We start from the raw sequence: 72,089 nt of genomic DNA on the forward strand, positions 1-72,089 counted from the left end.
ATATTGTTTATGAAATGTAATCTGATCACCCAAGCAAAATTACACAAATCCCATGGCAACGGTGGAGATTAAAGAAGTGTTTTAAGGACAAAAATCCTTTATCTAGCGCCCCTCTTGTAAATTTACTCACCAAGTAAGAGCTTTCAGGAGAAGCGCTAGGGGATCAAGACAATTCACTCCATGGAGAAAGACTTTCAGAATCTGTTAGAAACTGATGCGGAAACACCACTAAAACTGGAGATTAAAGGCACTGTTGGGGCATTATTAAGTTTTATACAAAGTCTAAACATAATAAGGTAGTGATAATAGCAGCTACCATTTCCTGAGCTAAGTGTTTTATGTGCATTAACTCTAATTTTTGAGTGGGTTTGTCATCTTCCCTTTGTAAGGGAAGGAAATGGAGTCCGGAGAGGTCACCGACTTACCCAAGGACGCACAGCTTTTGAACACTGTCCAGGCTTCTGACCCTGGTAAGTGACTCTCCAAATCACGCTCCGTGTCGCGCCATCAGCTCTCTGCATGGGGGAGAAACACATAGATATCACTTTCAGAGACTAATAATAACAACTAGACTTAACTGAGCACTCACTGTGTACCCATCCCTAAGGCCAAGTGCTTGATTAGATCATCTCTTTTGATTCTAACGATAGCTCCATGAATAGAAACTTCTATCGTTTTCAGTCTACAGCTAAGGGACATAAGGCTCAGATAGGTTCAGTAACTCTTCCAAGGTAGCACAGCCATGAGAGAGGACCTGAAAACCTATGGTCTGACTGCAGAGTCTGCAGGCTCAGCCAACCCCCTGCAGTGAAGCAGACGGACACGGAACTGCAGGGAGACAGGCGGCACTATAGAAGTTTAGGCACAGCTCAAATATAGTCTCTTTGCGTCCTATGTTTGTTGCTTTTCAAAGCAATTATCAAAATGGTAGGTAAATTACTGTTCACGGAATTACTTGTTCAGCCAGGGTATGTCTGCGGGGAATTATTTGCACCACCTGTGCCGGTCTTGCCATTGTCTTAGGCCTGGCACCTGTAACGGCGTCTGCACGCAGACAATGCTCCATCGATACCTTTTGTTTTGCTCTTTGCTCTTTTGGTTTGAGCCAATGAAGCGAAAACTGGAAAGATGATTGGGAAGTGTGGAGAGTCAGAGAGTCAGGGAATTAGGAACCATTAGCCCAAACTAGGCAGCGGGCACATGCTCTCCTTGCTGCTAAAATCTGGTCTCATTCTTGCTACCAGAACTTCAGCTCTAGCTCAGCTGTGATCACTAGATAAAAAATTATTCTACATGACCCCCACCAAAAAGGGAAGCTAGCTAGCAAACACCCACATGACTGCCTCTCACACAAGAGCAAAATTGTGAACTTCTCAGTGAGTGACGTCTTGGGAGTGTCATGCCCTTAATCAGTGCTGGGGATGTAATTCTCGTTGGCTGAGGTAAAAGGGCATTCTGCCATGGGTCACGGTCACATTCTGATTCTCACCGGCCCAGCTTTCCTCCCTGCTCCTTGCATCTCTGCAGCATCCGAAGTCACTTACATTGAGAGTGACCATGCAGAGTGACCAAAATCAACATATCGGCAGAAAGCTGCCTCCAGGAATCCTACTTGGCCATAGGAGGTAATATTGCCCAGTGATTCAGTCTAGGTTAGAGAAGACAGACCTAGGATTCCAAGCTCAAGGCTGCTAGCCGGCTGCCTAGCTGGAGAGCTCATGCTTCCCCCATTCACACTGACGCAATAAATGCGGGTGGAGGCCAACCCACACGGCTGCGCTTCTCTCGGCCCGACTGCGTTCCTCGATCTTCTAATCACATACACCCAGCTGCAAACTCTGGCTCTGCCACTCTGGGCCGGGCCGCTTCCTGCGCCTCTCCGAGCCTCGTCTGTGTGGGAGCATGAATAGGACCGCCCTCCGCTGTTGGAAACCAGGTTAAATGAGATAGAGTAGAAAGCTGTTAGGACGATTTTTTTTTTTAAAGTGCTTGATAAATGATTGCTATCATTGATGTTATTATTATTATTAACAACCATTCATTTATGCAAAGAGGTTTCCCAACTTTACACAGAGCAGAGATCTTCACTTTCCTCCCATGTTTTTTCTTCCCCAAAAGGAAGCAGAAATTTGCAGCGAGGACAAAAATGCTGGCGCTGCTCCAGGCTGATAGGATGGTTTACTTTTCAGGTCACTGTGTTTATACTGGGGCGATACTGGTGTATCTGCTAAAGGCGAAAGCGAAGAGAAGTGCCCCTCGGACACTCTTAGGGAGCCCTCCGTTTCCATCCTCCAAGGGGGCTGCAGCTCCTCCCGGCGCTTTCCCGAGGCGGCGTCTGTTCTTCGGGTTCGCTTTTCCATGTCAGCCCCACCCGCCCACTTTCTGGAAGCACGAAGACACAGTGCACAAAGACAAAGTCAATTAAGCTGCAGGCTTTGGGGATCAGCAGCAATTTTTCTTCAGGAACGGAATCCGACTGTCCCCAGGGGTGGGGACGTGTGTGCTGCGAGCTTCTGAACCGGGAGGAGGCAGACCTCGCGTATAAATCAAGGGACAAACGGAGCCCTCCTCCATTAATCTTTTATTCAGAAACAGACATTGTTTTAAGGGGGGAAATTAAAGGCAATCAATAAGCAGGCTTGCCAGGCCTGCTCCTGAGCTTGAGATGCAAATATTATTCCAAATTCTGGATTCCAAGGCGACTCGTCCATTGATATGTTAATAGCCTCCCTGAGTTTCTGGGACCTCAAGTCCTGGCAGGGCTTGAAGCGACACTTACCGAAAACAAAGGGAAAGCGAGTCATAGAATAAACTTTTGCCAAGCGGACTTCGACTGTGAACCCCAACTTGCCATGAGCCCAGGATGGGATTCTCTCTGAGCCAGGTACAGATACACCGCACTGTTAACGTGTTTCTATGTTTAAAGAGCTGCCATGACCGACTCTTTCTCTAGGGTCACCAGGCCTTTCAGCCTCCCCCTCGTGGTACACAGCAAATGTTTTGGTGCTTCACCCCCAATAAAGGCAACCGTGGGCCACCGGAAATAAGAAAATTCAGATGCCCACCAATCAAAGGTGAGCGCAACCAAATGTTAGTCACTTATTTGTAAATTCAGAGTCAAAAACAAATTCAGAGAATATTTACGCAGCGCCTATTGTATGCAAGATAGCGTGCTAGTTTACTAGGGACAGACAATCAAATATGTTTGAGGAGGAATTTACATGTTTAGGGGCCGATGGGCAATAAAAATTTAAAAATTAAAGATAAATCAGGTTGTGTGTAGTGCTCTGAGACTGAAAGGTTTGGGTGGGTGTGTGATAGGCAGTTAGATGCGAGCAGAGCAAGGTGGAGGGGACAGGTGCCGAAGGTCACCAGGTACAAAGCCCCATGTGCCTAGTAAGGACAATTGCAGGGTGGGACCTTGCCCCCACGGTCCTCTCCTAGCATATTGCTGGTCCTGTTTTGGACCCCCTGACCTTTCCTCCCTAGAGAGGACATGTAGGCCTCAGTTGTGTTCCTGCTCCAGGCACAGAAAAGCAGCAAAACCAGCCACCGCTGACCTCAGGACCGGCTGCATTGAATGATGGCCCCGCCCTGGCGCCGGCCAGTCAGTGGAGACCACAACCCTGAAGGGACACACCTGGAAAGCTGCTGAACATAATAACGGTCTTTCCCTGGGATCTCCCCTAAGACCAGCCAGATCTCCCCTTTAGGACCCAGGACCCAGCGCTGTCCCTCCTGGGAGCAGCCTGAGCCTCAGTCTTTGCCTCTCCCTTCCCCTTCCCTCCCCTTCCACCGTCCCCCGCCCCCCCCCAAGTGTGTCAGCATTAGCTTCCTCACTCTCAAGTCCCACAGGTCCTTTCTTTGCCTCTAGAACTTGTTTCCTAAGCCCATTTCTTGTAGGAATTACTTCTTCCATCTCTGTGATTTACCAAATAAATGTTCTCTTGCAGTTCAGGTCTTGGCTTTGAATTCTTTCCCAGCCAGAACCCAAGCCTGGTGTGACCCCACGACCTAACACCCAGTGCAGTTCCCGCCACCTATAACAGGCTAAGAGCCAGCTGAGATGGGGAATAAAGAAAAATTGAATTCATTTAAGGAAATGGGGATGGGGTTGGGGATATCCAAAGGGAAGGGCTACCCAGCACTGAGCCAAAGGGTATTGGGTCCATGATGGCAGCAAATATACTTGGGACAGTGAAACAAGGAAGAGCATAGAAGCAGCAACAGGAGAGCCTGGCGGGGCTGCTCTGGCTCCCTGAGAAGTCAGAGAGAGAAGGGGGCCTGGGAGACAGGGCCAGGGGTAAGCCCTGGACGAGCTGCCACTGCCCCCCTGGTTGCAAGTCTCGTGGGGTCCCCTGGAAGGGAAGGGGGGGGGGAGATGGCGCTGGCCTGCTCCCGTTGTGGGGAGTGAGCACTGGGTCCTTTGTCCTAAGGGTATTTCTGTCACTCTTGCAGGTGGGAATCTTAGGGAAGGCCTCAGGGGAGGGCCTCAATAGACTATCCGTCAGCTTTCCAGGTGGGCCCTTTCAGGATCCCGGTCTCCACTGATTGGTCGGTGCCAGGGCAAGAGGTCATTAGTTAATGTAGCTGGTCCTGAGGCAGCCAAGGCACCACTTGTCTGGTTTTGCTGCTTTTCTGGGCCTGGAGCTGAAATATAACTGAGGCCTAGATGTTATCTTTAGGGAGGAAGCGCTCAGGGGTCTAAACTGCATGACAGCAATATGCTAGGGGAGGAAAGGATGCCCTGGGGACAAGGTTCTTGTTTTCCCAATTTTGTCCCCTGCTAGGCACCCAGGGCTTTCTGCCCTGTTGAGTCTCTGTGCCCAAGTTTTCTGCACCTGGCCTCTCTTCATGTGGGGTCTAACAAAGACAAAACTAGTTGATGAAAACATAGGATAGAATAAGGCCTCTCTGAAGAAATCACAAAGGTACAGAAATTCAAGGAGGCCACGCCAGTGATAGCAGTCTACAGAACTGGCACTCCAAGCAGAGGGACAGAAAGTGCAAAGGTCCTGAGGTAGGAAGGGGCTTGTGTTTGATAATCAGAAAGTTGCCCAGCGTAGCAAGACAGTGGTGAATGAAAGTATGACTTATCTTAACACCAAGCAGGAGCCAGACCTCCCAGGGCCTTGTAGTTAAGAACACTTTGTGAAAAAAAGTGTGATATTCAAAAAATTATGTCTTCCCATCAGGAGAGGTACATAGCTAATCTCTAATTCCTGGACATACTAAAAGAATCTCAAAGGTTGAGTAAATATACATTTTTAAAGGATATGGTATCCTAATACTTATTAATTTACTATATTTCTTATGTATATCAAATTCTAGAGCCACATGTGTTAGCCTCGATAGCTTTTCATCAAAGTCAAAGGTTTCTAGCTAATCTGCTTTTCAAGATCTAAATTCAAATAGCAACTGACCCAATATGTCCTGTTTCTTATCTTTTACGTGAAAGGATTTTATAAAATTTCCCAGGAACATCTTTCCAAGCCAACTACTCATCTACAATGTGAGGCTAAATCTTTCATAAAACTGATTTTTCCAGTCAATGTGTATCTTTTTTAAAGTTTTCTACAACATACAGTTGGTACAGTAGGCAGCCTCTGAGATGGACCCCGACCGACATCCCAATATTCCCATCCTCTTGGAATCCGCTCCCTGTCCTATCAGGATTGGTTGTGTGACCAACAGAATACAAGGAAGTGACAGATGTCCCTTAGGTTATCAAAGACATTGCAGCAAATCACGGAGCGCTGGCATCTCCAAAGTTTCAGCCACCTTTTTGACTTGGGGACATTTCCTTGGATTTCCTAAATGGCCTGTCTTTAGCAGGTGACAACAGAAAATAATTGACTCTATCCGTGGAGGAAGGACCCAAAGATTCCTGGATTATTCCCAGGCAAGAGGATCCTGAGATGGAGACAGATTGGCCTTTCCTCTGCTCCTGTTAGGAGCGTTTTTATCATTCTAAATAATATCAGTATCGAGGAAGCAGGATAGCAGAGTAGCTGAGCAGCTAACCGCTGTGCTTGTTGCGGCCTAGCTGTTGACTGTGGCAATAACTGTCAGCATCAGGCTCCTTACCTAGAAAATGGGAACAAACTAACATCTATTGCACACGGTTATCTGACCACTATATGCATTGATTTGTGGGACACACTTAGCACTCTGTGTGGCACGTGGCATTCACTACACATATTTTAGGAAATGTGAAGAGGCCACAATCAGTAAGTGTTTCTGGCAGCATGATACGTACCATGATAATTCCCATTTACAGAGGAGGAAACTGAGGCGGCTTAGCCACCGTCACTCGGCTTGTGAGGGGTGGGGCTGGGACTCAAGGCCATCATTTCTGATCCAGGTGCTGCCTTGGCTAGCTGGGATTATATTAAGGGTGTTACGGTTGGGTCCAAAGATATTTTGATCTCTAAATGCACACATGGAAAAACTAGTTTTCAAGGATAGTTTAGAAAACTTTTGTAGGGATAGACAGGAGTGTTTTGTTCTAACTAGTCTGGGTTCGGTTCTGCTCCTCTGTGTACATTTCCTCCCTCCCTTCTTCCTTCCTCCCTTTTCTCCCTTCGCTTCGCTCTCTTCCCCAGCAATGAGTCTATAACTTAATTAATGTTGTTTTTTTTAATAATAAATTTTAAATGTACTATGTGGCTTGTCCTCAGGGGACATTTGACAATGTCTGGAAACATTTTTGGTTGTCAGAACTATTCAGGGAGAGGGTGCTACTGGCATTTAGTATGTAGAGGCCAGAGATGCTGCTAAATGTCTTACAGTGCACAGGACAGTCCTCGAAACAAAGGGTTATCTGTCCCCAAGTGTCCCTAGAAACCCTGCCCTAGAGCAAAGCCTCCTTTGTAAGGGGCAGGGTCTCTGTAAGGCATCCAGTGATGGCTTTTCTGCTGCTGCACTGGGGGACCTCTGCATGCCCACTCTCCACCCTCCTGGGGTCCTGCAGAGATGCGCTGTGAGACAGTGGCACTGGGGCCACAGACTAAGGACTGGGAAGGGAATGATGGAAAAAGAAACAAATAGATATGTTTATTGAAGCCTTACTCACTGAACTAACTTCCCTACATCACTGTTATTAACTACAGATTTATTTGTTAATTGCCCTTATGACAACCCTGCAAAATAGGTGCCATTCTTATGCCCATTTTGCAAATGAGGAAACTGAGGCTCAGGGAGGTCAAGTAACTTTCCCAAGGTCACACAGCAAGAAATTGGGAATTGAGGGATTCTAAGTCAGGCTGCCGGAACTCTTAATTTTCTCTTGATGAATGATCTGTGAAAATCCCTAAGTATTCCCCTCGGAAGAGCTTCCAAAACAGGCTTCTCTTGCCCTGTGATCATTTTGGGTCCCATGTGCTTCAGCTATCAGGACCGCCCGTTGTTTTGATTGTCGCGCCCAGATTGTTTAACCAATTCCATCAATGCCAAGTGGTGCCAGTGCATAAATTTTTGTTGCAAAATATTGACTCATTGGCCAGGCTATTTATTTCCCCTTAACTCAAGTCTTTTGTTTACGTGCCAAAGCAGTGCGACCATAAAGGGTCCGGGCTGCGGAGGCACACACAAGTGGCAGTGAAAGCTGACTGCGGAAAGCTCGCCTTCTTTCCCTGTTTGACTCCTGTGTACCATTTTTAGAAATCATGTAAATCATAGGAACATAGTGTGATAGTCAGAATTTATTTTTAATCCACAACCAAGGAAACACGGTTTCAGGGGAGTCTTGAGGTTTGTGTAAGTTCCTCTCAGGTTGTTACAAGGTCACTGGCGCTCCCCATGGGTCTCTGGGTGCAGAGCCACAACCCGAGGCATTCCCGAGACTCAGTTATGTGCAGAGACCCACTAAGGAAGGAAAGTTTCAAAACTGCCTGAAGGTTGCCGGGGCCTGTTTCACTCAGTGGTTAGAGCGTCGCCCGAGAGCTAACGGGTCCCAGGTTCACTTCCAGCCAAGGGCGCGGACCTCGGTTCGCAGGCTCAGCCCCGGGCCTCCGGGAGCTTGCGGGAGGAAGCCAATCTCCCACGTCCATGTTTCTCTCTCTCTCTCTCCCTCCCTCTACTCTCTCTGAAAAGCAATGGGAAAAATATCCTCAGGTGAGGGTTTTAAAAAAAAAGTGCTTAAAGGTTTTCAGCCACAAAGGGTGATGTGAAGGTTTTCTGCAGCTTCTTGAGCTCGGTGACAAATGCCGGCCACAAGCCCCACAGAACCCTGAGCAAGATGACACATAGAGCAATTTTCTCTTTTGAATGGTATTAGAATTCAAACCCACCAGGATCTGCACCCTGCTTACCTCTCCACCCTTGGCTCCCCCTGGGACACCATGACCTGGTCACACACCCGGGTCACACGGCCTTTTCTCTGTCCCTGAAATATGCCCCACTCCTTCCTGCTTCAAGCTTTTGCACTTTCTGTTCTCCCGACCTACAGAGTTTTTTCCCCAGGTGGCTGACCCTTTCTCATTTCTCAGGTCTCTGCCTGGCCTCCCCCACATGAGAGTGGCCCCCACCACTCACCAGTCCCAGGCCTTGTCGCCTAGTTCACCTTCCTTCGTGGCAGCTCCTTACCTCCTCCTGTCTACTTGTTCATGGGCTGTCTGTAAGATCACACAGAGTGCTTTCTGTCTGCCCAGCCAGGTGTGGCTCGGTGATTGAGAGCATCAGGCCGCGCACCAAAGGGTCGCCGGTTCGATTCCTGGCCAAGGGCATGTATTGCAGTTGGCTCCCCATCCCTGGTTAGGGCAAGTTTGGGAGGCAGCTGATCAGTGTGTCTCTCTCACATGGATGTTTCTTTCTCTCTCTCTCCCCACCCCTCCCCACTCTACTTTCTCCGAAAAGCAATGGAAAAAATATCCTCAGGTGAAGATTAACAACAACAACAACAACAACAACAAAAGGTCATACAGAGTATTGTCATATGGTTGCAAAATGGACTCAAAAACCCATAGGGCTGACCTTCAAATCCCACTGGCAACTTAACCGCTGTGGGACTTTTATTATTATTCTTTTTAATATTTTTTTATTGATTTCAGAGAGAGGAAGGGAGAGGGAGAGAGAAAAACATCAATGATGAGAGTCACTGATCGGCTGCCTCCTGCACGCCCCCTACTGGCGACCGAGCCCACAACCCAGGCATGTGCCCCGACCAGGACGCTCAACCACTGAGCCACACCCGCCTGGCCACTGTGGGACTTTTAAAAGATTCTTAACCTTTTGGTTTCTTAGTTTCCTCATTTGTAAAATAGGGAAGCATTAAAGGAGTCAATAAGTAAAGAGCTTAGAATACCACCCAGCATGTAATATGTACTATATCAAGGTTGTCATGTATGGATAAATTCAGTAATTTGCTAATTGTAATTACAGTAAATATAACAGCTATTCTATTTAATTCCGTATTGTCTTATACATTAATTAACTTTTTACTCATTGGTGCTTTCTTAGCTCCCCAACTAGAAAAGAAATGCCCTGGGAACACAGTACCTGGCATGCAGTAGGCACCTAATAATTATTGTTGAATGAATGAATGAATGAATGAATGAATGAATGAATGGCATGCTTCCTTTTATGAAATGTGGTAATAATACTCCCAACAGAAGGTAGGAAAATCCAAACAGAGAGGTTTTATAGAATCTGAACAGAAACTCCTGAAAGACAATATTTTAGTGGGTTATCTGGAAAGTCCTCTGTGGGGAGCAGGCTCCCCCTCCCAGGGAATTCCTTTGATGGGAACACAGCAGATCTCAGCGCGCATGCCTGGCAGGCGACTCAGCCACCGCCTAATGACCCAGCCTCCCGCCTAAGTGGCCTCCCTGCCTTCTCCCTGGAGCATCAGAAAGTAATAACCTAAGTCCTTTCATTTCTGAGCCTGGGTTTATTTGGGTTGGAAGAGCACTTTGAAAACAAACTTAAAATGCAAAATAGAAGACTTCAAGGGGAAGCTAATAATAGCAAGTGGGAGGATTCTCCTGCTCTGTGGCCCTGAGCAAGATTTATCCTGGTCAACCTTAGGGGGACCGCAGGAAGTAACAAAGTAACAAGGTAACGGCTTCTTCCCAGGGATGCGGGAGGCTTTGTCCAGCGGATGGCTCAGGATCCTACCTGGGGCAAGCATCATCTTTAATAACATCTGTTTACCCAGAATGTTCTCCTACCACGGACTTGCACGGAGAGCAGTTTCGAGATATTTGTTTAGCTTTGCATTTTTCACAATTCTCCCGCATCTTGTCTGATGAAACATTTCAAGTCTCCCTTCAAAGCAATCACTTGGGGACGTGAAGACGCTGCCCCCTAGGTCCAGGGCAACTGTCTTTAACGACCACACAGGGATGCTCGGCACCTCACAGGGATGCTCGGCACCTCACAGGGATGCTCGGCACCTCACAGGGATGCTCGGCACCTCACAGGGATACTCGGCACCACACAGGGATGCTCGGCACCTCACAGGGATGCTCGGCACCTCACAGGGATGCTCGGCACCTCACGTAGTTACCTTGTGCAGCAGCCTCGGTGCTTCACATTCATCCTCGCGTTTGTCCTTAACAAAAGGGTGAGCTGTGTTTTAAAAACTATGCTGTTGATGAAGAAAGGGAGGCTCCGCACCTTGGCCAGGTCCACACAGCTGGCAAATGGCAGAGCCCGAGTTCAAAGTCAGGTGTGTCTGACCCCACACCCTGCCCTCTTAATCACCGCAGGATGGGAGTTCTAGAAGTGAGGCTCTGAGTCAACTCTTCTATCTATTCATCAAATATATAACTGAGCAGCCAGCCCCGTCCGAGGACCTGGACCTGGCTGTTAACAACAACAACAAAAGATGAGACAGTCAAGAAGCAGAGGCCAGACGGCGTGTGCTTTCGTCGCTAGTGAGTTCATCAGCGGAGAGCAGGGTGAGGAGATGGCGGGGAGGGACGGAGACTGGGCCGTATTTTAGACGGGGCAGTCAGGGCAGCCTTTCCGATAGGGTAATATTTGCCTAAAAGCAGAATAAAGTGATGGGAGCAAGACTTTTGTGACAGCCCTGAGGCAGGCGTGCCCCTGGCCTGGTAAGAGAACAGCAAATTAGGGGGAAGTGGGAGGAGATGAAGTTAAAGAATTATTTCTATTATTTAAAGGTATATATTTTTAACTGGCCCATTCTACTGGTCTCATCATACAAAGGTATCAATTAGAAGCCTTTTGGGTGGAAGTAGCAGAAAATCCAACTCAAAAGAGCTCAACAGTAAGGAATGTTATCATCTCACAGAAAAAAGAAGGCTGGAAAAAAAGTAGCTCTAACTAAGTTAGCAGCTCAGTGGCCTCTTGACTAGCATGAGGGTTTTTATTTCTTTTCTTAAAGTATGTTTTTATTGATTTTAGAGGGAGAGGAAGGGAAAGGGATAGAGAGAGAGAAACATAGATGAATGATTGGCTGCCTCCTGCACGCCCCCTACTGGGGATCGAGCCCACAAACAGGGCATGTGCCCTGACTGGGAATTGAACCATGACCTCTTGGTTCCTGGGTCAGCGCTCAACCACTGAGCCACATGGGCCAGGCTGGGGTTTTTTGGGTTTTTTTTCCTTCTTTCCATTATACCACAGCCAGCATATTAGCCTTGTCCTACCAGGCTTGCTCCCCTCGTGTCTGCAACATCACTGCATAGCTCCAGCCATCACATCTTCACACAACAACAGCCAGAGGCAGGAAAATAACTCCTTGGTTCCTTGAGTCTTTCTTTAGGAAGAAAGAACCTTTTCGCTAAGGCCCTTTGGCACCTTTCCCCTCAAATCTCATTGCCCAAAATGATGTCACATATCAATGCGTAAGCTAATCGTTGATAAGAGGAAAGGGATCACCCTAAATAACTTAAACTAATCAGAGTCTACTTCCTGGGGCAGGTACAAATATTCTCTGAAGCCTGTGCCACCCTGAGGAGGATAGGTGTCTGTTAGGGAAAAGGGAATAGCCATATGGTAATTGGTAGGTGCTGCTCGCTGCTCATCAAATATACTTTCTCTTCTCTCTTATTAATAGAATCCTAGAATTATTCAGGGTGCCATTAAGCCCAGCTTTAAAAAACAAACAAACAAAACCCACCTTGATTTCCCCAAGTCCTTTGCATAACTGTTTTTCTTGATAAAAAGGCAAAGATTCTGCCAGCGTGCACATCTGTCACCTTCTCCACCTCTTCCCATATGGATATATCCCCATTCTTGCAATGAGCAGTCATCATGGAATCATGAGTTGAGGGCCACATGCAAAGGAAGGTGGGGCAAGAAGGCAGAAAGAAAGTGAGCCCTTAGTGACTTTCCTGGAATGCTCCAGCAACCCTGGAATCTAAGGCTTCTTATGGGAAGGGGAAAAAAATCCTTATTGGTTAACCTATGGTTGGGTAGTCCTTACTACTGTAGCCAAGGCAACTTGTTGTTAGGCAACCAGTAATATCTGCTGCATGGAAGAGCCTGGATGTTTCATACGAGGAAAGCTTGACGTGACCTTTCCTAATCCAGTTAGCTCAGCGGAGCTCAGGGAGAAATCACCTTCTCAATATACAAAAGGAGGGAATGGGGTTGTGTCATTCATGCCTTGAACTTACCAAATGAGCACGGGGACAGAGAAATCCCTTTACTGGCTTCCATCAACCTTCCAAGTCCAAGCTAGACCTTGGCCTTTGACGCATTTAAAAAAAAAAAAAAGTCATAACCAAAATGCTAAGAGAAACAAGAGACAGTCATCCTTGACTTTTGAGCTTCCAAGAACCCTGCTCCTGGTGATTAAGCAGTTAAAGATGCCCACTCATCCTCTGCCCTCGAGCTTTTTCTTAGGGACAGAAACTCATGTGCACATCTGGATCTAAACTGTACACTCATCTAGTGGTTGAAGAAAATAATATTATGTTCTCTAAGAAAGCAGGAGAGACAACAACACTGATCAATCACTTAGCATGGATTTATTGAGTATAGTTTCTTATGAGGTTAAACTTAAAGAATTTAAGAGAATCAGAAAATGCCAATGCTGCCCGTAGGTCTACATTCTATTTAATAATCATCAATTCATTAGTCCAGTTGACATCTTTTTCAGTGTTTACTATTTGGTATAGATGGTGCAACACATTTTATGTAAAGTTTTCTCACTTACAGCTGACAAGTCTATGAGAGAGGTGTTAGTATCCCCACTTTACAGATGAGAAAACTAATGCAGAGCATGGCTAAAAATATATATCCAAGGTCACACTGCTTTTTTAAATTTTTTTTAAAAAATTTTTTGCTGATCTGTTGCGACAGCAATCCAAAGAAGCGAGTTTATTGAGAATATAGCTTAATTGTACAAGTTATTCAAGCACCAACATGGTTCCATGATAAGAACTGTGATATACCGTCCATAGCATCTCAAAATGACTCTCCTAATGGTTGTTCCCTGTCTCCAAGGGAGTTTATGACCCAACAAGAAGCATAATCTATCTCATGTTTGATTTTGCCTCCTTAGTGCTTCCCAAGTGTCAAGTAAATTGAGTGTTTAATCCTCACGACAAGCCTCTAAGGTCAGCAATGACATCCTGACCTTGCAATGGAAAAACGGAGATTCAAAGACATTAAGGATGCAGTTCAAAGTCTCAAAACTAGTGTGTGTGGGAGCCGTCGCACCACCACAGACACAAAGTTTGGCTCTACACAAAGGCAGGTGGGGAGAAATGAGTGTCTGCTGAAATTGGCCCTTCCTCCACTTGCCATGTGGGGGCCCTGAAGATCGCCTGTCATCAACCCAAAGAGGCAACACTGGCCTCAAGGGGGCGCCTTTTTCTAATCAGCACAAAGGTTGCAACTGGGCTTAGTGTTAATGGAGCCCTGGAGAAACTGAGTTAATCGATGCCTAAACCTGTGCTCATCACCATCACCAGAGCCAGGGTGGGGACTGAGGTTTTTCTTCATGACCAGCCTTCGACAAGTTTCTTAGCCTCGCTGTACTTCAGTTTTCCCCACTATTAAGAGGGGAAATAATAACATCTATCTTATAGGGTTGATGTGACCCTTAAATGAATGCACACTTATAAAGTACCTATAACAGCATCCGACACCAAGCTATAACTGAGCTATGATTATTATTTATTATTAGTTTGATTGTCATTGTTATTTTTACATCACTTTGTACGTGCCTGAAACCTATTACCGGCCACCACCACCACCACTGAACTCCTGATTTGTGTGGTTTGCATTTGGACTAAATTACTTTTGTCTTTCCTTAAGCAAAAAGCAATAAATCATCCATTTAGACATCTAGACATTGCCTTCTGAGTTACCATGGTAATGAAAAAAGACAAGTTTTGGATCAAAGTCTACCCTTAAGACAACTTAGTCTAAGAGTTAAGCAGGGAAATGAGATTCAGCCCCATTTCTTTTGTTTCCGGCTCTACAGTAGAGCTGCTGTGTCACCGTTGTTTTCCATTCTGTGATTCAGCCTTCCTTTCTGTAAATATAGGCTCACACCCCTCTAGTAAAAGGGAGCCTGCTATTGTCCAGGATCATTATCTCCGTCTGCAGAAAATCATGACCCCACCCGCTCATGGCGATCTCGTGCGGTCCCCTGAGATCAACAGCTGCACAGTCACCTTAGGTAATAAACAGAATCAAAACAGACGAGTTCCTGGCTGGGCTTGCAAAGGCTCCTGGTGTGTACCTGATGACAAAGGTAAAATTAGTCCCTTCCCCAAAGTCTGAAGCAGGTAGGTGGGGTGAGTCATACTGAAGGAAACCTTTTCCTTGGATTTTATTGTGCTCTTGGGATTTTTCCCAGAACCTTTAGCCCAAGATGAACCCTGGAGATGCCTAAACGCCACCTAAATAAAACCTGATAGAAACTACACCTGCCTTCCCTGAAGAGGGGGAGCAAAGGGACTGGGAAGCCCGGCTGCTTCTGGCCAAGTGTTCACACGCCTGAGTTAACCTTTCCTGTCTCCCTCCTCCCCTGGAGCGTGGGGGCTGCCACGAGGCGCAAAGAAGAACCGATATGATCACCGTGCTTTGGAACGGGCGTAATGCGATTTCACATTGGGATCAAGCTATCAGAGGGCCTTTCCTTCCTCTCCTCTGATCAATGAAAACAAAATCTCTTGCCTGCCCGTTACGGAATAGAAACGCACAAAGGTGGGCGCTAAGAGGCTTTTTCTAGCACGATTCCAAAAGCCTGAAGCACCTCGCGGACACCGACACGCTTTTGCCAGCCGGAGGTGGAGCCGGGAAAGCGAAACATCCGAGCCTTGGGAAAGACGTTGTCCCTCTTCACAAGCCTTACTCAAGACCCGCCCGGCCGGTTGTGGATTCCGCGCGTGCACGCGATGAACGCTGCGGCCAGCGAGCCCGCAGCTCCGCTCGGGAGAGGCTGCGCGGGCAGCGGGAGGGGCCCCCGCGCGCCCCCCCCGAGCTCCCCCCGCGCGCCCCCCCCCGAGCTCCCCCCGCGCGCCCCCCCCCGAGCTCCCCCCGCGCGCCCCCCCCGAGCTCCCCCCGCGCGCCCCCCCCCGAGCTCCCCCCGCGCGCCCCCCCCCGAGCTCCCCCCGCGCGCCCCCCCCCGAGTTCCCCCCGCGCGCCCCGCGCCCCGCCGCCTGGGCTCTCGGGCGTCCCTGCAGCCCTGTCCCCGCTTCCACCGTCACCGCCCCGCAGCTCCTCCTTCGCCTCCCATTTCCTCTCTCACCCGATCTATAAGGAATAAATTAAACAAAAGGGACAATCTAGTGAAACTTCAACGGAAACACAACCTGCAAGTAAAAAGCCTGGTTGGTTGGTTGGTTGGTTGGTTGGTCGGTTGACAACAGATGAAGCAAAAACCCAAAACTGTGTGTACAGAACCGAAAGGATCCCCCAGAACTGCAGCCCTCTCTCAAGTCTCTGAACAAGGGCTGCTTTTTCAATGGGGTTTTTCTCTTTAAGATTCAAGGAATGACTCGGTGCTTCCATCCAGTAGGATTCGTATTTTAAAAGATAGATTATCACTTGGAAGTTTCCTAGTTCGAAAAAACCACACAACGGTGAACATAAAGGAAGTGTTAATAACTTTAAACGGGGCGGGAGAGGGAGGCAGGGAGGGAGAGAGCCGGGCATTTCCCTTTTGTTTGACAGGGAGGTTTCAGCAACTGTTTTAAGTAATAATGGGCCTCGGTGGGGGCGGGGCGGGGCCCTAAGTCAGCTTCCAAGCAGGACTCAACCAGGAATGTCCCAAGCCAGGAAGTCCTTTGTGTCTGGATTCTCCCAATTCTTAGAAGTTAAAGGGCTTTTTGTTTATTATGAAGCTGGTTCCTTGGGGGGAGGGGGGTTGCTTTTTGTTTATTTACTTATTTTTGCACGTTCACTTTGCGTTCATTTATGGTTGATCACCAGCGAAGGGATAACACAGAAGCACGTGTGACCGAGAGGAAGCTGAGCTCTCTCTGGGACCCACGCACCTTCTGCGGCCACCGCCTGTTTCTCTCGTGCTTCCTGTGTTAATGGGAGTGTCGGCTTCTTGCCCCTTTTCTGTATTTTTACACATCGTGCACACACGCAGCTACATGCCTTCTTTGTAAACATAGAGGAAATCGCACAGTATTCGCCCGTCTACCGTTGTGTTTTAATCAACAACACCAGCCCTTGGCCAACCTATAGCCCATCTCTGTCCTCATTTTAAGTGAGACATTCTTGCTCACTTAAAACCACATTGACTTTCCACTGTTTTCTTTTTTTTAATATGTCTTTATTGATTTCAGAGAGAGGAAAGGAGAAGGAGAGAGAGACAAAAACATCAGTGATGAGAGAGTCATTGATCGGCTGCCTCCTGTATGCCCCCCAAACCCAGGCATGTGCCCTGACCGGGAATCGAACCGCAGTCTCCTGGATCACAGGTCTATGCTCAACCGCTGAGCCACGTCCGGCTGGGCTCCACCTCTTTTTAGAGGCAACTTCATGCTTTCTCAGGAAAGCTTTCAAGCACAGGCAGAGGGGCTTGCTTCCCCTCTCGACCAGAGGAAATAATGCCTTCACATTTTCCAAGACAGCATTACTGCCCCGTCGCCCCACTAGACAAAGGACACTTTGCCAGGTAGCTGTGGCTGTGAGGGGTCAGGACCAGAGCAGCTCCCAGAGCCGGAGAGAGAAAAGAATGATGTTTTACAAGGGCTGTGCCCTGGTGAAGGCAGGGGTTTCACCACCAGGACAAACGGCCCTGCTCCATCCTGCTGGGCTGGAAAAGCATCTGTTTTCTTTCTCCCGCCTGGTCACTAGTGGGTTCTGTCACCTGATTCAGAAAGATGAGGTTGCTGCAAACAATAGGCGGCCACAGAGCTAGCTCTAGGAAATATAATTTTCTGTGTGCATGTGTGCGGGCGCATACATGTATGTTTTCTCTGCATCTAAACAGACAGAGCACTTGGCCTAGAAAGAGGAAAGGCAGGAATCTCCCCAGCAGCAGGCAAACCAGCCCAGGGGAGGGCACGAGGCCCGGCCAGCTGCATTTACCCCTTAATTCATCCAGCCAGCAAGCACCAGCAGCCCTTCCTAAGACAGCCAGTGGTTACAGGCACGACTGAGGGATCAGATTCTTGGGTTTAGATCTGGGCTCTGCCACTCACTTGGCACTGTTATTTAGTCTCTCTATCCCGCAGCTTTAAAATGAGGAAAAATCCATGTCCAAATCTCTTATCGAAACCTTAATAGTCGAATGTGCTTTGAAATTCATAAATTTCATACTTTAGAAATGTGATGTGGTGCTTATTATGATTATCATCCCAGTGCTCACATTTGGGTGCAGGAAACAACAACTAACCTACTAATAAATGTCCTATCTGATTGTAATAGGCATTAGAAGGAAATAAACAGGCTGCCTAGTGGTGGAGAACCAGGGAGGGCAGGAGTGGTCTTGCAGAGGGGGTCAGGGAAGGCACCCTGAGGAGGGGCATTTGAACCAGCCCTGATGGATGAACACAAATGAGCCATTGGAGAAGACCTGTAGGAACAGCACCCCTGGCTCAAGGAAGAGATGGTAAGACAGAGAAATATGAAATATGATGGATTCGATCTGGGGTGTAGAAGAGGGAGGGTCAAGGCTTTGGTGGCCTCATCCAGTATCTCTTGACCTCAGAACTACTGACGTAGGGGCCAGACAATTCCATGCCATGGTGGGGCAGGGATGGGGTGGCGATGAAGAGGACCATCCTAGGCATTGTAGGATGTTTAGCAGTATCTCTGGTCTCTACCCAGTAGCACCCTCCCCCCATTGTGACAACCAAAAATGTCTCCAGATATTGTCAATGTGCCTGGGGGGCTGGGGTGCAAAATCTTCCCCTACCCCCACCCCAGTTGAGAACCGCTGGATGGCTGGGCTACTCTAGTTCCTGACTCCCAGCAGATCCAAGGCTGGGCCTTGGTGACACAGAGCTCATGTGCATTCATCTCTGTCAGGTGCTGAGCTGCAGGCCTTACAGGTGTTACCCTCAAAGTAGTTCCTCCGGGTCACCTCCAGCTGGCCAGGTCCAGCAGGGCTTCTTAGCCAGGTGTGGAGTTGGGGCTTGATCCTGGCAGCCATGGGAAGCTCCAAAGGCTTTAGGCCAATTACACCTTAGAGAAAGCAGAAAGCAATTGCTGAGCCTTGAGAACCAAGGCTCAAAACAGGGCCCAGCACAGGCTGGGTGCTCAGTTCATCGTTAGTAAATGAAGAGCAAAGGTGGGGAACCGGTTAGCACTAGAGGAACCCAGGTTAGGGAAAATCGGGCCTCAGAATGCAGCAAAAGAAACAAAAAAGGGAAAGAAAGAAGCTGGAGGTTTAAATATTTAGACATTGAAAATGGGCCAGGAGAACTGAAGAGTTCTCACAGGGTATGGATGGGTCCAGCAGGAGCGGCATCCTCTGGGAGCTTGTTATAAAATACAGCGTCTCGGGCCCACTCCATAGCTGCCGAGTCAGAATGCTCCGTTCCACCCCTTCCTTCCACAGAACAGGGCTTCGCATTGCTAACTGCCAGTGAGCACTGCTTAAAGCTTTACAACTCCCCTAAAAGCTGGGTCTTATTGTCCCCATTTCATAGATCTGGAAACTGAGGCTCAGAGGGTTTTAGCCACTGATCTCGTATCACCCGCTTTTTAAGTCCTAGAATAGAGTTTTAGACTCAAGATTTCGGAACCCCAAGCCTGCACTGTTAACCACAATTTTTTCTTGCTCTGCTGGAAATGACAGAAAATAGTCTCCCCCCCCCTATAAAAATCTCCAGGAAAGGAGGCACATTGTCAGCAGTCCTCCAATGTTCTGGTCTCAGGACCCCTGCACACTCTTCAGAATCACTGATGACCCCAAAACGCTTTGATTTGAGCTAAGTCTATTTATATTTACCTGTTTGAAATTACGTCTGAGAAATGTTTGAAGTGTTTATTAATTCATTTTACAATAACAAACCTCTTACATGTTAACATTAACATAATTTTATGCAAAAAAACTATCTTCCTTCCAAAAATTTAGTGAGTAGAGTGACTTTATGTTTACATTTTTGCAAGTGCCTTTAAGGTTCAGCTTGCTAGAAGGCGGCTTCGGTCACAGAGTCACTTTTCATCGGGATGTTTGCAGTATCACACGTCATGCACTATCACTCGTCATGTAATCTCTGGAAAACCCACTATATTCATGAGTTTGGCTTGCACTACATGTGTGAAGAGTGAGAGGGGAAAAAGCAAAGAGCATGTGCGTATTACTGTAAAATGGTTTGATATCATGAATATACTGAAAGGGTCCCAGGGACCCCCACAGGGCCCACCACTGCCCTCGGCCATGTGCCAAGGCTGCCAAACCCATCCGGGAATTCTGGAACAGGAAAAAAGAGTAAACGTGCGCTCAGGCCTATGGGGAGCCTAGACCTTTATATCAAAATCCCCAATGTTTCATTGCCTAAGGACACCAAAAGTCTGTGCATATCCAATTGGAAACTCTTTTTCAAATGTCGGCAATCTTATTAATTTCCTTGGGCTGCCGTAACAAATGACCACAAATCAAGCTGCTTAAAACAGCAGAAATTTGTTCTCACTTCTGGACGCTAGAAGTTCAAAATCAAGATGTCAACAAGGTTGGTTCCTTCTGCAGGCTCTGAGGGAAGGCCTCTCCCATGCCTCTCTCCCAGCTTCTGATAGCTGCCAGCAGTCGTTGGCTTGCGGCCACAACACTCCAGTCTCTGCCTCCATCCTCACACGGTGTTTCCCTTTTGTTTGTGTCCAAATTTCCCTCTTCTTGTAACGACATCAACCATGGGATTAAGGCCCATCCTGATCCACTATGACCACATCTTAAGTTGATAACATCTGCTAAGACCTCGTCTGGGGCAGCTGCCTCTGATTGGCAGGTCCTAGGTCACTTGTCCATATTCTAGGTGCAAGCGGGGCTAGAAATCCATTTGTAACATATTCAGTTTGTCTAGTGCAAAGTGGACTTTGCTTCCTACCAAGAAACACGGGAACCAACTCCCCAAGTTTAGGGTTCAAGTAGTAAGTGACTAAAAAAAAGATAAACACCAGTCTAATTGGTAAACACATAATCTCAGAACTTTCTCTGCTGGACACCTCAGGGCAGGAGCTCTGATAACTAGCTCTTGAATCTAGTTAAAGAGCATTTTTAAATATTTTTCCAAATTCCTTATTTAAATGTAAAACTTGAACCCCTGATGGGCAATCCTTAACTTTCCAGTAAAGCCTAAGGTAGAAGATTTACCCAAATGCCTGGAGTATATTATGTTAGTGTGGGTGACACTATTATGTAGTTGTCATTGTCACAGGCTCTGCCTCTGTCTTTGGGAAAAGAACTTGAGCTCTCTGGGCCTGGATCTCACCCGAAAATCGGGCTAAGGATAATGACAGAAAATACCGGGCTGCTTCACATGCCGCTTCCCTGATTGTCACGATCACTATTACCCCCCTTGCACACAGGAGGCCACTTCTTGACAGCTCTAGAGAGCACTGTATCTACCTGACGGGACACCTGGGCTTAAGCTACACAGCAGCGTAGAGCATTAGTAACGTACCTGGAGCACGCAGACTAGACGTAAACCCAGCTTTGCTGATGGCAGAGCCACGGACACGTTTTTACCCCCATCTGTTCCCTTGTCTGTACCTTTACCTGGTGGAGCTGGAAAGCTGTATAAGGCCCGGGAAGCCACAGGGCTGAGTTAGCTCACAAAACAAGAACTGGTATTACTTCTTCTGAGTTCTCTGAGCAGTAATAACACCAAGTTTTTGTTTTTGTTCTGTTTTTTGAGTGCCCGCTCCCCGCCAGAATTTTAAACACATCGTCTCTGTTCCTGCGTCGGCATAGCCGCCTGATAAACTGTCCGTGCAGTTGGTGTAAACGCGGCTCTAGGGGCGCTCAGCTAACCGGCGATGGGGAATGCGTGGTTTGGGTTAGCAAACCCTACGGCAGACAGGGCCGCACACCAGCCACAGCTCTGGCAAGTGCCTTTTGCAAGTCAGAAACCCGCTTTTCTCTGGTGAAATGAGTGAGTTGTTCATTAGCATGATGATATTAGAAATGGATTTGCATTGGTGAGGCTGAAGGGCCTCAAGAAGTGTGCGCTGACCAGGATGTACCCTAAGATGCATAATCCACCCATGCCCCGGACCCTTCCCCTCCTCCCTAACTGATCTGTGTCCAGCCGCTGCTGCGGAGGTTCCGATGGTGCCACGCCTCCCAGAGAGCCCAGAACCCTGCCTCTGGAATGTTGTCACACCTGCCTCCAGTGAGCCTTCCCTTGGGGCGTGGCCGGGACACCTGAAAGAAGGGAGCGCTAGGGCTTTAGCGAGCTTCGGGAACAGGCTGTATGAACTGTCTTGTGCCTGCCTTGCTAATGAATGGTCAGCTCTCAGAGTGGCAGGATTTGGACCAAGACTTGATTTTATGATAACCTGTGTGGCCAGGTTGTGGGGGAACAGCCAACTCTCACCTCTGCCAAAAACAACCATTCCAAATTGGCTTGGGTCACTACAGCTTACCTGGCACCCCGGCCATCGCCCATGGCTTCCTTCCTGAGAGAACCCTGATTGGGTCAGCTGTCAGTCCACAATGTATTCAGATGACCAGGAAAGGAACCATGCTTGATCTAAGCCAGTGGTCAGCAAACTATGGCCTGGAGGCAAAACCTGGCCTACCACCTGCTTCTGTAAATAAAGTTTTATTGGAACACAGCCACTCCCAGTCGCTGATGTGTTGTCTGTGACTGCTGCAATAGCACAGTGGAATAGTTGCCAGAAACTATATGGACCACAAACCCTAAAATATTTATCATCTGACCCTTTACAGAGAAAGTCTGTCACCCTCTGATACAAAATAGTGCCAGTCAAAGTGTGTTCTAGGTATCACCTGGGAGCTCCTTAGAAATGCAGACTCTCAGGCCTCACCCCAGACCCACTCCAGAATCAGAATATCTAGAGGTTAAAACTTCCCAGAAAGGGGAAAAAGAATTCCATGGTTTTCTTAGACCCAATATCCTTCATGCTTTGGAAGTGAGCACACTGCTGCCCAAACTAAATGCAAGCTGTTAGAAAGGAAGAAGAAATAGCTGCTGGGTAAGGAACCCCAATGTCCTTGGGGTCCATTCCCCTTTGGTTACAGAATTTTTACATAAACAAAGTTCCAAACACCAAGAGTTTGTATGTCACTCTAAGGCAGAGGTGGGGAAAGTGTGGCCCACGGGCCGTGTGGTCTGGCCCTGCCAAGGCAACTGCAAGCGGGACTCGAAATTCAATAAACCTAGGAGCTTTCTTCATAGCTAAGTTTTAAGTTGATAATTTTCTATGGCCTGCAAATGTTATAAATATCCAAATGGCCCTTGGCAGAAAAAATGTTCCCCACTGCTGCTCTAAGGGGTAATGGAACAGGAATTGTCGTTAGAGCTAGATAGATTTGGCTTGAGGTACACTGCCTTAGGCAAGTCCTATTATCTCCCTGAACTTTGTGTTTCCTTTTTTTTTTAAGAATAGTTTATTGATTTTTAAAGAGAGAGGAGGAAGAGGGAGAGAAACATCAACTGGGTGCCTCCTGCACGCCCCCTGCTGGGGATTGAGCCAGCAACCTGGGCATGTGCCCTGGCAGGAAATCGAACCGGGACCTCCTGGTGCACGAGCCGATGCTCAACCAACTGAGCCACACGGGCCAGGGCTTGAGTTTTTTAAGTGTGAAATAAGGACAGTAACTCCAGACACAGGGTTTGTATCATATAGAAGATCAATTCAGGCCCTAATGAGCCGGCCTGTAAAAAGTGACTTAAACTATTTATTACCTAACATAACAGGTAATCTGCAGGTGGAGAGTTAGAACTTGGATAGGAAGATGGACAGTGTCGCCAAAGATTTAGCCTCTTTCCATATTTCTTCTCTGCCATCTCCATGTATTGGTCCGACCCTCCTTTGTGCTTTAATGGCTGCTACGGCTCCAGTCATCCTATCCTGACGCAGAGGCAGGAAGAAGGGCGGGAGGAACGCCTTTCTCAGAAGTTTCCCGAAGCAGAATTCTGCCTAAGTCTCCCTGGCCAAAACTAGTTACCCCTAAGCAATCACCGATCACGAAAGGCAGGATTACCATGGTTGGTCTAGGCCAGGAGGGGTCGGCAAACGTTTCTGTTAAGAGCCAGACAGTAAATATTTTAGGCCCTCGCACCCTACAGTGTCTCTCACCCACTCCTCCACTGTACTGTGACGGTGCGAAAGCAGCACGCACCATGCATAAGCCAACTGGGGCTGGCTGTGCTGCAGAACCTTATTTACAAAAGCTAGTGGGAGATGGAGCTTGGCCAATGAGCCATGGTTTGCCAGCCCTGTTCTGTACCATAGTCACTAAGAGGACAGGATGTAGAATCAGACAGATTCAAGCCCTGGCTTTGCCACTTATCAGCTGTGGGACTGTAGACAGATAGCTTAACCTCTCTGTGCTCCAGTTTCCTTATTTTGTAAAACTGAAAATGCACAGAACTTTAAGAATTAGGAGAAGTCTAAAAGCGGCCTGATGGCCCGGCCTGGCGTGGCTCAGCGGTTGAGCATCAACCTAGGATCCAGGCGATCGGGGTTCGATTCCCGGTCAGGGCACATGCCCGGGTTGCGGGCTCGAGGCAGCCGATCAATGACTCTCTCGTCATTGGTGTTTCTATCTCTCTCTCTCCCTCTCCTTCCCTCTCTCTGAAATCAATAAAGATATTTTTTTTTTTTTTAATTAAAAAATAAAAGTGGCCTGATGTCCTTTCCCATCTCAAGGACTGTGACTCTGCTTTCCCATCCCAGCCCTCATCACAGACTTAGTGACTTAGTCGCCTGTTTTGTTTTCTGCCAAACCCCCGGGGACCAAGTGCAGTGCCTGACACATGGTAGACACCAAAGTAGGTAAGAACTGGATGAATGGGGAGATGAGCACATCCTCTTAGAGGGGAAAGAGAATGGAGTCTGGGGTCAGGATTTGGGGGGCATTCATCCATGTCTTAGCTGAGGACCCTTATGCCCCTGGACCTCATCCTGTCATCTGGGAAATGGAAATACGAACGCCTCCCTTGTAGAGTCATCAGGAAGACAGCATCGTGTATGGTGCCTGGCCTATAAGAGACACAGAAGATGCTATTATTAATTTCGTTCACTAAGATTATTTTAAAATCTGGGTATGCAGCTATAGTCGCCCATCCTGGAGACCTATGGAAAACAAAGGCACTGTTATAACACCAAAGCTCTCAGCTCACAGGGCAACAGGGACCAAGGGCAAACGTCTCCAACTTCTCTCAGCAAGAAAGGAGGAAAGATCACCGTTGGCTAGGGAACAGCAACTGCCCTTAGAGTTCTTTCTGTTTTGGTTACATGATTTTTACATTTGTAAACAAGGTTCCAAATGCTGAGAGCTTGTCTGTTACCCACCTGGGGTAAACATCGAATTCAAATCTGGTACTTTCTTCCTATTAGGAACTTACTCTTCTTGCAGTTTTGAAAATAACATATATGAGGAAAGTAATTTTTCTGTCTCCTGAAAAAACATGTCCCATTTCTTCATTATTTTGGAAATTACCCTAGAAATTCTGGGTTTTAGGTAAGCATTTGTATACAGTTTCGATAAAGCTGATAAAGAAATAAAAGGATTTTTTGGTTTGTTTAAGTTTATGATATTAAGCACTTTCAAATTTTGAAACCAAAAGGGAAAAGTGAAGTTTGTTTTTAATATTCTTTGGCCCCTACCAGATTCAGTTCTCTAATAACTATTATTATTTCTGACATTTTAGATTCCTTTTCCCTGTTCAGCATCACATTTTTTAAAAAGGAGGCATTTTTGGAGAAGAAAACGTGAGGTTCAGAGCATGGGGTTGGGTGATCTGAAGAAAGAATTGGCCAACTTTTTCTGTAAATAAATAGACAGTAAATATTTTAGGCTCTGCAGCCGTACGGTCTCTGCCATTGTAGCTCAAAAGCAGTCAGAGGAGATATATAGCCAAGTGAGCATGGCTGTGTTCCAATAAAACTTTCTTTACCAAAAAAAACAGTCATTGAGCCTGATTTGGCCATTGGGCTGTAATTGCCAGCCCCTGATTATACTCTGTCTCTACCACTTTCTAGCTGGAGGTCTGGCTGAGTCTCCATTCATGTGTAAAATGGACATAACTATACTACTTCATTCAGTTCAGGGGATAAAATGGATTGGTGTATAAATTAGTCCATGTAAGGGTTCTATAAGTATTACTTATTATCTCTTATTATTATTCCATTCTTACAGTGGAGAAAGCAATCTGCCAAGTCACACAATTAGAAAATATACATTCGACTGCACCACGCAGCCCCAGGAAGAAATTTCCACTGTCTACAAATTTCACTTGGTCCTACTGTTCAGCCATTGGCTGAAAATGCCTTTTTCTTCTTTCCTCAGCAATTCCATTCAAGGTCGGGTCCTGGGAGGGGGCAAAAAAAAAAAAAGAAGGGCAGAGAGCTGTGCCGGTGACCCAAAATAGGTTTGGGGTCTTTGGGGACAAGAATCACTGCGTGTGTTCTGCCCCATCTCAACTCCTTTTTGGAGGAAAACTCTGTCCCTCGAGTTTGCCCATCTTGTCCTAAGGCTCATATCATGAAGCCAGTTCTCTGCATAGTGTTGCTCACCTGAGCACCCTGGCAAAACCAACCTCCATGTATTCATTAGAGAACACCACGGAGGAGAAAGGTCTGGAATTTTGTTCTTCATTTGGGACATTTTCCTTGTGTCTTGGGATACTGGGCAGGCTTTGTCTCTCATTTCTTTCTGGTGACTTATTGTCAAATTCCCACCTATTATTTACGCCTCCCATTCTCTCTGGGGTTTCTAATCCCTCCTTTCCTTATTACTGCATTTCTTCCTAGGCCTCCCCTCCTTTTTCCTGTGCAGCAGGAGGGCTCCCCAAACCTCAAGATAACAGCAAACAAGGCTGTGAATTTCAGCGACAAGTCTAGCAGCTGATGTACTTTACAGTGTGTGTCTCCCACCCCCGCCCATCATTTTTAGCTTGAGGATGGTGACTTCGGTTTCTCTGCCCTGACAATGGTCAGGCCCGGTTCCTCTTTCGTTTGGGCCTCGTTGCATCTCTTCCTGCACTAAATTTTTCAGTTGGCTTGCTTGCTACGAGGTGCGTGGCGCTGCCCTTCTCTGTAACTCCTTTCCATCTTCCCGGAAGGAACATAAATTCGCTGTAAACACTGCAGGACAAAGAACAAAAAGACCTCACTGGCTGAGCAGAAAGATTGCTTCCTACACAGGATTTCACCAGGTTTGCAACTGTAGAATGAAACCAGGCCCCTCCCCCGGAGAGGGTCCCTCCCCGGCCTACTGCACACGCAGATCCCAGCCACTTCTTTCCAAGGACACACTTTGTCCCGGCCCCCAATGCGCTTCACTGCTGCACACACGAAAAGGCAGGAAGCTGCACCGAAGTCCTAAGAGTGAGCTGCAGTCTTTCCCCGAGCCCAAGATGAAAGGAGCACACGGGAAGGAATTACTCAATTTGGAGCCTGCATTTGTAATAAGCAGGCCTGAGGTGCTAGAAAGGATCTTGGCATGGCTGACCCCAGGGAGGGGGGTGGGGAACATAACATTCTTTTTCATGAGCCCCTCACTCTCAAGCTGAAGAAGATTAAACTCTAGGGGAAGGGGCACGTGCTCCTAATAGATCTTTAATGGCTTAATAGTGCTCTGTTTAAACTCTCATTTTTTTATTTTTATTTTTTAGAAGTGAATTCTATCAATTCTCCGGATTAAAGCATCTGAGGCCAGGTGTGAGGAAAGGAGATGCTCTTGGAAAAGGGTGAGTGCTTGAGCAAAGGATCGGAGGCTGTGCACAGACTAGATTTATAGCAGCGCCGCTTGTGGAAGCAGAGACTCAGTGTACCCCCAACCCATCAGAAAGGACAAGCCAAATACAGGAAGGAGCACCATTCAAAGAAATACTATACCACCATTTAAAATGTTAAAATTTTCTCTAATGTGACCCCTCTCCAAGAGATCTAAGTGAAAAATGCAAGATGAAAGATGCTTGGTAAAGACAAAGAGAGGTATGAGGGTTCGATAGACATATACCGACCTGTGTGTGCAGCATTTCTGGATGATACACTAGAAACTAACAGTGCCTGTCAGGGGAGGAGGGAGGCTCACCCTTCCCCATGAGCCCTCTGATCTGATTCCTCCCCTCCACCCACCAGGAGCACACATTACACTTTTCTGAAAGATGTAGAGCTAATTTTTAAAAAATACATTCAGACATAGAAAATTACCCATGATAGATATTTTAAGTGGAAAGAAGCCCACCAGTTTTGTAATAGTGGCTATAAATATGATTCCAGTGGTATATTTAAAACAAAGTATGTGTGTATTTATATATATACATGCATATTTATGGAAAACGTCTGGAAGGATGAGTGTCACACTGTTGAAGGTAGTTATTAGCTCTCTCTAGTGAGATCATGAGCTGGTTTGTGGGAGGGAGTATAGTAAATGAGGAACTTTGACTTTTCCTTGATTTCTACCTTTTGAATCTTTTAGAGTGATTACATATTACTTCTATTTTATTTCTTAATTTTTATTTATGGATTTTTAGAGAGAGAGGAAGGGAGGGGGGAGCGAGAGAAGCAGGAATTTGTCGCTCCACTTATCCATGCATTCATCCGTTGATTTTTGTATGTGCCCTGACCCGGATAGATCCCGCAACTATGGCATATCAGAACGATACTCTCACCAACTGAGCTATCCAGCCAGGGCCTCTACTTATTTCATTTTCATGGTAGATACCTCTGTTGATTTCGGTAGGTCTTCTCTGATGTCTCTCAATAATGTTCTGTATTTCCAAAAAGTTTTTACTTTTCAATTCTAAGTCGACATTCAGTATGTTAGTTTCAGACATACATCACTTCTATTTTAAACACTGAAATGAGAAAATAAGTGAAGGAAATGGTCCAACACTGACCCACCATCCATGAGAAAGGGGAGCCACGTCTTCGCGGGGAAATCAAACTCCCAAGAACCTTGGGGGTGAATTTCCCCTTTGCCTCCTCCCAGTGGGACAGCCCCCGTTATTCTTAGGTGGCTGGGGCCTGTCCGCGCCCCCTAACTGCTGTCCCCGCTCGCTCTCCGGGGCCCCTGGACGTCTTTGTTCCCGCCGCGCTGTCCCCGCCGCGCCCGCCGGGCCCCCCGCAGCTACCGGGGGCTCGGGGGCGCGCTCCCGGGCGGGGGACCCTGGCTCCGGCTCGCTGCCCTTCTGTCGCGCGGCCGGCCTGCGCGACCCCGCGGAAACACTCGCGTCTCAGGTAGCCCAGGAAGGCCTCCGCGACATCTCCTTCCGCCCCAAACGTGCAAAAAAAGATGCAGGAAAAGACGCTTGAAAGACGGGGGTTGGCGAAGTCGTGGTGCGAGCCCCCGTTTCCAGGAGCTCGCACTGCAGTTCGCCTCCTGCAATAAACATGTTTGGCAAACGGGCCTGGTCTGTGCGCGGGGGTCGCTCGGCACCGGGTCAAGCGCAGCCCTACCCCCGCTGCACCCGCACTCGGCGCGGGGGGACGCCAGGGGTCACCCCCCCTCCCCCCACCTCCCCTCCCCTCCCCCCACCTCCCACCTCCCCCCACCTCTCCCCACGCCCCCCCTCCCACCCCACCCCCCTACCTCCCCACCCCCTCTGGCGGCCGGTTCTTCTCTGCAGTAGCGTTTTCTGCCCCCCACGCTCCCCCCCACCCTCCCACCTCCCCACCTCCCCCCGCACCTCCCCCCATCCCCCACCCCCCACCCCCCCATTCCCCCCACTCTCCCACTCCCCCCACTCCCCCCACTCCCCCCCACCCCCGCTGGCGGCCGGTTCTACTCTGGGGCAGCGTTTTCTGCCCCCCCCACCCCCGTTTGCAACACCCCGCGCTGGCTCCCCACCCCGGTCGTTAGGAAACGTTCATCCTCTAGTTTACGACCTTATTAGTTATTTTTATTCAGGAGGGAGGGGTCAGGCTGGGAAGCCGGATTCACACAAATAAGTGCGACTGAACCGCCCAGGATTTGGAACTGGGAGGGGGTGGGGCTGGGGCGCGCCCGGCCCTCCCGGGGGCGGCTGGAGCTTCTGGCTCACGGGGGTCCCCCGAAATGCCCCTGGCTGCGCTTGCAGGTGCTTCTGACTGAGGCGTCATTTAGACTCCTCTAAATTCACGCGAACTATGAAAATGAAGGGGGGCTGGGCTGTCTCTGAAGACTGGAAAAAAGGATCCACCGGCCATTGTCTGGCCTCCGCGGTGCCTGATTGACTAGTAGAAAACGCATCTCCATGGGAACAGATAAATGCCTGCTTTTCATGCCGCGAAATAACCCGCTCAGCCCGGGAACCGCACCAGCCCAGCACTTTATTTGGGCGGCCGTGAGAAGCCTCTCCCTTTTCATGTGCAGCCAAATTATCTGCCAGCATTTCTTTTCAAGTCTAAGGGAAGAAAAAAAGAGAGAGGAGTTCCTCCCCCCCCCCCCAGCCCCCTTCTGCACGGCGTTAATTACTGTATTTTCATCCGGGAGGGTGGGGAAAATGCACCCTGAGCCGCCGTGGCGCACAGAGCACGCCGGCGCGGCGGGCCTCCCTGTGGTCTGCTGGCTGTTGGTAGTTTTTTCAGTTGATGGGCTGCTGCAGGATGGGGGGAACTGGGGCGCGGGGCGGGGTGGCGGCGTGGCCCGGAGGCAGGACCGAGCCTGGCGGTTGGGATCGTTTGTTCGTAGTTGGTCGGTGCTGGGCTGTGTGACCTCGGGCGAGTGGGCAGCAGCTCTGTTTCCTATTGCGAGCTGCGATGAGAATTGGAGGTAAAGGGAAAGCTAGGAGAAACGGCGGAGTGGCAGGTATCTGCCCCCCCCCAGCCCCTAACATCTGCCATTTTAGCTCCCTGAGCACTGTGCCCTGTGCCCTGTGCCAGCAGAATCGGAGAACCGCCCTCCCGGGAGCGGGCCTTCAGGGGTGATTCCAAACACTTCTGCTTCTGTTCCTGGTGAAAAACGCCACCGGAAGCAGCATTTTCTGATGAGATTGCAACACTTTCCAGTCCAGTTTCTGAAGCAGAGGGAAAATTTTAACAAAGGGGTGGGGGGAGAATAGAGGTGAAATATACATATACACTTTAAAAAAAAAAAAAAAAAAGCATACAGGTTGAAGTCTTAGGGGGAAATGCCTTGGCCTGCTTGGTTCTAAAGCTGAGCACAAGATTGTGTGCGGGTTCTTTATTTTATTGGACTCCACTCACCCAGTCCTCTTGTTTTCTCCTTTGTCATTTAAGCTATTGTGCCTTTGTCTCTCTCTCTTCCTCAGCACCTCCACCCACCCACCCGACCAGTCTGAGCAGGAAGCGTTTCAAGGCCTGTGAACAGGATCCAGGTGAAAGAAACCTGCAGCCCGCGTAGCAGGAGTCTCAGTTCCAGCTCTTCTGTGGATGTGATCCCTAAATATCAAAACCCCAGTGGTCTTTATCTGGACCAGCTGCTTGTGATGTCGGGAGGGATTGTGGCACATCAAGTGTGTGAACACTGCCTCCATTGTATCCACACAGGCTGATTGAAGCGGGGATAATTGGCATGTAACCTTCCCTATGAATAGTGCAGACAGATATGTGAATTAGCTGCATCCCTCCAACATATGCCGTGCATTAGCCAAGGGGCTTCCAATTCTCCAAACAGCTCGGCCAGCTATTACACAATAATTAGGCTTTGGAACTTTATAACTTTGGGGGGAAATCAATAAATAATGGAAAGCTCTGGCTCTGAATATGTGCCTCTGTGACATTATTGTAAGTCCAGCCCTGAGCGTGGTCATCATTGATCATTGGAGGGTTGAGGGTTTGGGGTTTTGGAGAGTGTGTGTGTGTGTGTGTGTGTGTGTGTGTGTGTGTGTGTGTGTTGCTGACGCTGAGTTTCTGGAGGAGATTGGTACATCTGGGGAGTCTCTGTTTAACTTCAATACTCATCAACGTGTGTGAATAGCAGTGGACACTTGTCATGTCCTGTTTGACTGTCTTGTAAAGGAATATACCCTGAATGAGGTATACAGAAACACCGAGTGGAGCTGTTTAGATTTCTAAGTACTTAGTCTCACGTCAATTCCTAAGATGAGAGGAAGTCCTGTGAGCTGAGAGTTAAGAAAAGAAACTGCAGCCAGACTGCCTGGGTGGAAGCCCAGCTCTCCCACATACTAGCCTGTGACCTGGGGCCATTCATTCAGTCTCCGTGTGCCTCAGTGTTGCTATCTGGAAAATGGGGAGAGTACTCATTCCTATCCCATTGGGACTGTAAGGATTAAATAAGTTGTATTTTATGAAATGTTCAGAACAGTACAATATAAGTAAGTACTCTTCCCTTTTTATTTAATATGCACAGAAAATGTTTTTTACTAAACTTATTTTACTTTATTTTTTTAGTTTTCAATTGCAGTTGACATTCAATATTATTTTATTAGTTTTAGCTGTACAGCATAGTGGTTAGATATTTATATAATTTACTTAGTGATCCCCCAATAAATCCAGTACCCACCTGGCACCCTACACAGTTATCACACTATTATTGACTATATTCCCTATGCTGCACTTTACACCCCCCGTGAGTTATTTGTAACTGAAAGTGTTTTTGAAACTACACGTCATGACCTATCAACAGGTGGTGAGAGAAATGAGTGTGTCCCAACCACTTTTTTAATAGAATGGAATGGGACGGAATGGCACGCATGACACATAAGCAGGGTAAGTATATAACTTTTTGCTTTTAAGTGTGTGTGTGTTATATGTGTATATACTGAATCTCAAAGTAAAAATGAATTTCTTTCAGTGGATCAAGTATTTAAAAATTGTGAAAAACCTGTAATCGAATCATTTAAAACCTGGAAACAACCTGAATATATCAATAGAAGATTGGTTCGATAAATTATGTTACATGCAGGGGATGGGGGGAGGTAGAAGAGGGTAAACGGGGTCAAATATTTGGCGACGGAAGGCAGCTTGACTTTGGGTGGTGACCGCACAATGCAGTATACAGGTGATGTGTTATAGAACTGAACACTTGAAACCTATATAATTTTATTAACCAGCGTCACCCCAATAAATTTAATAATTTTTTAAAGTTCTAGCCATACAATGGTTTATCAGGTAGTCATAAATAAGAAAGAGATTGATTTCCATGCGATGATTTGTCCTGGACTCACATAAATATTATTTTGTCCCAATAAAAGTCATTGCAGGGTGTATTTATTACAACCTGTTATATACAGTCATGAACCACGTAGCAGTCAGTGACGGGCCCCGCATGCGGTGGTGGTCCCCTAAGATTATAAGGAAGCTGAAATATTGCTATCGCCTGGTGATGTCGTAGTTGTCATAATGTCATCTAGTGACATGGTAGTCGTAGTGATGTCGTAGCGCAAAGGCTGAGAAAACAAGGCTGGCTGAGATGGCAAGCCACGCTCCCCTGGGTGTGGAGGAGGGTGACACCGAGCAGCTCCTAGAGGTGGCCCCTGAGGAATTGACTAGTGAGGAGTAGGGGTTCCAGGAACACACAGCTGAGGAGGAGGCAAGAAGGAGGGAAGTCCAGGAGGGAAAGAGGAACCCTCCAGAAACTTCACAGTGACGGGTTTGGCACAAGCATTTGCAGACCTCGGCGAGCTTCTTAAAAAGTTTGAAAACATGGGCCCAACACTGAAAGGTTCTCATTAACACAGGAATGTTCGTGGTGCATTATGTGCGTACAAGCAAATGCATGATGAAAAAAGGAACAATCCAGGCAAACTACCATGGATGTATTTCTGAAAAGAGTGGCACGTCCTCAAGAAGAGCTCACGCCTGGCCGGCGTGGCGCAGTAGTTGAGTGGCGACCCGTCGTGGTTCGATTCCCGGCCAGGGCACATGCCCGGATTTCAGCCTCGATCCCCGTCAGGGGCATGCAGGAGGCAGCCGGTCGATGATTATCTCTCATTGATGTATCTCGCTCCCTCTCCCTCTCTCCGAAATCAATAAAAACTTTAAAAAAAAAAAAAAAAGAGCCTCAACCAGGTCCTTCAGGAGGCGTTCCAGGAGAAGGCAGTTATCCTTGGGGGTTTCTCCACATTTTCACCAGCACTTGTTATTTCCATCATCTTTATTTCTTTTTATTGATTGATTTGAGAGAGAGAGAGAGAGAAATGCATCGATTTATTGTCCCACTTACTTATGCACTCATTGGTTGATTCTTATATGTGCCCTGGCTGAGAATCGAACCCGCAACCTTGGTGTGGCGGGACGATGCTCTAACCAGCTGAGCTACCCGGCCAGGGTCCCCATAATTTTTATTATAGCCACCTTAATGGGTCTGATTTTTTTTTCATTTGCTTTCCAATACCCTGACAGATGGTCTTAATTTTTATGGTACAGCGAGCGCCTCAGAAAAAGTACGCATGCACAGAAAAGCATCGGCCTGTGCTTTCGAGGATTGCATAGACCTCTCCGGAGACCATCTATGTACGATCTGGGGGGCCCGTGGGATCCAGGTGAAGATCAGATCCTAGCAGAGTCAAACACAGGCACGCAGAGATGAGGGATACTGAGGCCCTCAGGGTGACCGAGTTCCCTGGGAAGAAGGTGGGAGAGTCTCAGGCGAGGCACTCGGGCTCCAGAATCTTACTGTGGCTTTTATCTAGGTGTGTGGCCTTGGCTTGTATGGCCGTAGCTTAATTTATTGAACCAGTCACCTACTGATGCGTTTAAGTTGTGCCCATCTTTGAAACATTCAGCCTCTTTCAAACTCTTTAACAAGCTTCCTCACCTACATTAGGAAGATAGCAGAAGCCCTCAGAAGCTGGCACTGTTGAAAGTCTTAAGTGAAATAGGCATGTAGTCTCCACACAAGGTGCCAGTCGCTGTTGTCATGGTGTAACCCGCTCCCCTGCCTGCCACAGAGTTGCCCTTATGGCAGTGCCAGCCACCGGTCAAATTCAGATAGGTTTTCTTTGGCACACAGAGTGCTTCATAAATGGAAAAATGCCTTCTTTTAAAATGTGTATTTTCTCCTTCTGGTGACAATTAGGAGATCTGGCGACATTAAGATCATATTTGAAATGGCACAAGCAGATATAGAGCTTAATGTTCTCCAGTTCACCACAATCACCACCCATCCCTATTGCCTTACACTTTGGTCCACTTCACTCATATCCTGCCCTTGTTGGCCATCTTCTGAAACGGGGTAGGTATCTAAGGAGAGCAGAACAAAGGGGAGATTTCAAAGAGGTGCCTGGTTAAGACAAAGAACAAGAGGTGGTGAAGCCCCTGAGGCTGACAGCGTCAGCAGGGAGCCACTGCTGCCTCCAGGACAGAGGAAACAAAGGGCGTGTGGTTGCCCGCACCTGGAGACTGTGGCGGAGAAAGTCACCTGACTTCAGCAGAAGAGCCAACCTGGGGTAAAGAAGGAGCTGGGGGCGGAGAAAGCTCAACCTCACTGTCTTCCCCCTGACACCAGAGAGTAGGAGGGACTGTTGACACAGCCCAGAAAGGGCAGCCCTGCGGCAGGGAGAAGGAGGTTGGAGGGCAGGTTAAGAGGGTGTCTGAATGATATTTAACATACCACCTTTGATTTTTATTTATTTTTTTAAAATTAATTTTAGAGAGAACAATTTAAAATTAATTTTAATTGCAGAGAGAGAGAGAGAGACATCTGTCGATTGCCTCCGGCATGCGTACCTGGGTATGTGACCTGGCCGGGAATCGAACCCGCCACCTTCTGGTGTACCGGACGACGCTCCAACCAACTAAGCCACATGGGTCAGGGCTCACCTTTGATTGTTAATTTCTTCCTCATCAGGACTATTGGCTATTATTAACAGATAATTTTTAAAACACCCTCTTCATTTTCATGTTTTAGATCCCAGTTTCTCTATATTCTGTTTTCACCCAACAATGTAGAACTAAACCCCTTCTTTTTTCTCCCCAGTGTACCCCATTCATATTTCTACTATCCACCCAACCCTTCCTTTCTAGTTAATATTTTCCAGGTTGCCTCTGCCCACTGGAGACAGGAACTGTCTCACTCATCTTGGGACACCCAGAACCTAATACCCTACCAGACGTACAGTAACTAGTAAGCCCGGAGATTGTGGGTGGATTTCCATGTATTGTTCTAGTAATGAAGGGGAGGCCCGAAAAGTGAGGAATGGGAAAGAAATGTCATCACCAACTGTTCTCACTACCTCCTTATTTCAAAGAAGTGAATGGTCATTCACCAGGTCTACAAAACAATAACAGTAACAATAATATTAACTGATTTGGGGGAAAGCACTTACTATGTACCAGTCACTTTCTACATGCATCCTATTTAAGTCTTTCAACAATATCTTAAGTCATGTAATACCCCTGTTTTTCAGGAGAGGAAACGGAGGCATCGAGAGAGAAATTACTGATCTGATGAATTCAGGGTCTTCTTTATACTTAACAGAGCCTTAACTTGCTATTTTGTCTGGTATCTGTAAGCTGAGCTATGCCTCTGTTATCCTTATCAACAGGTATCAGAATTTTGGTTATGGAGCAAGTAGAGACCTGACTTAAACAGTGGCTTTACTTCCTCCCACATAACAAGGAGTCCAGAGGTCAGCTCCCGGTGGCTTTGATTCATTGGCTCAAGGATTATAAAGGCAGATGTTTCTGACAGGTTCTAGGACTTGCCCTCTTGATCACAAAATGGCCACCTGAGCACCAGCAAACACTCCCATGTTCCAGGCAGAACAAAAAGAGACATGTAAAAGGCAAAATAACACCTGCTAGCTAGCTAAGGCCTCTTTACAGAGCATTCCCAGAAGTCTCATTTGTATTTTCTGCTTTCACTTCAAGAATCACCCCTCTGGCAAGAGAGACTAGGATCCAGGTATATATATGATGGGCATGGCTGGGGGCTCTGTTCTTAAAGAAGGGGGGATGAATGGGGAAGGAGCACTTAACATCCTAGGCCATACTTCAAGTATCTGTTTATACCTGTCTATCCATATCTATATCTTTAAATATTTATGCTTGACTCCAGGGGTTGACAAGGGAGGCCACTGCCTGCTTTGGTAAATAAAGCTTTATTGGAAAACAGCCATGCTCGTGTTTTCCTGTTGTCCGTAGCTGCTTTCACACCGCCAGGGCAGACTCCAGTGGTTGCAACAGAGGCCATCTGGCCCACAAAGCCTAAAATAGTTAATATCAGGCCCTTTACAGAAAACGTTTGCCAACCGCTTTTACAATCTCTCTTTTGATCTTTGGAAAAACACATTGTACCTCACCGTGACTCATTCGCTGAGATGAGAATAGAGGCAAATATAAGCAGCGAGCAGGCCTCCCTCACGATCTCAGGGTCTCTTTGTCATCCCTGCCGGAGCTGCAGTTCACAAAGACCATTCAAGAACATCTGAGATGGAAGAGGCATCGCCACTGGCATCTGATGTGAGGTCTGAGCAATCCGATGTCATCTTCCAGCATCTCTCACGACAGTGGCAGTCATTTTCACTAAACAACAAACATACTTCTCGCCTCCAGATGCCCACAGACGTTCCGGGGACTCACTCACGGGAACAATCTAAAATTATCCAGCTTTGTACGCTATGGAAACAGTCTCATTCAGAGGCAACTTCGTATTTGTTGAGATAATTACAAGTTCTGTCAGTACAAATTATCTGAGGAAGAATTTCTGTGAAGAATTAATGACAAGTCTAGAGCATTGGTGGAAGAATATTTTATAGCAAATCTCTATAGCTTGAGACAAATCAAAAATATTTATGTACCTATGGACACATAAAAATCTGAGTGGGGGAAAAAAAACAAAAAAACCTGCGTGCCATTCTTGCATTCAGTTCTCAATACAGGGCAGGCCTATTTTTTTGGGGCCTTGATGACTCCCATAATTCAAAACATTTCTGTTTGAAACCTACTGGGATTGGCATGGCTATGCCATTTACAGTTTATCATTCATTCCACCTGTTCATTCCAAAATTGTTTCTTTACAAATTTGCGATTTGAGAGGAAATTTACAACCTACCAAATTTTGTCAGACATTTTTAATATCAGTGTCTATAATTCAAATTTTCATAATGTCGATCACACTGTATTTCATTTGAACTTAAGGATCCCAGAAAAATAGAGGATACAAATGGCAGTGTGAAATGCTTTTGGATCAAACTGCCTGTCAGTACATCACAGGATTCCTCCAATGTAGAGCTGCTAACATTTGGGGCTGGAAAAGCCTTTGCTGTGGGGCTGTCCTGTGCACGGCAGGGCGTTTAGCAGCATTCCTGGCCCCTACTCCCTAGAAGCCACAAGCACCCCTACCCAGTTGTGAGGATCAAAAATGTCTCCAGACGTTGCCTGTTATCTCCTGGAAGGCCCAGTCGCTCCTCATTGAGAATCACTGTTACAGAATGTTCCAGAGCGTTTGTTTTGGACACAGGTCCAGATTCTCTACTGCACATTAGCTGTGAGAACGTGGAATTATTTCACCCTGCAGCCCTCAGTTTCCTTTCTGGAACATGTGCATAATAACAGTTTTATCTCGTAAGGTTGTTGTAGAATTAAATTTGACAATTCTCAAAACCCGGTAAGTATTATACTTTTATGATCGATTGTTAATTATCAGTGTATCTTTGGGCAGCAGAGCCCCCTCTCTGAGCTTGGCAGCATAGAGAACAACAGACAACTACCTGTAGCTATAAAAACTCATAAGCTGATGAGATAAAGTATTTCCCAGTGAGATGAAAATTTGGATTTCACAAGCCATTGGAAAGATTTCTTTTTTAAGCAAGAAATAAATATTTATCATGGAATGTCACTGAGATTATGTAGTTGTTTTGGCAATAGTCAACTGATACAACATCGAACCCTTAGTCACGGGAGAGTACTCCCATTTCAATAAATGTTTCCACCCAACCTTGCAATCTACTCTCTTTTATATTCTTTTTTATTGAATTTATTGGGGTGACATTGTTTAATAAAATTATATACATTCCAAATGTGCAATTCTATGATACATCATCTGTACATGGCAGTGTGTTCACCAGCCCAAGTGAAGCTGAAAAGATTTTAAAGAGCATTTTAAGAAGCTAACGAGCGAGCCCGGCCGGGCGTGGCTCAGCGGTTGAGTGTCGACCTAGGATCCAGGCGATCGGGGTTCGATTCCCGGTCAGGGCACATGCCTGGGTTGCGGGCTCAACCAATGACTCTCTCATCATTGATGTTTCTATCTCTCTCTCTCCCTCTCCTTTCCTCTCTCTGAAATCAATAAAGATATGTTTAAAAATTGTAAAAAAAAAAAAAAAAAGAAGAAGCTAACGAGCGAACACGTCCCCTTCTCTCAGTGGCAGATGAGGGGAAGCGTAGGGAAGCGTCTCTCTTTGAGGCCAGTTCAGCCTGGAGATGAATGTGAGAGACTTAAGGGAAACACACAACCTTATGCTGGGCGAATGTGCTGGCCGCTGCTCATGCCAATGTGGGGGTCTCCTGGTGCCCGGATGGAATAAATGTGTCGGCTCCTTTTTTTTTAATCTTCACCCGAATATATGTTTTACTGATTTTTAGAGAGAGGGGAAGAGAGAGACAGAAACAGAGACAGAGACAGAGACAAGGATCGGCTGCCTCCCTCCTGTGCACACCCTGATCGGGGATCGAACCCGCAACCTAGGTATGTGCTCGGACCAGGAATCGAACCTTCAACCTTTCAATGCACAGGACGACGCTCTAACCAACTGAACCACACAGCCAGGGCAAACGTGTTGGATCTTAAAAGACCGGCCGCAGTTGTTCTCGGCCTTTCCTGGCGTGAGCCCGGCGCCGGGTCTGCCCTCCGTCGGGGGAGCGGAGCGCCGTCAGGTGGCCGTGTGACGCGCCCTCTTGGCTCTGCTGGCCAGGAGGAGCCTTCGCACTGAATGTGGCATTTCCAGAACAAAAGGCTGGCGCTGGAGGATATGCTACACCACCTCTCGAGGCCAGGCCGGGGAAAGTGGGCTGAGATTTGCTTTTCGTTTTCTCAGAAATGTGCACACAACTCCTAGGAAGTCATTCTTCCGCTGTAGGCCACACGCGTGGACCCGTGTGCAAGCTGTTCTCCGCGGCCCTGACTGGAAGAGCAGAGGCGTGGAAATGAGGTCACGGCTCATCCGGGGAGGCTGGTTCCATACATTAATTCAATGGACTACTATGCAGCAAAAAAAATGCAGAAGTACCTCACAGAAAGGAAGCAACGTCCAAAACACACTGTGAGACAAAAACAGGCAAAACATCCACAGCACACGTGGCAGAGATGGCATGGCCCTTCATGGAATGGCCCGTGGAGAAGCCGCTAACACGGGCTCTGCACAGGAGAGAAGGGGTCACTTGAGACAGGAGATTCAACAACCTTTCATACCTTCTGAACTTGGTATCATGGCAAGTTATTGAGTTTTCTAAATATATAGGGTACTTAAAAGTTTAAATAATACCTCCCAAAATAAAATGTGTAATATTCCAATATTGATGTGTCTTGCCCGGCTGGGCGTGGCTCAGCGGTTGAGCGTCCACCCAGGATCCAGGCGATCGGGGTTGGATTCCCGGTCAGGGCACATGCCCGGGTTGCAGGCTCGATCAATGACTCTCTCATCATTGATGTTTCTAGCTCTCTATACCTCTCCTTTCCTCTCTATGAAATCAATAAAGATATATTTAAAATATATATATTTTTTAAAAATATATATATTGATGTGTCTTGATAGAGGATGGGAAAATGTCTAAATGGTGCTGTTTTATTTCCCTTTGGCCTTTTTATACTGAAATAACTTGAGATTCACAAAAGGGCTGCAGAGATAACACCAAAAGTAGCCTTCCGCCAACGCCCTCTATTATTGTTTTTTATTTTTAAAAAAATAAATCTTTATTGATTTCAGAGAGAGGAAGGGAAAGAGAGAGATAGAGATAGAAACATCAATGATGAGAGAGTCATTGATCGGCTGCCTCCTGCACGCCCATGACTGAAGGATCGAGCCCGAAACCCGGGCATGTGCCCTGACCTGGAATCGAACCGTGATCTCCTGGATCCTAGGTCGATGCTCAACCGCTGAGCCACCCCGGCCAGGCCAAGGTCCTCTATTATTAACATCCATTTATCAAAACAAAGATATTTGACATTGGGACCATTCACTGAACGACAGATATTATTCAGATTTCACCAGCTTTCCCACTAGTGTCCTTTTTCTGTTCCAGGACTCTACCCAGCACATCGCCCTTAGTCTCCATGTCCCCTTACTCCCTTCCAGCAGGTGACAAACAGCACTGTGTTATAACTGGCTCCATTCTCAGCCAATGGGAAGAGTTGAGGGAAAGGAAATGTTGGAAGTCGAGCAGCTAGGACATTGGTCCCTGCCTGGGCACTGCCACCGGATCTGGGATGACTGCCCTTCTGCTCCTTCAGGGCTTGGGTCTTCCCTGGGCTCTCGGCACAACTGGGAGCTTATCCATATTTAGGTCCCAACTTCCACAAAGGTCTTGAGAGATGCCTCTGTGTCCACCCTGTTGAAATTGGTCATCCACTCACCGAGTTTCGCGTTAAATACAGGGGTTTCCCACACTTTTTAGTGCCACGCCGTTTGACAGGTGTCCTCTCTTCTCAGGATCATGTTTTTAAATGCAGAATGTAAAATCAGTAAGATGACAAAGGAAGCCAAGTCTACTGAAATACAGTTATGAAAATGTTTAAAACACACACACACGTTTGTCTGTAGCTAATGACAAAAGGTTACAATGAAAATGGAAGAGATTATAAGAATACAGATGTTATTTTGGCCCCTCCTAAGTTCCCAGGTCTCCTAAATCTGTCCTTGGGGAGGGGTCTGTGAGCCCCAAGTTAAGAATCTCTAAACTATTCACTTCAACTCATTTTTTTCTTAGTGTGTATGACTCACAAAATATCTTTTTAAAATATATATATTTTTTATTGACTTTTTAAAGAGAGAGGAGGGAAGAGGAAGACAGAGGGAGGAACATCAATTGGTTGCCTCTTGTACTCACCCGCTGGGGATCGAACCTGCAGCCTGGGTATGTGCCCGGGCCGGGAATGGAACTGGCGACCTTTCGGTTCACAGGACGATGCTCATCCAACTGAGCCACACGGGCCAGAGCTCTCACAAAGTATCGTATTTGCGGTGAACCCAGAGGGGTTCAGGCACTCGTTCAAGTTCACAGCTTGTTGGGAAGCAGGTGGATGATCCCTTTCTAACAAGTAGGAACGCTGCCAAATGATATGTTTTTGAGTTGGCAAAAGACACTCATTTGTCCCCTTTGACGTCAGACAAAGCGAGTGGCTGGGTGACGTGGCCTGTCACCCACTTCCATTTCCAGCTGCTCCCTGGGGCTTTCCGCTTCTCTGAGCGCCTGGAGGAGGCAGGGTTGTCCCTCTGCTGGCTGCAGGCCGCGAGGACAGAAGCCTCCTAGGATCTTCGTGGAACCTTGGGAGAAGGAAAGAGAGACAGACAAAGAAAGAAAGAGAAGGAAAACTTTGACAAATGCGTAACATCGGGAATAAGGCAAGGCAGCCAGCTGAGCCAGCAGCCACTGTGAGGCCACTAGAGCAGGCAGATGAGGTCCGTTTGTTTTGAAACAACACTGTCGCGTGTCACGCACTGTCCTCATTGAGGCCTTACTCACTTTTGTGAGCAAGTGTGAGTCAGACCTGGCTCTGGACCTTGAGGATCAAGGCTGTGTGTCAGACCCAGTCTCCGGAAGGGCGTGGCCAAGAGCCAGAGACTTGCCACCTGGGTTGTTCCAAGATGCTCAATGACTCGAAAGCTTGGCTCAGGTCACTGGCTGCGGATGCGCCCGTCCTGGGTTTTGTCCCGACGTCTCTGGGGTGGGGCCGCCTGCTCTTCAGGCCTTCCTTCTAGACAGGTTTCCTAAACTAAGCTGTGCCCCAGCTATGGTCCGGGTGGTGAGGGGAGTAGACAGACAGAGGTAAAGCAGCCAGTTGTCAACGAGTTTTTGTTGAGCACCTACTTTATGCCAGACACTGTTCTAAACACTGGAATGCAGCCAAGGCCAATCCCTGCTCTCCTAGAACTTACACGGTAGTCCCTGGAGACAGTTAATAAACAGATTGATATCTAAGGGATAAGACGATGATAACTCTTATAAGAAAAATAAAGCAGAGTGGAGGGCTGGAGAGGGACAGAGAGGGCTCTCTTACATTGAGGGCACAGGTAAGATCTCTAGGAGAAAGGAGGTTTGAAGTTGTTCCAGAATGTCTACCCTTGATGTTTTGGGTGAGAATGGAGCCCAGCCCACGATACTCACTTGTTTGTTGGTTTTGGTTTTGTTTTTTGTTAATCTTCACCTGAGGATATTTTTTCCATTGATTTTTTGTTTGTTTTTGAAAGTGTAAGGGAGGGAAAGAGACACACAGAGAGAAATATCAATGTGAGAGAGACACATCAATTGTCTACCCTTCCCCCCCCCTCCCATGGGCACCGATCAGGGGCCAGGGATCAAGCTTACAACCAGGTATGTGCCCTTGGCCGGAATTGAACTTGAGACCCTGCAGTCCACGGGCCAATGCTCTAGCCACTGAGCCAAACTGGCTAGGGCAGGACCCTCACTTTTGAAAGGGGAAGTAGCTCAAACAGATATTTGTACACCTGTTGTAATAGAGAGAAATGCTCAGCCTCTCTGACCCCACCTTGCTCGGGCCTGCTGTGCTCTTGCATATAGACATGCTAATCATTAGAGGAATTCTGCTGGCAGCTTGAGTTTTTACAAAAACAGCCCCATGCGGGACGGTGCCTCTCCAAAGTAGATGGGGGAAACGTGTACAAAAATAATGATTGCTTATCAAAGATTTGCAGCAGCCTCAAGGCCAGACTCAGATCAGCTCAGGTCAATGGACCTGGAACAAGGATATTTAGAGATTTGAGGTCTTTCTCAGAGCCCTGCTGCTGCCCAGATGTCTGCAGTCATCAATCACCTCTCATTTTCTGTTCTCTTGACATAAAAGAAGCCTGAACTCTGCACTTTCGGAAGATAGATTTGAAAACTGCTAGCACTCCCATCTTCTTGGTTGGCTCCTTCTCAATCAATAAACCTTTCCGTACTCCAGACTCTGATGTTTTTATTTGTTTGTTTTTGTTTTGTTTTGGGGGAGACACTGTGACATTTTGAGTTTTGGCCTTTTGAAGCTTCGGGCACACCGACTTTGCACTGGTAACTTTGCACACCGACTTTGCACCGTGCTCATAGCAGCATTTATTCACAATAGCCAAAAGATATAAACAACCCAAATATCCACCGACAGACGATGGGTAAACGAAACGTGGCCTATACACACAACAGAATATTAGTCAGCCTTAAAAAGGAATGGAGTTCTGACACGTACTATATAAATGAGCCTTGAATGCTCACTAACTGAAATAAACCAGACGGAAAAGAAGATGAATATTGCCGGGTTCCACTTACATAAGGTGCTTAAAACAGCCAAGTCCATGGGGACAGAAAGTAGAATGGTGACCACCAAGAGCTGAGGGGAGGGGAGGGGAGGGGAGGGTGGAGCTGACTTTTAGCGGGGACTAAGTTGGGACATGAATGATTATGAGGGCTGCACAATCGGAAGGCACCTATTCACCTGAACCGCACACTCAAAGTGGCTAAAATGGTAAGGTTCATGTTACGTAGATTGTGCCACAATTTTAAAAATAGCTAATGAAAAAAAAACAAAACGGTAGATAGAGGAGGGAAGGAAGGCAGGGACAGAAACACACTTATTGAGGGACGCTTACTCTGGACCATCAGCCTTCAGCTTATAGTATCGGATTTAATCTTTATAACATCCTTAAATGTCAGATACGAACCCAGTTTACAGATGAACAAACAACACTCTAAACGATTAAGTGCCTTTCTCAGTGGTGAGTAACAAAGCTGTGATTCAGCCACATCCCTCCCTCTCTGCCCACACTTTTAACCTGCCACCTTAGCCCACAGGACAGACCTCCTCATTTGCTTAAGCCATTTGCCAAAGCCACCATCTCTTATGCAACCTCCAACACATTTGGCTGCCACATAAATCCATAATGGTAGTGGGCTTAAAGGGGGCTCAGTTGTGTGGGATGAACTTGTGAAAAAGATGAGTCCATCAGAATTTTGAAGGCCCTATGACAGTCGTTTTCATTTTGACAATAATTCGTGTCACTCATTCCACAAACAAATCCAGGTGCTTTTCTGGGTGCTGGGGAGTGTTAAAGAGATAAGCTGATCGAATAGAATAAGCAGAGAAGTCAATAGCAGCAATTCTGTGTTGAAAACGCTACATAAATGTTACGCAGAGATTTGCCCAAGATGCCCAGAGGATCCCAGAGCAGGAATTTTATTTATTATTTATTTATTTATTTATTTATTTATTTATTTATTTATCCTAAGAAATCAGAAAGCGTTTCCTTAAACTCAAAGTAGAAGAGCTAACAGGACTTCTTAATTTGCTGTTTCTGACAAATTTCCACTTCCCCACCCACCTTCCTTCCCACTGGTCAGTTTCCTGGGAAACATCCACGTTTTGAGAGCAAAAATACCAATAACGTGTCATTGGAATGACATCAACATGACAAGAACATTCTGTTAAAATAGCTCTAAGCCCGAAAGTACATGGGATTAATTCCACAGCAGGGAGGTACTAATGAGATATTCTTGTTAATGTAAAAAATATTTGGTTTCTCAGAATGCTTATCTTCTGGATCAGTCCAGGGGTTGAGCTTTAATATTAACTTTGGAACAATTTAAGTAACTTCTGTTACTCAGAAAGTATTAGCAGAGCCTCTGGGATTTAGTGATGGAGGTGGAGACAATGGGTGTAGCAAAAACTCATTTTTAACGTGGTCCAAGAAAGAATGGGAAGTAGCTATTGCAAGAGATTTATGTTCTTAGGTCTTGAGTCAACAGAGCCTGTGGTGTTCTAGAGCCCCATATCCTGGCTCAGGAAAGCCTATCTGAACATATCTTCCCAATTCTCCCTTAGTGACATCATGTTGGAAGTCTGTAATCAGGCCTGGTGGGTGCATTTACACCAGGCAATGGGCAAACGCAATCAAGGCTTCCCCTCCGCCAGCCCCCAGAGCCACTGCCAGCCCACCACTGGCCCGACAGCTAAAGGGCATCCTATCAGCAAGTTTCTGCTTAGCCCTGGGATCCTCACCTAGACTGTTTCTTCTCTGTGGTCAGAAACGATGCTACTGTCATTGATGATACAAGGCGGAACCCTTTTCTGTTGTTTAAAAATACACCGATAGGTGTCTCTGGCCCCAGATAGCTTGCTTAGGAAGGGGAATTTGTAAAAGAGGCCATTTCTAGCTCTGGCAAGAAACCGTCTCTGGGATCGGGGATTGACTATCACCATCTCACAAGCACATTCCTGCAGCAGCCCGATTCACCTGGGAACAAAGTCTCGCCACTGCTACGGGGTTTAGGGGAAAATCAGAAGTGGCTTCTCAGAACTGGTAGAGAGGAGTTTTCCATTCGAGAACATACATAGAGCAAAACACAGAGTGTAAAAGGCGGGGTGGACTTGTTTTTCCTATTCGAGGAATTGTGCCGGCCACGCGCTCTGGTTCCATGGATTGAGAGGACATTTTACCCTATCTGTAAATAAAATATTTGAGATTCCTGGAATATTTTGAATTTTCTGAAGAACTTTTCCTCAGCTGCTTATGCCTCGGGGGCTGAGTTTCAAGCTTAGAGAAGTCACATGGGTGGTAAAATCAAATGCTGCATATTTAAGATATTGGGACTTACCTACTTATAAAGTAAGGCCTCGTGAGGATAATCGATTTACTAACTGTGACCTGGCCGGGAAGTTTGAGGTGCAGGGAAACACAGAGATGGACCCACGCAGCCTGCCTGGTACTGGCTGTCATTGTCATTCACACGGACCCCAAACGTGGAAGCAAAGGTATACTCGGAGTTATCTGCCTGAGTGTTGAGCATGCTTTAAAAACATTTCAAATTCTTGAGAAATTTATCAGATTCCCGAGAAATATATCAGCACTTCTGAAGAAAAGACATGCGTTGTAAGAAAAGCAGAAACTCTCTTTCTCAGTCTCTGTTTCTGAAGGCTCAGGAGCGGAGTCACAGATGGGAGAGGCCACCGGCGACACCGCTCCTGGGCCGCCCGCGCTTTCCCTCCTCTGCCCTCCCCACCTTCTTGGAAAGACGCTTGTCCCTCAAGAAGCTAAACACAGAATTACCATATGACCCATCGATGCCTCGTCTAGGAGGAACCCGCCATAAATGACCTCGAACAGGAACGCAGACAGAAAGCCCGCACCCGTGTTGACCGCTGCACTATCCACAGCAGCCAAAAAAGGCGAAATCCACCCCAGAACGCCTGTCGGCACAGGAACGGGTGAGCCAGAGGGGCCCGTGCGTGCAATGGAGGGGTATCGGCCGCAAAGAGGGGCGCAGTGCTGACGCCCGCTGCAGCGGGGGACCGCGACACCGTTATACCAGTGAAAGAAGCCGGCACAAAATAAAGGACATGGTGGGATACACGTGGGGGCATCTGGAAGAGTCGGGCTCACAGGCCCGAAATAGGACAGAAGCCCCCAGGGGGTGGGGATGAGGATCCTCGCTTAATGGGCACAGAGCTTCTCCCCGGGGCGATGAGAATTTTGGAAGTAGAGTAGTGATGATTGCATGACCTTGCGAATGTAATTAATGGGACAGAATCGTACACTTTAAAATGGTTTAAGTGGCTAATTTTAGTTGCATAATTTTTACCATAATAAAAAATATATACTTTTTGAAAGACGTGTTTATAAAACATTGAATCTGGCATCATTCTGTATAAAACCACAAGGTGGTACCCATAAGATTGATGTACTTCATCTTCCTTCCGCTTACCTTTGGTTTTGTGAATCTCAAAATGTAACTAAAAGAGCCCAGGCTGGTGCTCACTTGTTAGAGTATCGCCCCAGTACGCCAGGGTTGCGGGTTGGATCCCCAGTCGGGATACATACAAGGAGCATCCGATGGATGCAGAAATAAGTGGAAGGACAAACCCATGTTTCTCTCTCTCAAAATCAACAAATAAAAATGTTTAAAAAGAATCTGAATATGCATAAATAAGTCGAACAACAAATTGATCTTTCTCTCTCCCTTTTTCTCTCTCTCTTTCTCAAATAAAAATAAATAATAAAGCCCGGCCAGCATGGCTCAGCGGTTGAGCATCCACCTAGCATCCAGGAGATTTCGGTTTGATTCCTGGCCAGGGCACATGCCCTGGTTTCGGGCTCCAACCCCAGCAGGGGGCGTGCAAGAAGCAGCTAATCAGTGACTCTCTCATCATTGATGTTTCTCTCTCTCTCCCTCTCCCTTCCTCTCTCTGAAATCAATAAAGACATATTTTTAAATAACAATAATAAATAAATACATAAATAAGTAAATAAATAATAAAAACATTTTAGCTAAAATGTAATTATTGAGTGTCCGCTATTCTATCCACAGACATGCTCTTTTGTTAAGAAACTAAGCCTCTGAGGAATTTAACTTCCAGGGCTGGGTTTGAATGGGTTGAATCACATCTGCCTGGGGAGTTGTGGCACTGATGACACCGCCCCCCCCCCAGGAAAGCCAGTCCCACTGTGCGCTCTCTGGAGACGTGGGATGAAGCTGAGAGTGTACAGCATGCAGGCAGGGCTGAGGCTGGAGAACCTGGTCTCTGGGCCAGACTGCATGGCTTTGTGACCTTAGGCAAGTATCTTAACCTCTCTGGGCCTCACTCTCCTTATCTATAAAAGAGAGATAAATAAAAGTCACCACCTCGCAGAGCTGTTTTGAGGCTCAAGTGAGCAGCATATGTGAACACTGCCTGGCATACCATCACAGGTCGCTTTTTTAGTAACATATCCTGTTCATAACTTGGCCTTTGGCTTAGAATGATTTAAATAATATAATGATAATAATATAATATTCAAAGTATTATCTTTATGTAATAGTAAAACCTGGAATGCTACTCGGCAATGGAAAGGAGTGCACTATTGATATACACAATGACTTGGAAGGATCTGAAGGACATTAGGTTGAGTAAAAAAAGCCAATCTCAAAAGATCACACGTGGCATGTTTTCATTTCTATAACATTCTCAACATGACAAAATTTTAAAGATGGAAAATAGGTTAGTGGTTGCCAGGGGTTAGGATGGTGAGGCGAGGAGTGGATATGACTAAAAGGGGAGGCACAATGGAGATCTTTGTGGTGGTGGACAGTCCTGGATCATTTTATTATTATTATTAGAGAGAGAGAGAGAGAGGGAGGGAGAGAGAGACATCGATTTGTCGTTCCACTTATTTATGCATTCGTTGGTTGATTCTCCTGTGTGCCCTGACTGGGGCTCGAACCTGCAACCTTGGCATGTAGGGAGGACGCTGTAACCAACTGAGCAGCCCGGCCAGGGCTGGTCCTGTGTCCGGATGTGGTGGTGGCTGCACACGTAAGGAGCTGGCGCAGACTCTACACACACACACACACACACACACACACACACACACACTCACACACGCCTGGTTCCCCAGCGCCCCGTCCTTACCTGGGGTGCAGCGCCTCGGGGCAGGGAGGGCGCGCAGGCCTCTCCGCTGTCCTGGCTCCAGCCATTTCACAGCGAGAAGTGCAAGGTCAACATTACACCTGCGGCCAGAGCGGCTGCGGCCGCGGGAAGGACCAGCAGGCCCTGGCGCGAGTGCTGCTAAAAGGATCACATTTTCAGGGTCTCACTTGGCGCTTCCTAAGGGCCAAGACAGAGAGAGAAGAAATCTGGAAGGAAAAAGGGCACGTCCCGGGGGCTGGGGAAAGACTTTAATTTTTAGATGCTGATTTTTTTCTTTTTTTTTAAGTTATCTTTTTTTTTTTTTAATATATCTTTATTGATTTCAGAGAGAGGAAAGGAGGGGGAGAGAGCGAGATAGAAACATCAATGATGAGAGAGTCATTGATCGGCTGCCTAGCCCACAACCCTGGCATGTGCCCTGACCGGGAATCGAACCCCTATCTCCTGGATCCTAGGTCAATGCTCAACCGCTGAGCCACACCCGGCTGGGCTCAGATGCTGAATTCTAAAGATACGTTTTCTAAAGTTGGGGTCATAATGGGAAAATATTCTGAAAAGCAATTTCTACGTGGGCTTTTTTTTAAATCCTCACTAAGGATATTTTTTCTGTTGCTTTTTCAGAGAGAGTGGATGGGAGGGAGAGAGAGAGAGACTCCCCAATTAATTGCCCCCCACACACCCCGACCAGGGCTGGGGACAGAGCCGGCCGCTGAGGTACATGCCCTTGGCCGGAATCGAACCCGGGGCCCTTCAGTCTGAGGGCTGACACTCTAACCACTGAGCCAAAGCTGCCAGGGCTATGTGGCTTTTTATACCCTGTTCTTGTGGTGATTCTCAGCGTCTGAGGAAGTGGAACTAAAAGCTGTCAGGCATTTACTAGAAGCCGGGGCGTTGCTATGTTCTGTCTTTTCATTGCCCCCATTTAACGCCCAAGAAAGCGGGGGTTTGAGGCGCTCACGTATCACCCAGACAAACCGGGAGTCAGGGGCCTGCTCAACTTCAAAGCCCCTTTCTCTCCACTTCCCGCTTTCTACCACCTTCCTGACCACGGTGGCCGTTATCATGATCTGCATCTTGGGCCAAAATTCAATAATTTGGGAAGCTTGGTTCTCCAAACTTAAGTGTTCAATAAACCCCCCTTGGGGAAAATGCAAATTCTTGGGCCACATCCAGTCAGTCCCTCACTGCAGTCCGAAGGGGGACCGGGTGTCCTCACCTGTGCAACAGGTACTTCTGGTGTGCAGATGTGGCCATTCTTAGTCTGCCCTTGAGGACCACTGGCCCAGCCCCGCTGATGCTACCTCCAGAATGTTCTGGAATTCTCCCACACTGGGGGCAGTCTGCTAAGGTGAGCAACCATCCCAGTTTGCTCAGCACTGAGGGGTTTCCCAGGACTTGGAAATTTCAGTGCTAAACCTGGGAAAGTCCCAGGCCAGTAGGAACCAGCTAGTCACCTTATCAGTTCAGGAGGCAACTGATGGGCCCGGGTTGCTCCTGTTTGTGCAGAAATGTTGCTAGTCCCTCAGGTGGCAGCCTGGCTGCTTCCCCAGGTCAGGCTGGCTGAGCACTCGCCACCTTCGCGCCCACTCCACGCCTGCTGGGCCGCCCGAAGGGGCGTCTAGAGCTGAGCAAAGGGCATTTTCTGTCAGACTTATAAGAAAAAACAGCAGCTGAGAGCCCTTATACCCAAAGCCACCGCAATTAAGAACGAGGGCCCTGGAATCTAAAACATCTAGAAAATGAGTAAATTCTTATTTTTATTTGTTTTGTTTTCTATTTTGTCAATTTTACATTTGACTTTAGTCATTGGTTTCTTTTTTTCCTTTCTTTCTTTTTTTTTTTTAATCTTCACCTTAGGATATTTTTTCCATTGCTTTTTTAGAGAGAGTGGAAGAGAGAGAGAGAGAGAGAGAGAGAGAGACATTGATGTGAGAGAGAGAGAGAAACATTGATGTGAGAGGGAAACGTCGGTCGATGTGAGAGAGACACATCGATTGGTTGCCTCCCGCACGCACCCAGCCAGGGCCAGGGATCGAATCTGCAAGCCAGGTACATGCCCTTGACCGGGAATTGAACCTGAGATCCTTTGGTGACAGGGCTGACGCTAACCACTGGGCATACTGGCCAGGGCAGTCATTCGTTTCTTTTATTCTTCTTGAAGTTATTTACTTCCAAGTTTCTTGAATGAAAATGTTTGTTATGGATCTTTTTATTTCCTAGTAAATTCAGGGAAGAGTTGGGTTGGCCCGGCCTGCATCAAGTCTTGCCCCTGTTTCATTCAACAGTGGTTGGGAGAGCAGGGTGTCTGTCCAAGCCAGGTGGGTGACTGGGGACCCAGCCGTGGAGCGGAAGGGAGAAGGCAGTTAAGGAGTCATTGTGAGCTGGTGGCATCTTGCTCACAAATACATCACTAACCCTGGGCTTCCCAAACCTCAGTCGTTCACAGGCCACCTTCCTAACAGGAGGGGTTGTGCCAACTGCCTGGGTACATATCACAGCTCTGCCACTTCCCAGCTGTGTGACCGGCTGTGTGATCCTGAGCAACTTACTTAGCCTTTCTCTGCCTCGATTTCCTCACCTGTAGAACGAGTATTGAATGAAGTTGATTGGTGCAAAATGGAAAGAGAGAAAATCCACTGAACTGTTATTCTGCTAAGAGCCTTTATTGCTTGTAAACTCCCTCGTGGACCATGTCAGTTTATTACCATTGCTTCTTTTAAAAATATTTTTCCATTTAAATACACTTTTAAAAGGAATCTCTGTATCATTGCTTTAAATATAAAATCAATATCATATTTCATAAATAGAAGGTAACCATTTTTTAAAATATACGCCAAAAAAGCTAAATTCTAGCCATATAGCATTGCCTGTCTCCTGCCTCTGATGAGCCAGTCTCCCTCTCTCCCTCCCTCCCTCCCTCCCTCCCTCCCTCCCTCCCTCTCTCTCTCCCTCTCTCTCTCTCCTCCAACCCACCCAAAGGGAGATTTGCAAGTATTAGAGAGGTGTTAAAGACATATTAGTTTCACACTGAGACTTTCTTCTTTGAATAGTCATAAGATGGACCAGACAGTGAGAAGGGCATTGTGCTCTCACTTTGGGATTCTGTTCGGTCAATGCCTTGTCCCTGTACCACTAAAATCCTCCCCCAGACCACAAACAGGGAAACACTTTGTTATATCATCAACTCTCCATTCACATCACAACAATCAGGTTTTTGTCTGGCGGGATCACCGCTTCCTCTACAGCCCTGGCCAGCCTCCTCCGGCAGCTGGGTGCCCCACTCAGACATGCCGTGTCGCTGGCGGACTTGACCGCCTCTTGGAGCTAATGCTCCATGTGAAAGGGTGTAGTTACTCTGGAAAACAGCCTGGCAGTTCCTCAAAAGGGTACACATAGCCCTACCATGTGACCCGACAATTCCACTCCTGGGTGTACACCCAAGATCATTGAAAGCATATTTTCCTAACAGCCAAAAATAAATGGGAATAAGCCTAGTGTTCCGCGATGGGTGAACAGATAAATAAAATGGAATCTTTGGCAATAAAAGGGGGTAAAGTATGGCTGCATGCTACAACGTGGATGGACCTCGAGAACATTATGCTAAGTGAAAGAAGCCGGTCACAAAGGAACACACATTTGTATAACTTGTCTACGTGAAATGTGCAGAACAGGCAAATCCAGAGAGACAAAAAGCAAATTAGTGATTTCCTAGGACTAGAGGGAGGTGGGATTGGGGGGGAAAGGGGGTGTGAGGACTAATGAGTAAGGGGTTTAGGGGGTATGGTGAAAATGTTCTGGAAGGAGATAGTGGTGCCAGCCGGTGTGGCTCAGCGGTCGAGCATCCACCTATGATCCAGGAGATTGCAATTTGATTCCCTGTCAGGGCACATGCCTGGGTTGCGGGCTCAATCCCTAGTCGGGGGCCTACAGGAGGCAGCCGATCAATGACGAGTCTCTCATCTTTCTCTCTCTCTCCCTTCCTCTCTCTGAAATCAATAAAGATATATTTTTAAAAGAGAGAGATTAGTGGTGATGGTTGCACAACTCTGTGGATGTACTAAAATTCCAGAACTGTATATTTTAAATAGGTGAGCTGTGTGGTATGTGAACCGCGTCTCAATAAAGCTATTTGAAAATAGTTCTCTTATGCCCGGGGAGGGGGTGGATGAGCTGAGCCGCACCTCACTAGAATGCGTAATTGCTGCCCTGCCAAGCCCACTGACTCACCAGCTGGGCTGCCACTCGCCACATGGTTCTGATTGTGCTGTGTGGATCCTGCCTGTAGTAATGCATCTGAATATGTTAAAAGATTGCTAGCAGAATGGTCACTATGATGCTCCCAAATTAGCCTTCGGCAGTCACAGTGGCTCAGGCCCATCCATTCAATAAATCAATTTCAAACAAACAATATTGAGCACCTACTAAGTGCAAAGCAGGGAAAGAGACTGAACAGGGCCATGTTGGCACCCAAGTGAGAGACAGTCTCAAATCAGTTAACTCATACAGCTAATAAGAGAATTTCAGGAAATGATAACAGTGCTCCTACGGCAATAAAATGGTATAATGGGAGAGAGGTAAGGAGAAGTTGTCAAATGAGATTTCATTTGAACCTAGACTTGAATGGGGAGAAACCAGCCAAGGGAAACTCTAGGGAAAGCATATTCCTGGCAGAGGGAACAGCAATTTCAAAGGCCCTGTGGCAGGGATGGGCTTGGTATGGGAAGGGTATGGAACCAAAGCTGGTGTGGTTTGATCACAAGTAAGGGGAGAGAGGAACTAGGTGGTACAACATTTGGATTTTTTTCAAGTCAGATTGGGAAGCTGCTGTAGGTATGAAGACCGAGCGACATAATCTGATTGACTTTCCAAAAAGGTCTCTGTGACCTCGTGGGAGGGCAGGAGTGGAGCAGAGACCAGTTAAGAGATGACTGCAGTCATCTGTCCTCTTCTGTGTTGTTCTCCCTTCAAAAAACAGGGTGAAGGGCCTTTGTTGTTAAAGTTGTCCAATATTTATAAGCCAAATTTATTTGAATGAAAATGGAGAGGGCTGAGTTGAAACAATGGGCCTCTGAGCTTAAATTCATCTATGCCTACAAGTAGGACTTAGTCTTGACCAGATTAAATGCATTTGTGGGTGGATAGAATTATTCACCAAACTACAATGTCCTACAGCGTGACGCATGACATGACTCCACGGGGTAGTGTGTGTCGCTAATCTGCTCAGAGATGTCAAATGGGTTGAATGATTACCAAAGATCTGAAGACGATAAATTGAGAGAGGATACGTATTGGCATATATTACATCACTTATTTATAAATATATTAAGGCATAAATTGAAGTTGGGTTTTTACTCTTTGTTTTAATTTAAATAATAAATATAATTATAAATTAGTATAATTCATTTATAATATATATTCTCCCTTAATTTATTTATATATACCATTATATAGTATAGTAGTTATATGCTGTATTAGATATTGGAATATTATATATTAAATATATGTGTGTGTATATATTCTTTGATCTATAGAAATGTAATTGATGCAGATGGGTCCCCCCCAATGAAAATCATTTCGTTTCATTCAAACCCATTTGGACTGACAGCTCTAACTAAAAAATCAGCGCAACCCTGCTCAAGTAGGAACAGGGTTTTCCATCACTCAGCTCATCCAGGTCAGTTTCTGTGGCTGCAGTAAGTCCCAACGTATGTCTAATGGGCTCATTAACACAATGTATTTTTCTTTTGGCTTTAATAATAATACTTTGCTGATGGTGAAAAGCTCTTTTTGTGCTGCTTTCTTCCAACCATTCACAGACCAGCTCACTTGTGTCCGAATGGGCAGAGTTGAGGGTATGTCGTGTGATAGGTATCCATAATCACACTCAACATATTGAAGGCAGAGACAGCAAAAACCCTTGGGGCTGATGTCCTTCGCAAGCCTTCCTTTTCCCATAAGGCCTTCCCCCAGCCAATCGGCTTCTAAATCCTATTGATTTTTTCTGCAATGCCCGGGGGATCACCCTGCGAGTCCTCCTGTCATCGACTTAGCGTCTTCATGACCTCTTACCTAAATAATTGAATAGCTTCTCTTCTTCCAGTCTCTCCTGCTTCCCCTGTTAAAAACATCATGAGTCAGTCCTGATCCCCTCTCTCCCCTCCCTCTCCCCCTCAAAACCATCAGCGAGCCTCACCAATTTTGCTGCTTAGGAATCCCTAAAGGCTGTCATCTCCCACTGATATCCATCTAATCTTCCTTCCTAGACTGGACAATTGTAGGAGCTTCCAAACTGGTCCCTGCATCCCCTCTCGTCCTTGTACAATCCATTCTCCCAACTCCACTGCTGAGAAAGCTTTTAAAACCAGAAACCTGAGCTTGCCACCTCCCTGCTAAAACACTCCTCACTGGGTTGAAAATAATGACCAGACCCCTTAATATGACTTGTAAGATGTTACGGGGCCTAGGCCCTGCCACCCACTCCTCATCTGGGCTCCAGCCTCACTAGTGCTTCCTCCTTTCATGAGACATTTGCGCATGCTGTTCCTGCTGCCAGAAATGCTCTTCCCATTCCAGATCGCCAAGTTAATGTAATGCACTCTTCAAATCCCAGCTTAACCGTCATTTCCCAGGAAAGCCTGGCTGGTCAGACAAAATCAGGCTGCTCCATGGTGTTGCCTGTCAGTTTTATGCACCTGGCATAAATGTCACACTCACTGGTATCATAGTTACCATCTTTTACCCCCTCTAAGCTGTAAGATCCATGAGGACAGAGACTGTATTAGCTACCCATTGCTGAGTAACAAATTATCCCCAAACATTGCAGCTTAAAACCAGAAAGTTAGTATGGCAGTAGGTCAGGGATCTGGATGTGGCATTAAGTGGATGCCTCTAGCTCAAGGTATAATCAAAGTGTCAGCTGGGGCTGCAGCCTCATCTGAAGGCTCAACCGGAAAGGATCCACTTCCAGCTCACTCACATGGTTGTTGGCAGGACTCAGTTCCTCATGGGTTGTGGGACTGAGGGGCACAGTTCTTTTTCTGGCTATTGGCTGGAGACCTTGCTCTTTTCCTGCCAGTGAGCCTCTCCATGGCATCTGGATTTCCTTTGGGAGAGCGAGCACATGAGAAAGAGCAACCCGGGCAAGCAAGATGGGATGTCACAGTCTTTGAGTATCCTCAACTTTAAAATGACACCCTCAACTTTGTCATATTCTATTCATTAGAACTGAGTCACTGGGCTCAGCTCACAGCCAAGGGTATGAATACCACTAGGTTAGGGTCACTGGCACCATCTTTGAGGCTGCCTACCACAGACACCATGTCTACTGTGACACATCATTGTTTCCCCAAATTATTTTACTATGGGGCTGGCATATAGTAAGTATGTAAACAGTCAATAGTAAATCTCCAAGTCACTCTACCCAAAATACTGATTGAATCATGTCATGTCTGTATTTAAAAGCTTTCCATAGATTCCTACTTCCCAAACCATGGCATTTAAGATCCTTATAACCTGTTTATACACTACTTTTTTTATTTCAGAAACTACTTGCCACTATCTAAAGACATCTGCCCAAGCTCACCTCCGTGATTTTTGCCATTTACTTTTCTCTAGGGTGGGCTCACCTCTTCCATATCTATTCATTTCAAATTTCATTTTCCAATTACTTCTTGACAGTCCATTTCTTCTTTCAGTTTCAAAGAGTATATGATTTTAGAAACCAGAAATCTAGGATTTTTTTAAAATCTATTTTTTTAAGTAGATGTGATTTGGAAGAAGATGAATCAGCGGACACAGAGGACACTCTAATGGTGAGTATATGTCATTTTACATTTGTCCAAACCCATAGAATGCACAACACCAAGAGTGAACCTTGAGGTCAACTATGGATGTTGGGTGAAAAAACGATGTGTCAGTGTAGATTCATCCATTATAGCGCAGGTACCACTTTGGTTGCGATGCTGGCAGTGGGGACGGTGTGGTTGTGTGGGGACCGGGAGTCAATAGAAACTCTCTGTACCTTTTACTCAATTTCGCTATGAACCTAAAACTGCTCTAGAAAATAAAGCCTTTTTAAAAATTTTAAAAATGAAAATCTACTTCCTAATTATTAAATTTTTCAACTTTTAAGAATAATTTCAGTCATTGAGCAGAGTGCACGAACTTAAGGCAGCCACCAGTTTCCAGCTGTGTTTTACAAGAGTCATCTCATTTAATCCTCATAATGTCATTGAGAAGGTCACTGTCACTATCCCCATTATCAGGATTGGGAAACTGAGCCTCGGAAAAGTGACCTGCACTCATCCACATGGCCTGTTAGGGCTAGGGCTGATACCCAGCCATAAGACAGCTTAACCCCGCTCCCCCCCCCCCCCCCAGCTTAAATGCTTAGAAGCTAGTGAGTCTTCTTTCTTTGGAGATCAAAAGAAACAGAATCAAGCCAAGACATCACACTTGCCCTGACTGGCATGCTCAGTGGTTAGAGCGTCAGCCTAAGCACCAGAGAGTCGCAGGTTCGATTCCGGCCAAGGGCACATACCTGGGTTGCAGGTTCCATTCCACCCCCGCCCCCCACTGTTGAGGTTCATGTGGGGGCAACCAATCAATCGATGTGTCTCTCTCACAGCGATGTTTCTCTCTCTTTCCCTCCTCCGTTCCTTCCGTTCTCTTTAAAAATCAATGGAAAAAATACCCTCACTGCTCAGGTAAGGATTAAAAAAAAAGATATCACACTTTAGTTTTATTTGCAAGGAAAAGAAGCAATGTAAGCCAACTAAACACTAGGCCCTGTGAATGCCTTAACCCTCCTAGATTTCCCTCTCAACTCAACGGAACAGGGACCTCAGAGTGCAAGTGGGTTATGAGTGCTCTTGCTTTGCAGTCGGATAGGCCTGGTTTCTTGGCACAGGGACCCCTCAAGTGTGAAGAATCAGGTAATAACTTTTCCAACTGCGTTTTCATCAGCTGCGCTCCCAAGCGCCTGTCCCAGAGCCCGGCACTCAGGTGAAAGCCACACTGGGGAATTAATTTCCATTTCCAGCCCGCAGTTATATTTAAATTCAGTCAAGCTCTATTATAATATTTAGATATATATCTTTAAATGCAGTGTGTTACTATTATTAATGAATTACTCATGAGAGGATGCCAGCTCGTACCCCAAATTATGTAGTAAACAACATAATATCGTACAAAAATAAGAAACCAGTTAATTTTTTTTTTTTTTTAGAAGGAAGGAAGGAAGAAAGGAAAGAAGGGCAGGCCACAGGGTTTTCCCACAGAAAGGAAAAAAACTCACAAATTAGTTTAATGAGAAAGGTCAGGAGCTCCATAGACAGAAGCATAAAATGGCAGGTATAATTTAAGTTCTAATGTACAATAATACGGTTTTCAAAAAACTTCTTTCCTTTTTTAATCAAATAGTTATGGGAACAATATATCATTTAGCACAGAGAACTATAAAAAGCATTTTATTAGCAAAGGCCAATTAGGAAATGTAGTATTTCTTTTAGCATTTAAAGGTTTCACAATTTTTTTTCAGTACAAAAATAGAACACTTTCAGTTCTCTTTTGAGCTAGTGATCCATATTGTTTTAAATAATCACAATTCAGTAACGCACAGAAATCCAGGTGGTGAACTGACTTGGGATGAACAGTTTGTAAAAGTGACATTCGAATTACTAATCTCTGGCCTGATACACGGACTCCTCACAGAAATTATCATGAATAAGAAGGGTCCCCACTGCTGCTAAAATGCAGCCTCCGCCCCCTCAGGCCACCTGCTTCCAGCTGTGAGGAGCCACCGGCCCACATAGTCCCCTCCCTGCCCCGAAGCACACGCCACCCAGCTCTTGAATAGCCAGGGAGCTGCCTGCAGACACCGCCCAAATCTGTCTGGGGGATTCTGATCACATCCATTTTTCTTGGGAGCTGGGTTCTGACGTGATCAGTAGATGAGTCTAGATCCAAATGCCTCTGGAATTAGCACTAGGACATTTCAGATAACAACTCAATGTTTTCAGAATAAACATATCTGCACAGCTGGGCCAGGTCCCCAGAGATTCAGCTTTTTTGTGTGTTTAAAATAGATGGGGAATTTATACAAATAGGCAAAATTCTAGGCTCATTACTTACTAGTGAGACTCACCAGTGAGGCTCACTAATTACTACACACTAGATACTTCAAGGATTGACTGCATGTACAGAATGCTTTCCCTATCTTTAAGATGGGGCTAAAACGAGAACCAGTCGCACCAGGTCATTGGGAGGGTGATAGGAATTCATACCTGCCCCCTACTTACTATTTCCAAGGGTTCAGTCCTCTGGGGGCGTCTGTCAGGTGCCATGGTGCCTGATAAGGACCAGCTACATAAGTTATGGGGACCAGTGCAAAAGGAAAACTCAAGTCCCCCTGTTCAAAAACTATTAAGAATTTCAAGCCCGGCCAGACGTGGCTCAGCGGTTAAGTGTCGACCTAGGATCCAGGCGATCAGGGTTCGATTCCCGGTCAGGGCACATGCCCGGCTTGTAGGCTGCAGCCGATCAGTGACTCTCTCATCATTGATGTTTCTATCTCTCTCTCTCCCTCTCCTTTCCTCTCTCTGAAATCAATAAAGATATATTTAAAAAAAAAAAAAAAAAGAATTTCAAGATGGCAACAGCAAAGCATGAAGCCAAGTGTGGGGCCTCCTGAGTGTGGGGCTCTGTGACCGCCCAGGACACTCCCCCACGAAGCTAGCCCTGCGTCTAACGATTCCCTATACTAGAAATGAGAACACTGAGGCCAATATGATCACTCAAATAGCGTAAGTCACTAACAATCGATGCCTCAGCTAAGTCTCATGCACGGGCCATGAGCCCATGGGGAGATAATTTGGGGATTATGTTACGAGATCAAGTGTCCTTAGCTTTCGGGGCTGGGAGAGTCATCAATAAGCCTGGAGAATATCTATGAAACCCTAGAAACTGTTCACCAATGTATTCGTGTGCCTTTTCCTGGCGCAACAGTCCCTGGAGAATGCACGACAGCAAAGCCAGGGTGCTGGGACCACTCTGCCAGGCTCTACGCACCTGAGATCTTTGCCTTCCCCGGCGTTGGCAGGCTGTCTGGCATCTCACGGACAATCGGTGCATGCCAGCTGGCAAAGGTAGGTAGGAGTGAGTGGGTGGGGAGGGGAGCGAATAGCGTTATTATGAAGGCTGCTCATGTTCAAATCCCAGCCCCGCTGTCACTAGCTATGTGATGTTATGTGAGTCACTTACCCTGTTGAGCTCCTAGTTCATCACCCCTAAAAGGGGAAGAGGAACTAGTGCCTCCCACACTAAACTGCTCAGGGAGTAAGTGAGCTGATGGCTGAGCAGGGTGTCAGGTGCTGGGGGGCCTCAATCCAGGTTAGCGCCCCTTGTACCCCTCTGGGGCTTCACAGAGTTTTCCTGTTTAATTCAGTATTACTTCAAGCCAGTCTAGAAAAGAGAAATAAGCCCGGCTGCTGTTGCTCAGTGGTTGACATCATCCCATGCACCACGAGGTGGCTGGTTTGATTCCTGGTCAGGACACATGCTCGGGTCTCCGGCCTGATCCCCAGCAGGGGGCATGTAGAAAGCAATCAGTCTCTCTCCCCCTCTCTCTTCCTCTGTCTCTAAAATCAATACAAACATATTTTTAAAAAAGAGAGACTAACATTCCATAGTTCTTAAATTATACAGTCTGGTCTTTATCACATCAGTTGATAAGGAAATGGACAAATTTTATCAACTTTTTTTCTTAATACTTCTCAAAGGGTAGAAATAAACTATTGACTTCAATTACATGGTAGGAAAAGTATAGATTTTTCACTTTCTAATGTATATCTTTCTTCACTGTCTGCATTTTAAGGTAAGCAAATAAAGCCAAATAAAGATGTACATATACACATACACATACATATGTGTACATATTTTTCCCCCTATGTGAGTCCCTGGATCTCAAAGTTTGGATCCCAGACCAGCAGCATCAGCATTGCCTGGGAACTTGGCAGAAATGCAAATGTTCAGGCCCCACCCCAGACCTGCTGGCTCTGAAGCCCTGGGGATGGGCCCAACACCCTGCACTGTAAACCAGCCCCCAGGGACTCTGATACACACCAGAGTTTCTGCTCTCTGTCCTGGACACACTGAAGAAGAACCCCAGACCACCCCAAAATGTGCTTGTAGTGGTACCAGAAATTCCTCCATTAGTATCCTCTGTGTTCACACAATCACCTTTAATGCAAGTATTATAGAAATAAATTAATCCAAAGTCTCAAACTCACATACCAGGGACCTGGGGAAGATCCTGAAGGATTAGGATTCTAGCAAAGTTCATGCCAATCAAAGTCATGTGGCTGTTACTTAGCTACTGTTGCCATGGCGGGGGATGTGGACCCAAAGTTGTCTGATTTTCCTATTTTTCTAGGGAATATCTGAATGTGTCTGTGAATAATCTACCTCATTCCAAGAATGTTTAAATACTCAGTGAACCAAACACATGTCTGCAAATGCAGCTTGACCTCCTGACTTACCAGTTTGCAGCCTTAAATTCTAAGATGGGAATGTTGATATCCTTCCTACTCTACCCAATCCAGTCTAATAATATAAATAGTGGTGATCCTTTCTTTCTTTTTAATTTTATTTTTCAATTACGGTTGACATTCAATATTATTTTGTTTCGGCGTCAAGTGTACAGCACAGTGGTTAGACAATCATATACTTTACCAAATATTTCTCCCAATCTTCCCAGTCCCCACCTGGGCACCATGGTGGTCCGTCCTTGATGGCACTCTACACTCATTTTCTCATTTATCTCTTTTGTCACCTATTAGGCAGATGCCATTATCATTTCTTTCTTTTTTAAAAAAAAAAAATATATATATATATATATATCTTTATTGATTTCAGAGAGAGGAAGGGAGAGGGAGAGAGAAACATCGATGATGAGAGTCATGGATCAGCTTCCTCCTGCACGCCCCCCACTGGGGATCGAGCCCGCAACCCGGGCCTGTGCCCTGACTGGGAATCGAACCCCGATCTCCTGGATCCTAGGTCGCTGCTCAACCGCTGAGCCACGCCGGGCCGTATCATTTCATTTTATAGATCAGAGAATTGAGGCTCCAAACTCAAGCTAGTTTGCTCACGGTCGCACAGCTTGTGAGTGATGCCAGCGGGGACTCCTGGGGCTGGCGAGTCTGAAGCCCACGCTCCTAACAGCTTTTGTACTGTTGGTTAGTTCTCGCAGCACTTAGGGCCTTTCACGCCCTCGTTCATAACCAGCCCCGCGCTTGTCAACAGCTCTATCTGGGCCTTATCTGTCCTCTCAGCACAGCAGCTTTTCATATCATCTGATAGTCCAATTGCTTCAAGTACGGTGCGGAGATGTATGCACGGAACAAAAAGGGACAGGGGGCCACTTCTGTCTTCAAATGACACCGTGAGTGCGAGCAGACAAGTAGCTGCTCAGAAAACTGCTTAGTGGATTGGTTACAACAAACAGCCAAAAATGTTGACACTTCTGGGTGGAGGGTTATAGAGACCTTTTCCTGTTCTGCTTTCTGCTGTCGGTTATAGAACTTTCCCAGTTTTCTACTCTCAACATATAACCTCTTTATGATCAAAAGAAAGGAGGCAAAAAGTAATGGCTAAAATTAGATTTGGAATATTCTCACTAGTTCATCATGTTCTTTTCCCCTTCTCATTGCCCCAAAAATTCAGACTGTAGAAAACTGGTTGAAAGTGTAAAACCTACAGAACTTGTAGAACTCACCCTTCGAAAGCTCTAGAGCAGAGGGTTAGGAATCTGGGCATTCTGCACCCACAAGTGTGGGCTGTTATTACTGCTACCGAGTGTCTATTTTTAAACAAATTCCCCTTTTCTTCTTACGCACAAAAGCCAGCAGGTACTCACTGCTGCCAGTAGAGCTTAATTCTTCCCAGCCCAGGTTTGTTATGCCCTTCATAAAATATTTTCCACGAGGAAAGAACATAAGCTCCGTGTAACCATAAAGGTGTTTACCTTGGTAAGAATTAAGGCCAGCTTCTAAATGCTGTGTCTTCTAAAGCACACGAACATTTTCCAGGTACATGGATTTACAAGCAAGCCATTCTATTTTAAGTTATTGCCAAACACATAAAAGCCAACTCATCAGAATGGAAGCTATCGAACTAATTTTAAGCAGAGCTGTGACCACGTACTAGACAAGTTCTGATACCTGCTTTGAGAGCCAGATGCTACATAAATGCTCTACCTACACTGTCTCCTTTAATCCTTGCAACGAAATGAAATGAAATAGCACTAAGCCCATTTTATAGCTGAGGGGATGGAGTTGCACAGTAAATTAACTTGCCCAGAACCTTAAACAATAGAGCAGGTCACCGACAATGGAGCAGCTCATGTGTCCTTCCAAAAGTATTATCGTGGATGAAATCACAGTCGCCTCAAGTCATGGACAATTCCTGGAAATACGGCGACAAGCAAAAGTTAATTCTCCTCCCACCTTCGCATGTTCTGGCCCCTTTTTGAGTGTGTACGCTTTGTTTAATAATAACATTGTCTTCCATAATCACAGCATAATTATCAAAATCAGGAAGTTAACACTGAGGCAGCACCACTACTTAGTCTACAAACAGATGCACGACTTGGTCTGTTATCCAATTAATGTCCCTTATAGGAAAAAAATTTTTAATCTGATCCAGGATCCTATTCCTTTGTTGCACCCAATTTTTTTAAAGCATAATTTCTTTTATTTTTTTAAAAATTTTAACACATTTACTAATAGACTAGACAAGGGGATAAGTAGTGTGTGCTACAAGCAGTCATTGGAACCCATTCTTGATAAGAGCGAGTGGTGTTGGGTTACCTCTGTGTCACCTAAGGGAAGTCACTTGATGTCTTTGAACTCAGGTGAAGCATTTTATTTTTAATTTCTCTTTATTGTTAAAAGTATTACAGATGTCCCCTTTCCCCCACATTGATCCCCTCCACCCCGCATCTGCCTTCCCCACACTATTGTCTGTGTCCATGGATCATAGATGTATGCATACAAGTTCTTTGATTAACCTCTCCCCACCGGCTCCCCTGCCCTCACCCTCCCTCTGGGATCCCTCAGTCTGATTTTTGCTTCTAAGTCTCTGGATCTATTTTGTTCATCAGTTTATTTTGTTTATTACATTCCACATATGAGTGAGATCATGTGGTATTTGTCTTTCTCTGCCTGGCTTATTTCACTCAGCATAATACTCTCCAAGTCCCTCCAGGCTGTCCCAAAGGATACGAGATTCTTCTTCTTAACAGCTGCGTAGTATTCCATGGTGTGAATGTCCCACAGCTTTTTACCCACTCATCTACTGATGGGCACTGGGGCTCTTTCCAGATCTTAGCTATTGTAAATTGTGCTGCTATGAACACAGGGGTGCATATATTCTTTCTGATTGGTGTTTCAGGATTCTTAGGATATATTCCTAGAAGTGGGCTCACTGGGTCAAATGGCAGTTCCATTTTTAATCTTTTGCGGAAAGCCCACACTGCTTTCCACAGTGGCTGCCCCAGTCTGCGTTCCCACCAGCAGTGAACCAGGGCCCCTCTCTCCACGTCCTCGCAGCGCTTGTCGTTTATTGATTTGTTGATGGGGCCATTCTGACAGGTGTGAGGCGTAAAGCATAATTTCTTACGTGTATCACTGTTTTTGACACATTAAACAAGAAAGCTGCCCTGGGCATTGTGGTCCTCGTGTCTTCCCTGTGCTGCGTTTGTCTATCCAGCTCATCTAGTCACCTGAGCGACAGGTGATTCATCGAGAAAAATTCCGCACACGGTCCCTAAATAAGCTGTGTCTTGCATCCAGTGTCTTACCACTTCCAAGTCAGAAGGGCGCCACTTCTTTGTAAGCATCCTCCCTCTGGTTCTCTGTGCTGCGTTATCACCTGCTAAATATACTCCAGCGTGCTGTTTGTTTTTGTTCAAGGTGCCAAGATTTGGATATATCCCTTTGCTCCCCGCTCAGAAATCTCCCAAATAAATCATGAAAGGGAGGACTCGACGTGAAGGGCCAGTCCTCAAGGAGGTGGAGAAAGGGCGCCTTGGTAAACACCTGCTTACCTATTCCTTCCCATCCCTCCGCAAGCCCGTAACTTCTCTCTCTCTGAGGCCAGCGCATTGAAGGAAAGGAGGCCGCTGTCGGATGCGCTTGGGCTCCCTGCTCCCGGCCTTCGGGTGGCAGCCCCTTGTCCCTCCTTCAGGAGGCCTCTGTGCCAGGGGCCTGGTTAGCCGTCGGGGGTCTCGCCCCCTCCTCCGCTCACCAAGGGCTTATGAAAAGCACGACGTGCCCGCTGCTGTGAGATCACAACTCCACCTGCCTGCCACTCAGCGTCACCCGCAGGACCCCTGAGGATCCCCCAGGCTGCGGCGTGGAAGCGGGGCTGGGCCTCGAGAACTGCCAAGCAGGCCGCCTTTCACGCCCGCCCTTGAAACTGGCCTTCGGGGACAGCCAGAGTGACTGCACAGTTTTGAGCTTGGCATAGGACTTCCTTTTTCATTCTTCAGAACGAGCGTGTACATCACCCCCTCTGCCGTAGTGCTGTCGGAACTATAATTAGCACCATCGAAACAATGTAGCCACAGCTCCCCCAGATTATCTGCGTGGACTTAGCCTAGCGAGAACAAAGACATCCAGTCAGTGGGCCCTGAAATCCGATTTGGTACATGAACATCGGGAAAGTCAACAGTCTGGGTGTGTTTCACGCAATCTTATGATTTTTAAAGCACAATATGCCAGAGAAAGGTGAATGTCTGAAAAATAGGAAGAAGGCCATCAACTCCCACAGCCCTCCTGTTTCTCACTCAGGGGCTCCCTAACTCAGGACGAACCCCCGGAGCTGCCACGAGGTATTTAGCAGAAATTGCTTTGTGTGCCCCAGCTGCTTGTGTCTTCCAAACCCTCCCAGAGGCAACGCCTTCTAAACCGGTTTCTTCCATCAAGATATAAATATAAACCGGTGTTAAATAAAAACACAGCCTGGCCCTCAAAATGCAAACTTCTAATAGCAGATCATGTTAGAAGCCAAATCAGAGATTTGGCTCTTAAAGACACCAATAAGGCTCAAAAACACACATCTCTCCCCACCCCAGCCCTGCCTTTATGTTATTTTGTTTTGATAAGGCAGGGCATATTTTTCTGTTTTCTTCTAAACACGGCAATGCAAGTTTTAGATTTATTTTTTTTTTTTAAGGTTCAATATGTTCGTGTTTTCTATGTACCCTTTGCTTTCTGTTTCATGCTATTAATTATAGTCTTGTTCCGTAAGCCGCCCCTATCGGCAGCGATTCACAGGAGCTGGGAAAAGAGGCAGCATATTTATTAAAGCCGAAAAACAGGAAGAACATAAAGACAGCACCGAGCACATGGGATACATAAATGTTCTTCCTGAAAAGATAAATGATTTGGTAATGAATAGATCCTTTAAGCCATAAAAAATCCATTTATGTTTGTTTGAATTTGAATAGAAGAGATTTGCATTTTTTTTCCTGAGCAGTTACATGTAAATTAAAATGCAGAGCATGAGGTTAGCACACAATCAAACTCAATAATAACTGGGGCATACTGTATTATTCATAAAAACAAAATTAATAGTTTGGGGAAAGGAAGCATCGTGGCAGAAAAAAAGGTACGCTGACACCAAACACCTACTGTCGGAGAACATAAAGCCAGTTAGGCTACCAAAGAATCCGTAACAGAAGTTTGGCATTTATTCTTATGTTATTCGGGGAGGCGGGGGGAACAGGAAATATCTGCCTTTCTGATAACAAAATGTTCGGAATGTTTCTCTGTATGTTGATGTCTAATTATGTGCACAAGAGAATCAACAGTTATTTCTCCAACGCAGAGTAAAATCAAGATTATACCCCACCCCCACCCCATACAGATTTCAACTAAATGTCTTGCTGGGTTTAGCCTGACAGCCGGGACTGGCCGAGAACTGCAGGTTGAGCAATAACCCTCCATAATCTCTGTGTCTGTTCTTTCCCCCCCACCTCCCTGCCCCCCACCCACATGCAGAGCAGAAAGTCTCCCAAACCCTTTGATTGCCATCAACCTACTGAAGAGTTTGCTGCTAGACAGCCAGTCTAGAGAGTCCTTCCTGCTAGTTTGGTAAAGTCAAAGAACAAAATACAGGCTGGGGGGGGGGGGTCTTCAAAATGGGGAGGAGAGCTGGGGAAATAATCTAAGATAAGAAGATCTCTAAGGCACACATTCCAAACTCAAAGACACACACACACAGACACACACACACACACAAAGGTGTGGCAAAATCAAGCTGCCTACAAGGGCCAGTGAGGTGCGGGGTGAGCCAGGCGGGGCCTGTGGGGGTCAGGGAGAGGGCTGCTCCTCACCCCCAGCCCTCTATTGTCCTGTGGCTGGGAGTTGGCCAGAGCTCGGTGTGGCTCAATGCGGTCAAGAAAAGCCAGAAATCCAGGTTTTCAGGTAAAAGCTTACTCTAGAAATGTTGGCAACTATTTCAAATGTTTAACTATCCCCAGAGCCAAAACAAAAAGCATGGCTGTGGGCTAATGCAGCCCCATCTCCCAATGCCTGTGACTGCCATCGACCCACAGAAGAGTTTGCTGTCTCTACTTAAGGAAGACATGAAAATCCAGGAATGGGTTGTTCAGGGCCTGTACTTACACCCATTGGTGACCTAGTAATAGTTCCGGAGTAACTTGGGCCGGGGCTGATTAGATAGTCTCTCACTGATAGGACAAACACTTTACTTTTTAACTTAGTCACATATCATTTACCCATTCAACTATTTTGTATTGAATTTATACATGTGCCAGGAACTGTGCATTGTCTCAGGTGCTCTTGCCTAGAGGGAAATCCAGAATTAAGAACCCGCTCTTGCCCTGGCTGGGTAGCTCAGTTGGTTGGAGCATTGTCCCCATACATCAAGATTTCGGGTTCAATCCCTGGTCAGGGCACATACAAGAATCAACTGATGAATGCATCAATAAGTGGAACAACAAATCGATGTTTCTCTCTCCTCCTTCCTCTCTAAAAATCAATAAATAAACATTAAAATAAAATAAAAAAGAACCTGTTCTTTGGGACATTCACAGTTAGTGATTCCAAGAGAGTGACAAAAAGCAGGTTTGGAAGGCAGTATTCTCTCCTAAATCAACAGGTTGTTTATTGTAAGTTATGTAATTAAATTTTTTATTTCATAGATTCATATCTGCTTAAAGAAACTCATTAATGATTTCCCAAGCATTGAAAAAATGAACCTTTTTCTCATTTGTGCTTGTATTACAGTGTTGAGCCCAAATGTTATCTCTATGCTGCTTAAAACACAAGTAATTTCCTGAAAGGGATGTTCACGGTTATCTTTCGGCATTATCTGGACAAAATGGAAAAGTAACTAGTTTCTGTGTTGTAGACTTTTTTTTTCTCAGAAGTGATCTACTTCACAAAGGAACTAATCTTTTTCCCTAGAGAATACATTAAAGTGGAGATTGAGAGTGGTCTTATATAAATGGTTTAAAAATTGCAGGCATCGAAAGAGGCAATTTCTTACACATTTGGGATGAGGGTAATTTGGTCACCTTTCTGGAAGGCATTTGGGCAACAGGAAACCTAATATAAAATAACCATAGTTACACATTGATGCCTCAGACCTTACCTTTAGGGATCTATCTGAAGAACATCTCTCCAATGTCAAAAGCCAGGTACACAATGGTGTCTGTGCAAAACCCAATTTGGAATAATTATAAATTACAAACAATCAGAAGGTCCCTCAAAAGCCTCAAAGGGTTACATAAAATATGGCACAACCACACAATGGAATATTTTGTCATTAACAAAGATGTTCATTATTGCAGAAAAAGACCTATGATGTGCAGCATAGAATTTAGATAAAATTACTGCATGTGTCCGAGCAGTCAAGAATGATGTTCATCAAGAGGTTAAAAGTGCTGCCTTGGCTGGTGTTGCTCATGGTTAAGCATCAGCCCATGCACCAAAGGGTCTTGGGTTTGATTCTTGGTCAAGGGCACATACTTGGGTTGCAGGTTCCATTCCAGCCTCAGTCCAGTAATGTGTGGGAGGCAACCAATCGATGTTTCTCTCTCTCCCTCCCTCCCTCCCTCCCTCCCTCCCTCCCTCCCTCCCTCCCTCCCTCTTTCTCTAAAAATCAATGGAAAAATTATCCTCTGGAGAGGATTAACAAAACAAAAAAAAGACGTTTAAATTGCCCTTTTCCCATTTGTTTTGATTTTTTTTAATTCCACATACACACGAAGTAGTGCGATATTGTCTTTACCTGACTTATTTCACTTAGCATAATACCCTCTGGGTCCATCCACGTTGTCACAAATGACAGGGTTTCCTACTCTTTTTATTGCTTAGTAATATTCCATTGTATATGTACACATCTTTTTTACCCATTGGTGCTCATATTGTCAGATATATAAATGTCCAATCAGTATGTCATACCCCCAAAACTAATATGATAGTGTACGCCAATACTGCATTTTAATAAACAATTAAAAAGTGCCCTTTTCTATGAAGCTGCATAATTTTTACTCTCTTGGTGCTTTTCTGTAAAGCCGAACACGGGTGGCTTAAGCAACAAAAATCTCTTTTCCAAAGAATTGGGAATGCATGAAGCAGGGGAGCAACGTGGGCACAGCACGGGAATAAGAAAAGACAAAAAAGCATAAGTAAGGAAGCCGCGGGGATTCCTCTCTGTTAGAGCGTTGCCCCGGGACGAGCACAGCGCCCTTGGCGGGGTTCCTGAGGTCGGACCGGCTCTCCCGTAAGCAGGCCCCGCGTGACACCGGCAGCCTTGCGCTCTGACCTCGGCTCGGGCCACGCTGGAAGGACCGAAGCCGTCGCTGCTTTTGTCGCACCGCACAAGCCACAGACAGCGCCTGCTTTTCTTTGCGGCTCTCGCCACCTTCCACCCGCTCTTCGGCCGTCACATCTGCGCACAAGCCAAGGGCCAGCTGAGAAATGGATGAGCCGGTGAGTGGCCCCCAAGTTGCAGTCCGTGTCTGCTGAGCATGCCCACTGCTTGCTCGGGCTCCCTGGGGACCCGGCGACATGCCAGAGGCTCCCAGGCGAGTCTCTCCGACGTGAATGAGAGGGAGTCCACGACCGCAACAAAAACATCTGCGGCCGCTCGGCCCAGGAGAGGCCCCTTAGAGAAAAGCTGTTTTCTTTCCTACAGAACTTAGCGCCTTTCAGATGGAAACATGTGCTGTGGATTTTCAAAGGGAGGAGATTGTGTTTCCTGAATTGATTGACCAAAGAACAACTAGGTTCTTCAAAAGGGTAATGAGTCATCCTTGCTTTTAAAAAAATAACAATATGGTTTTTATATTCTGGTCCTATTTTCTGCCGATTCACAGCTATTCTTTTTCCCTTCATCCCACCATGCCCTAGACCAGGGATGGGCAAAGATTTCTACATAAGGGGCAATTCAGAAAAATGAAAATGTTTGTAAAGGTGTATGTGTAAGTCATTCAAAGTGAAATCGCTTTATTGCCTTGGGTGGGATATATTGTTATGACTTAATTTACCCACCATAATGGATTCCAGGGGTAATAATTAGGAGTGAGAAATGCCTGACATGTAATAAGCACCAATAAATATTACCCCAATATAATCACACTTAGAATTACAGTAATTCAGGGGAAGAGGTCCTATTGGCTCACTCAACTTACAGATGAAAAAACGGAGGCTCAGAATAGCTAAGAAAGTTCCCTGAAGTCACTCAGTAGTATATGGTGGGTCAAGATGGGCTGACCCAAGAGTTCAAACTCTTAACCGGGAAAATTTTCAACGCACAGAGCCCTGGGCCAAGCAGAAAGCAAAAGCTCGCTCGGCAGCTATTATTATGCCTGTGTTGTGCTAAATGCTTTATTTAAGGGTGGGGTTTTCTGGGCTTGACTGAACTTCAGTCCCACAGACAAGGACACTAAAGAGCCAGCTCTGACTACAGGTTTACAACACCCAGCAATCCCCGCAGTGGTGAAACAAGGCCTGGAAACGTGAACAGGATCTTCTCCAACATCAAGCATGCCCACTTCCTCGGGGCATCCCAAAGCGGCCGGCAATTCATTCATTGACTCATTCATTCATTTTATTCTTCTGTCCACTTTATCTGGAGTGCCTGTTAGAAGTCAGGTATCATGTCCAACATCCTGAATACTATGTTCAGCCCACAGAGGCAAAGTGCCACACTCTTGACTCAAACTCAGTGACTGCCATCAAAATGCTGTGAAGTTTAAAAGGTTGGATTTGAAGATTCACTAAAGTGTTTGTTTAAGTTTCCACCATCAACTTGAAAATCATTTTAATGTTTCCTTTTTGCATCTGAAAATGGATTTATACTATTCAGTCACACAAAAAAGTGCTTCTCAGACATAAAAATTGATAGTGTAAATAGCACAGTAGAGCTTAAAATGATGTAGTTGCTCATCCAATGTTCATGTAGCTCTCTTAAGTCTTAGAGGGAGGTGAGATTTGAAAACCAAGGTTCAGGGGCCTAAAGGACTTGCATGAAGTAATACAGTCAGTGATCTTGACCCAGGTATCAGTGTGACATTATCATTATTATTACCATATGCCAGCCCCCCAATGCCTCAAGTGAGCTGGCGCATCTCTCTTGCTTACAAACTTAAAGGGTCTAATATACATTCCCCAGATGGTGGGAGGTGTTTGCACACATGTATATAGATGAAAATGCCTAGGATCTCCATTCCATTGCTAAACCCGAAATGTAAGTGAAGTCCTACTATCTTGAGAATACCAATTCTAGGTACTTTGGTTGCATTAGATATCTCTTTAAAAGCAGATATGTGACACACTAATCAGAAAAAACTTATGTACCCCTGTGCTCATAGCAGCTCAGTTCACAATTGCTAAGATCTGGAAACAGCTCAAGTGCCCATCAGGAGATGAGTGGATAAAAAAGCTGTGGGATATTTACACCATGGAATACTACGCAGCTGTAAAGAAGAAGGACCTCGTACCCTTTGGGACAG

This window comes from Miniopterus schreibersii (genome assembly GCF_964146895.1).
Source record: "Miniopterus schreibersii genome assembly, chromosome: 10".
Classification (NCBI taxonomy): domain Eukaryota; kingdom Metazoa; phylum Chordata; class Mammalia; order Chiroptera; family Miniopteridae; genus Miniopterus; species Miniopterus schreibersii.